We start from the raw sequence: 72,089 nt of genomic DNA, 5'->3' as shown, positions 1-72,089 counted from the left end.
TGTTTTGGGTTGAAACCCTTCATCAGATTTTGTAAAGAAGGGGGAAGAAGCCAGAATAAGAAATTGGGTGGACTTTTAGCAGTATGCATCAGCTGGTGATAGGTGAGACCAGGTTCAGAGGTTCATTTATTATTAAAGTATACAACTCTGAAGTTCTTCTCCATGAAATGAAGAAAGAAAAGAAAATGGTACCACAATCATCAACTGCCCCCAAATCCCCCCTCCCTGCACAAAAAAACCCAAAGTGGAACAAGCACATTGACCCCCAAATCCCTCTCCCCACAGACAAAAAAATGAGAAAGATTTGGTGAAAAACACAGAATATAAAAAAACTATAAGACTGGAAAAAATAGTCTATAGTCCAAGTCCATATCCAAAATGCAGAAAACCTGGGTAGCATTCGCCGGGTACAGCAGCAGCCTCTTCCCTCTCCAATAGCAGAGCGATCCCCCAGCGATCAAAAGGCAAACTGCCTCTGCCATCCGGAATCCTTTCGGACACTGCTCAAACGCCAAAGTGATCTCCAAACTGCAAATCACAGGCTCCAACAGTTCCAGAGTCACATTGCAGATGAAAAACAAATGTAAAAGACATAAAAGAAGTGAAATATATGGTTTCATGATCTATCCAGAAGATGTCAACAGAAGGAGCATTGCATGCAGGCGCCATCTTGAGCAGAAGGGTAAACACTGGGTGGCTGGGGGTCGGTAGGGGAGGGGGGATGAAGTGAGAAGCTGGGAGGTGATAGGTGGAAAATGTAAAGGGCTGGAGAAGAAAGAATCTAATAAGAGAGGTGAATGGGCCACATAGGAAAAAGGGACGTGTGGGGGGAGCACCAGAGGGAGGTGATGGGCAAGTGAGGAGAAGAGAAGGTGTGGGGGGGGGGAGAATAGCGAATGGAAAATGAGAGATAGGGGAGGGGGCAGAATTTAACAGACGTTAGAGCAATTGATGTTCATGCTCCCAGACAGAATATTCCCCTCTACTCTGAGGCCTCCTTCACCATTCATACCAGTGTTACCTGCAGAAAGACAGCCAGGCTGTGATTCCTCCTGTAGCCGAATAGACAGCTGATATTCATCTTTGGGAGCCATTCGTGAGCGATGGCTGAAGGGGATTCGAGCCCTGTGCCCACCCCCCATCCGAGTCTTCTTCAACTATTCGCTCGAGTGTTGCCTGCAAAGACAGCCAAGCTGTGATTCCTCCGCTAGTCGAATAGTCTGTTTTACCATTGGGGTGGGGGGTTGATTGCGTTTTAGTGGGGGGTGGTGGTGATATGCTGATAACAGGATCGTCTTGTCGCTAATATGAGCCCATCACATCGAGGCACGAGGAGAAACGGTGGGAAGAAAGAGTTGACAAGCGGGATGCTTTCCATTTTGGGATTCAGCGATGCCAGCGCGGGATCAGCCCCTTGTGGGAACCGAGAGCATCTGGTAATTGAGGAGGAAGAATTACCTTCCCCACTAGGGAGCCAGAAGGATGTTAGAGTGGGAGCACTTTGCGCTCCTTCGTTTTGACTATTATATACAGATTATCACAGTTTATTGATTGCTCTGCGTCTCGCAGGCCCCTGGAGGCGGGGGATTGAGATTTACGAATGAAAAGAGCTGTTGCTGTGGATGTACTATTGAATCAAGGGCGGCAGTCCGAAACCTCAAGCCCGTCCTGCTCTCGGCGCCAAGGTCCAGCGCTACGTTTGGGACGAGCCACTCTGAACTGTGCGCTGCCAACCCGGCGCGCAAAATCTCTCAGAGGACGCGCACCAGGGTCTGCCGTGGACTTCCCTGCCACTCGCGAGCTTTAAGGCCACGGCGGGAGAACTTGAACCACTCACTTCCCTCTTTACGTCGGCGGGACAGCAGGGGAAACCCGCGAGCAGTTTCGAACTCGTGGGAGTGCACATCTCGCACACCCTCTCACGGTCCCAGAACACAACCAAGAAAGCTCACCAGCTCTTGAAACTATGTACATAAACTATCTTACGTTCTTATATTAATTTTGTTTTTTATTATTTTTTTTATCTTATTGTGTTTTCTTTGGCCAATCATGGGGGTGATAAACTCTCTGTGGTGGTTTTGTCGTACTCGTGTTCTCCCGACTTTGAACACCTAACAATCAAGTGCCGACCGTTCTGCTAACAGTACCAAGGAGTTCTCGTCCGTGATCCTGACTGCAGTTTACATACCACCATTGGCCGACTGTAATTCGTGTTCCGCCGAGGGGTTTCGGCCCGAAACGTCGACTGTACTTTTTTTTTCTATAGATGCTGCCGCGCCCGCTGAGTTCCTCCAGCATTTTGTGTCTGTTGCTCGGATTTCTAGCGTCTTCAGGTTTTCTCTTGTTTGTAATTCGGCTCTTGAGATACCGCAAGGTGCAGCCAGTCACCGAACTAGAAACAGTCCGCGACCGACGCGTTTCAAATCACAGTCGGGGACTTCAATCAGACATGTTTGAAGAAATCTCTGCCCATTTACCTTCAGCATATAACCTGTAGTACCAGACTAGACTGCTGACTACTATGCTATATAAGGATTGCCTACCGATCCATGCCCGGACCACTTTTCGGAGAATGGGATCATTTGGCTGCCCTTCTCATAACCGCACACAGGCAGAGGCTGAAGACTAAAGCTCCGGAGATTAGGGCCACAACGAGGTGGTTGCGGAAGGCAGAGGAGCGGCTGCGGGATTCAGTGGACCGGGCCGTGTTCAAGGATTCATCTGTGGATCTGAATGAAAACACTGTGGCCGTCACGGACTTTATAGAAAGTGTCCCAATAAAATAATTCAGGGTTTTCTCCACCAGAAGCCCTGGATGGACCATGAGATCCGCATTCTGCGGAGGGTCAGATCATGTCTGGCGAGCAAGAGACAAGAGGTCCAGGCACGACCTCAGGAAAGCCATCTCACAGACAAAGTGGCAATTCCTGACTAAACTGGAATAACTGAGGGATGCACAACAGCGATGGCAGGGGTGGAATGCTGTCACCTCTTACAAAGTGAAATCAAGCGACATAGGTGACAACAGGGCTTGGCTTCCAGATGAGCTCAATGCCTTCTATGCTCGCTTTGACCGTCAAGCCGTGGAGAAACCATTACAAACTCCTGATCACCCTGTGATTTCAGTCTCTGAGGTTGACGTGAGAGCATCCTTCTGGAGTGTGAACCCACAGAAGGCATCTGGACCCAGATGGGATACCTGGCTGAGCAGTAAAGACCTGTGCTGATCAACAGGGTGGGGCATTCCCTGGGATCTTCAACTTCTTGCTTCTGCAGTCTGAGGCACCCACCTGCTTCAAGCACGCCTAAGAAGAATGTGGTGACCTGCCTCAATGACTATTTCATTTATGTCCAATGTGATGAAGTGTTTTGAGAGATCGCTGATGAAACATATCAACTCCTGCCTGAGAAGCAACTCGGATCCGCTCCAATTAGCCTACCGGCACGACTGGTCCAAAGCAGATGTCCTTTCCTTGGTTCTTCACTCAACCCTGCAACATCTGGACAGCAAACGTGCATACATTTCAGGATGCTCTTTATTGACTACAGTTTGGCATTCAGTACAATGGACTGTGTGTCTAAGCGTGGTTCTAATGCCATATTTAAATTGGCTGACGACACCGCTGTCATTGGCCGAATCAAAGGTGGTGATGAATCAGCATATAGCATATAGCAGGGAGATTGAAAATCTGGCTGAGTGGTACTACAACACCAACCTCTCACTCAATGTCAACCAGACCCAGGAGCTGATTATTGACTTCAGGAGGAGAAAACCAGAGGCCCATCAGCCAGACCTCATTGGGAGATCAAAAATAGACATGATTGGTGTTATCTTTTCAGAGGACCTGTTGTAGGCCCAGTACATGACTGCAATTAGAAAGAAGACCAGGAGCACCTCTATTTCCTCAGAAGTTTGTGAAGATTCGGCATGACATCCAATACTTTGGCAAAGTTCTTTAGATGTGTGGTGGAGAGCAGATTGACAGCCTGGTGTGGAATCACCAATGCCCTTGAATGGGAAATCCTACAAAAAGTAGTGGATACAGCTCATTTCATCACGGTTGAAGCCCTCCCCACCATTGAGTACATCTACATGGAGCGCCGTTGCAGGAAAGCAGCATTCTTCTCCAAGGACCCCCACCATCCAGGACATGCTCTCTTCTCACCGCTGCCATCAGGAAGAAGGAACAGGAGCCTCAGGACTCACACAACCAGGTTCAGGAAAAGTTATTACCCCTCAATCTGTCATTCAACTTCACTTAACCCATCACTGAACTGTTCCCATGATCTATGGACTCACTTTCAAGGACTCTTCATCTCATAGTCTCACTATTTATTGCTTATTTATTATTATTATTATTTTCTCGCTTTTGTATTTGCGCAGTTTGTAGTCTTTTGCACATTGATTGTCTGTCCGTCCTGTTGGGTACTGTCTTTCATTGATTCTGCTACGTTTCTTGGATTTGCTGAGTGTGCCCACAAGAAAACGAATGTCAGGGTTGTATATGGTGCAATAATTAATTTACTTTGAACTTTGAACTTTAAAAACTTCCTGCTGCCTCGGATCCGGAGTAACAATTACATCATTCTCTTTTGCGCTTGTGCGCTGAAAATGACATCAAACAATATTGAATTGATCTTCCACAACAATCTGTGCCAATGTGCCTCAATTATCATATCAAAATGTCCTAAGGCACTTCCATAGGAGTGCTAGCAAACAAGTCATCAAACCAGATCACACAAGGACGCTGGGCACGTCAACGGAGGATGTTTTAAAGAGGGTAGAGAGGCGGTGAGGTATAGGCGGGGAATCCTAGAGCTTGGATCCTCAGCAGCTGATCAGAATCAGAATCAGAATCAGGTTTAATATCACTGGCATATGTCGTGAATTTGTTGTTTTGCAGCAGCAGCAGCACAATGCAGTACATAATATAAGTTGCAGTGAGAAATAAATACTAGAACATAGAACAATACGGCACAGTACAGGCCCTTCGGCCCACAATGTTGTGCCGACCCTTAAACCCTGCCTCCCATATAACCCCCCCACCTTAAATTCCTCCATATACCTGTCTAGTAGTCTCTTAAACTTCACGAGTGTATCTGCCTCCACCACTGACTCAGGCAGTGCATTCCACGCACAACCACTCTCTGAGTAAAAAACCTTCCTCTAATATCCCCCTTGAACTTCCCACCCCTTACCTTAAAGCCATGTCCTCTTGTATTGAGCAGTGGTGCCCTGGGGAAGAGGCGCTGGCTATCCACTCTATCTATTCCTCTTAATATCTTGTACATCTCTATCATGTCTCCTCTCATCCTCCTTCTCTCCAAAGAGTAAAGCCCTAGCTCCCTTACTGCGTATATTAAATAAGTAGTGCAGAAAGAAAGGGAAAATAGTGAGGTAATATTGACAGGCTCAATGTCCATTCAGAAATCTGATGGCAGAGGGGAAGAAAACATTCCTGAAGTGTTGGTAGTAGCAATGAGAAGAGAGAATGCCCTGGCTGATGGGGGTCCTTAAAGATGGATGCTGCCTCTTTGAGGCAATGCTTTTTGAAGGTGCCCTGGCTGCTGGGGAGGCCAGTGCCCGTGATGGAACTGGCTGAGTTTACAGCCTTCTGCAGCTTTCTCCGATCCTGTGCAGTGGCCCCTCCGTACCAGATGGCGATGCAACCAGAGGGATTGCTCCCATGGCAACTCTGCAGAAACCTGCGAGTGCCTTCGGCTCTCCTCCGAGTCGAAAGCGCGACCGCTGTTGCTGGAGCCGTGCAACTCGGGATGTCAGTACCGGAGGTGTGGAGAGATCTCGACTTGATTATTCTGGGGAACATTTCGGAGACTGAAGGGGTGCATGGAGGGATAAGAAATGAGTGAAGCATTCCTGTGAGCCCAAGTGCGTGCCTTCAGGCTCCTGTACCCACTCCTTGATGGTAGCAATGAGGATAGGCCATGTGCTGGGTGATGGGGGTCTTTAATGATGGATGCTGCTATTTTGACCATTTTGAGGCATCGCCTTTTGACGATGTCCTGTATAGTCACAGTCATAGTCATACTTTATTGATCCCGGGGAAAATTGGTTTTCATTACAGTTGCACCATAAATAATAAATATTAATAGAACCATAAATAGTTAAATAGTAATATGTAAATTATGCCAGTAAGTTATGAAATAAGTCCAGGACCAGCGTACTGGCTCAGGGTGTCTGACTCTCCAAGGGAGGAGTTGTAAAGTTTGATGGCCACAGGCAGGAATGACTTCCTATGACGCTCTGTGTTGCATCTCGGTGGAATGAGTCTCTGGCTGAATGTACCCCTGTGCCCAACCAGTCCATTATGTAGTAGATGGGAGACATTGTCCAAGATGGCATGCAACTTGAGGCTAGTGCCCGTGATGAAGCTGGCTGAGGTTGCAGCCCTCTGTAGCTTCTTCCAATCCTGTGTAGTGGCCTCTCCATACTAGATGGTGATGCAACCACTTAGAAAGCTCTCCACGGTCCATCTGTAGAAATTTGCTGAAGTCTTTGGTGACATTCCAAATCTCCTCAATCTCCTAGTGAAATAGAGCAGCTGGTGCACTCCTGTCATAATTGCATCAATATGTTGGGCCAAGGGTCGATCCATAGAGATGATGACACCTAGGAACTTCAACTGCTCACCCTTTCCACTGCTGATCCCTCGATAAGGACGATGGCCGAATAGGCCACAAACTGCAGAGTTTTAGCTGGTCTCAAGTTTGTAGAGGGCACAAAGGGTGAGACCAGGTGGGTGGGCTCCAGTAATGCTGCATTCTAAAGAGCTTCCCCAACATAAATGCAAGTAGCTCCTATTGAAGTGTATTGGAACAGCCAGACCTGGAGATGACTGCAGCAGGTGAACTGAAGCCAATTCCCAAAGCCAAGCCTGGCAACATTTTTTGAAATGGTCAAAAAAAACATTGCCTTTGCCCTTTTGAGAGGATCTGCTTCTCCCTCGGCCTCATCATCACTCAACAGGTAAAGAAATTCTCCTCAGAACACTTAGCCCTTTGGGACGATCAACCCTCCTGCCTATGAGGATGAAATTCCCCCTCCAAAGCCACCAGCCATTTTGTTTTGAATCTGGATCACAGTGCCTGAGATGGTGGAGAAGCTGGAGAGTCAACATTCATAAGTACCTGGATGGTACGAGAATTGTTAAGGCATAGAAGACTCTGGACCAACTCATTGTTGATGAAATCAATGTAGATGAGTAGTTAGTATGGACATGGTGGATGAAGGACCTGCGTTTCTGCTCTGTGACTCCATTACTACAACTGTGGTTATGTAGCACTGAAACAGGACTTTCAGCTCATTTGTAGAGCAGACTTGATGGGCTGAATGGTCTACTTTGAACTTCTTGGTGCTAAACACAAAATAATCTGCAGATGCTATAAAAGATCAAAGCAACACTTTCAGTACGCTGGATGAACTCAGCAGGTCGGGCAGCATCAGTCAGAAACGATGAGTCGACGTTTCGGGCCGGAACCCTTCGTCAGGACTGAAGAATGAAAGACGGGGAAGGATTTGAAGAATGCTTGTAGCGTCAGTTGATAGACCAGTAATTTGAAAGACAAAGGGGTGGGGGAGGGGAAGCATTGACGTCATAGCCCTGAAAACAATGGGTGGTAGAAGAAGGAGGCGGAACCATGAGGGAGCTGGGGGAGGGGGTAGAGTGAAATAGGGATAGAGGAAGGGAGGGGGAGGGAATTACCGGAAGTTGGAGAATTCTATGTTCATACCAAGGGGCTGGAGATTACCTAGACGGTATATGAGGTGTTGCTCCTCCAACCTGAGTTTAGCCTCATCATGGCAGTAGAAGAGGCCATGTATGGACATATCTGAATGGGAATGGGAAGCAGGGTTAAAGTGGGGTGCTAACTAAGTTGTCTACCTGAGCTAATCCCACTTGCCTGCATTTGGCCCACGTACCTCTAAATCTGTCCTATCGTGTAGATTCCTAAATAGCTTTAAAATGTTGTAACTGTGCTTGTCTCCATAATTTCTTCTAGCAACAACCTGATAATGAAATAGAGGAAAAGTTGCCGCCAGGTCCTCTTTTAAATTTTCCCTTTCTCACTTAATCAACAATGGAACCCCCACCTTACCCCCAGAACAAGACTGTGACCATTTACCTTAACTGTTTCTCTCAAACTTTTATACAACTGTACAAGGTCACCCCTCTGTCTCCTACACTCCAAGGGACAAAGTCCTTAGCCTAACCAGCTTCTCTTTATAACTCAAAACCTCCTTCCCCAAGAACATCCTCATGAGGGATGGGAGGGATCTCATTGAAACCTCTCGAATATTGAAAGACCTAGGTAGGGTGGATGTGGACACAATGTTTACAGTAACAGGGGAGCCTAGGACTAGAGATCAAAGCCTCAGAATGCAAGGGCGGCCCTTTAGAACAGAGATGAGATGGAATTTCTTTAGCCAGATGGTGTTGACTCTCAAGCCAAGATGGTCAAGTACAGAGTATATTTAAGCGGAGGTTGATAAGTTCTTGATTAGTCAGGGCATCAAAGGTTAGAGGGAGAAGGCAGGTGAGTGGGGTTGAGAGGGGAAATAAATCACTTATGATGGAGTGGAGGAGCAGACTCGATGTGATACTCCAAGTGTGCTCCATATTCCACATTTCCTTGGGATGTAATGGGAGGCCATTTGGCCCATCATTCATGCTGGCTCCCAGAGCTATCCCATTTCTCCACTGGAACCCTGTAACCTATTCTCGACCACCTGCCCATTAACACTAGCTGGCCTTCCCACCTGCCACCTACAGAAGGGGTTAATTTAGTTAATGTCAAAGTAAATGTACTATCAAAATACGTATATGCCACCATATACAACCCTGAGATTCATTTTCTTGCAGGCATTCATGGCAGAATAAAGAAATAAAACAGAATCAATGAAGAACTACAAAGACTGACAATCAATTAATGTGCAACAGAAGATGAACTGTCGAATGCATTAATAAGTAAATAGATAGATAGATAAATTGAATACTGAGAATAATACTGAATCCTTGTAAGTGAACCTGTAGGTTGTGGTATCAGTTTGGAGTTGTGGTGAGTGAAGTTATCCACGTTGGTTCAGGAGCCTGATGGTTGAGGGGTAATAACTGTTCCTGAACCTGGTATTGTGGGACCTAAGGCTCCTGTACCTCCCTCCTGATGGCAGCAGCGAGAAGAGAGCATGACCAGGGTGGTGGAAAGAAGCTCCAGAAAGTTGTAAAATTAGTCAGCTCCATCATGGGCACTAGCCTCCACAATATCCAAGACATCTTCAAGGAGCGGTGCCTCAGAAAAGGTGGTGTCCATCATTACGGACTCCCATCAACCAGGACATGCTCTGTTCTCACTGTTACCATCAGGAAGGAGGTACAGAAGCCTGAAGGCACACACTCAGCGATTCAGGAACAGCTTCTTCCCCTCTGCCATCCGAGTCCTGGATAGACTTTGAACCCATGAGCATAACCTCACTTGTTTTTAAATATTACTTCTGTTTTCACACTATTTTTAATTTAACTATTTAATATACATATATACTTACTCTGATTGATTTCCTTATCTATTTTTTTTTCTGTATTGCCATGTATTGCATTGTACTGCTGCCGCTAAAGTAACAAATTTCATGACATATGCTGGTGATATTAAACCTGATTCTGATGGGTGCTGCTTTCTTGTGGCCGCACTGCTTGTAGATATGCTCAGTGGTGGGGTGAGCTTTACCCATGATGGAATTTACCGTGGTCATTTAACCTAGCAACCTTTGTGATGTGGGAGGAATCCGGAATGCCCAGAGGGGGAAATGCAGCCAGTCACAAGGGGAGCGTGCAAACTCCACAAAGGCAGCAGCAAGGACAAGATCGGCCTGCCACCACAGTACCTCATTGTATTGCACTGTTAATTGGTACAGCTTCAGAAGAGATTGCCAGCTTAAAAGTGGGCTTCCATGAGGTGCTGAGAGTCATCAGCAGTAGCAGTAAGGTACACCACTTCAAAGGGCGCCACGGTAGCGACGCGGTTAGCACCGTGCGCTCAGGACATCAGAGTTTGAAGTTCAATTCTGGCGACCTCTGTAAGCAAGTTTGTCCGTTCCTTCCCATGTGTTGTGTGGGTTTCCTCCTGGTGCTTTGGTTTCCTCCAACAGTCAAACAAGGAAGTTAATTGGTTGGTGTAAATTGTACTGTGACCAGGCTAGGATTAAGTTGGTGGGTTGCTGGGTGATGCGGCTTGAGGTTCTGGGAGGGCAGAATATGTGTCTCAGAATAAAATAAAATATGTAAAGTCATGAATTAGCAACTGACTGGGCGCTCTGGTCCAGCAAAGAATGAAAAAAGCGTTTGGCAGAGATAAAAATGATGAGTGGCAACTAGGTGAAGCTGTGGTATGGGATATGTGTGCGGTAAGCAGCTGACACAGAAGGCCGACAGACAGCGATAGGCGATCTCATAGCTGGCAGATCAGGTCGATGCGCTGCGGGGGCTACAACTTCGAGCCACGGACGGCGGCGGGCAATTGAACAGTTAATGAGAGGTGTCGAGTTTCAGAACAACATCGTCCTTGATGATGGTGGGGCCCAGCATGTGGGTGCCGAAGGAAAGGCTGAAATATTCGCTGCAAATTCCTCCTGAAATCCCCAATATCCCAGAAGCCAGTGTCCAGCCAATTCCATTCACTCCACATTATAAAAGACCATAAGATACAGGAGCAGCATTAGGCCATTCATCCCTTCAAGCCTGCTCCCCCATTCCATCAAGGCTGATTTATTTTCCCTCTCAACCCCACTCTTCTGCCTTCTCCCCGTAACTTTTTGACACCCTGACTAATCAAGAACTTATCAACCTCTGCTTTAATTATACCCAATGACCTGACCTGCATGGCCGTCAATGGCAATGAACTTCACAGATTCTCTACACTCTGGCTAAAGAAATTCTTTCTCATCTCGTTTCTAAAGGGATGACCCTCTATTCTGCGGCTGTGCCCTTTGGTCCTAGACACCCCCCCAACTACAAGAAATATCCTCTTCATGTCCTCTCTGATAAGGCCTTTCAATATTCAACAGGTTACAATGTGATCCCTCCTCATTCTTCTAAACTCTAGTGAGTACAGGCCCAGAGCCGTCAAGTTGTCCTCGTATGTTAATCCTTTCATCCACGCGGCTCCCCCCCCACCCAAGTCATCCTCGTGAACCTCCTTGGACCCTCTCTAATGCCAGCACGCCCTTTTTTAGATATTAGATTAGATTAGATTATGAGGACACACAGTCCTCTTTTATTGTCATTTAGTAATGCATGCATTAAGAAATGATACAATGTTCCTCCAGAATGATATCACAGAAACACAAGACAAACCAAGACTAAAAAACTGACAAAAACCACATAATTATAACATATAGTTACAACAGTGTGAAGCAATACCGTAATTTGATAAAGAACAGACCATGGGCACGGTAAAAAAAAGTCTCAAAGTCTCTCAAAAGTTCCATCATCTCACGCAGATGGTAGAAGGGAGAAACTCTCCCTGCCATGAACCTCCAGCGCCGCAAACTTGCCAATGCAGCACCCTGGAAGCACCCGACCACAGTCCGACTCTGAGCCTCCAACCAGCCCTCTGACACCGAGCACCGAACACCATCTCCGCCGAGCGCTTCAACCCCGGCCCTGGCAAAGTCGAGGATTTGGGGCCTACCCCTCTGGAGATGCTTGATCACACATTCTCGCTATCGGGCCCAAAACTGCTCACAATAGTCCAAATGCGGCCTCAGGATTACATCCTTGTCCTTGCTGGATGCGGTAAAGTTTGCCAGACCCAGCAACATCCCAGTTGTTGTGCCAAAGACCTGTGCTGTCTCAGCTGACATTTTCAACAAGTAAGACCCTTGTCACCTTGACATTCAGTGGCATTATCATCGCTGTGCTCCCTCCCATCAACGTCCTAGTGCCATTGTTAAACATCGAACAGTACAGCACAGTACAAGCTCCTCAATGCACGCTGTTGTGTTGACCTTTTAACTGACTCTGAGATCAATCTACGTGGCCCTCCATTTTTCTACCATCCATGTGCCTAGCTAAGAATCTCTTAAATGCCCCTCCTTTATCTGCCTCGACCACCCTCCCTGGTAGCACACGCCATGTACCCACCACTCTCTTTGTAAAAGACTTACCTCCTATACTTTCCTGCAATCACCTTAAAATCATGCTCTGTTTTTATTTGTCATTTTTGTACTGGGAAAAAGTTGCTGGTTGTTCACTCTGTCTATGCTTATACCCCTTTATCAAGTCACATCTCAATCTCCTTCTCTCCAAGGAGAAAAGCCCCAGCTCTCTCAACCTTTCCTCAAAAGACATGCTTTTTAATTCAGAAAACATCATGGTAAACCTTCTTTCACCCCCTCTAAAACTTCCACATTCTTCCTATAAGGAATTGACCAGAACTGAACATAATACTCCAGGTAAACACGAGGAATTCTGCAGATGCTGGAAGTTCAAGCAACACACATCAAAGTTGCTGGTGAACGCAGCAGGCCAGGCAGCATCTCTAGGAAGAGGTACAGTTGACGTTTCGGGCCGAGACCCTTCGTCAGGACCTCTTCCTAGAGATGCTGCCTGGCCTGCTGCATCACCAGCAACTTTGATAATACTCCAGGTGTGATCTAACCAGAGTTTTATGGGGCTGCAACATTACCTCTTGGCTCTTGAACTCAATCCCCCCAACTAATGAAGGCCAACACACCATATGCTTTCTTAACCACACTATCCATTTGCATGGCAACTTCGAGGGATCTATGGACGTGGACTTGAAGATCCCTCTGTTCCTCCACATTGCAAAGAATCCTGCTGTTAATTCTATACTCTGCCTTTGTTTGATCTTTCAAAGTCAACCACTTCACACTTTTCCACGTTGAACTCCATTTGCCACTAATCAGCTCAGCTCTGCATCCTATCGTAAACACAAAATAATCTGAAGATGCTGGGGTCAAAGCAACACTCACAACACACTGGAGGAACTCAGCAGGTCGGTCAGCATCTGTGGAAACGATGAGTTGACGTTTCGGCCCGGAACCCTTGCTGCCGACCTGCTGAGTTCCTCCAGCATGTTGTGTGTGTCTGCATCCTATCAATGTCCTGTTGCAACCTACGACAACCTTCTACCTTATCCAGAGCACTTCCAGCCTTCATGTCATCTGCAAACTTACTAACCCACCCTTCCATTTCCTCACCCAAGTCATTCATAAAAATCTCGAAGAGCAGGAGTCCCGGAACAGATCCGCATGGAATACCAGATAGCAGTGTGGAGTACCTTCGTGTAGCAGTTTAGAAAACCAGCTGCTATCTTCTCAAGGGCAAAAATGGATGGGCAATAAATGCTGGCATCGTTAGTGATGTCCAGATCCCAAAATTAAATGACTGATAAAATCTCATTCCTGAACTGTTCTTTTAATATCATTTGGGAGCTGTAGTGATGATTTTAATCTTGCGTCAGCCCACAAGTCTGTAGAATGGCAGATTCCTTGTATTTGATTACATTGTGGTTCACTGCGCGGGCCACATTTGTGGTCACTGGTCTCTCTGTTTCTATAGCACAGTATGGTGTTACCACTTCCTATTTCTGTAGTACTGAGCTGTTGGCATTTCTGTATCAGTGGATGTGGTTGGCCTTTCTGTTGTTCTGAGTTTTTACAGGATGGGCTGGCTAGCTCTATGCCCAGCCCTCTCCCTTTAGTACTGGCTTTGGGACCATCCATGGTGAAGTTCCAGTGGCTTACTATTACCAAGGCTGAGCTAAAGCAGGGAGATCGCAGTGCTGAATATCTTCAGTACTGGGATCTTCCTGTGCTGTGTGATATTAACCCTACAGGACCAACGGGCTTCCAGCTGTGCCTGTTGGTTAACCTCTGACAGACCATAGGGTACAGGGGCAGAATTAGACCCATCTCGTCTAAAGTCCTCCCCACCACTGGGCACAATTTCACGGAGCGCTGACACGGGAAAGCAGCATCCATCATCAAGGATCCCCACCACCTGGGGAAGAAGGTACAGGAGCCTCGAACTCAAGTTCAGGAACAGTCATTACCCCTCAACTATCAGGCTTTTGAAACAGAGGAGATAAGTTTACTCAACTCACACCATCACTGAACTGTTCCTAGAATGTATAGACTCACTTTCAGTGACTCTTCATCTCATATTCTCAATATTTATTGGTTATACTTTATACTTTATTGTCGCCAAACAATTGGTACTAGAACATACAATCATCACAGCGATATTTGATTCTGCGCTTCACACTCCCTGGATTACAAATATTAAATATTAAAGATATTAAAATAGTTAAAATTAGTAAATATTAAAAATTTAAATTATAAATGATAAATAGAAAATAGAAAAATGGAAAGTAAGGTAGTGCAAAAAAAACCGAGAGGCAGGTCCGGATATTTGGAGGGTACGGCCCAGATCCGGGTCAGGATCTGTTCAGCAGTCTTATCACAGTTGGAAAGAAGCTGTTCCCAAATCTGGCTGTACGAGTCTTCAAGCTCCTGAACCTTCTTCCAGAAGGAAGAGGGACGAAGAGTGTGTTGGCTGGGTGGGTCGTGTCCTTGATTATCCTGGCAGCACTGCTCCAACAACGTGCGGTGTAAAGTGAGTCCACGGACGAAAGATTGGTTTGTGTGATGTGCTGGGCCGTGTTCATGATCTTCTGCAGCTTCTTTCGGTCTTGGACAGGACAACTTTCATACCAGGTTGTGATGCACCCTAGAAGAATGCTTTCTACGGTGCAGCTATAAAAATTAGTGAGGGTTTTAGGGGACAGGCCAAATTTCTTTAGTTTTCTCAGGAATATTTATTAATTATTATTATTATTTATTTCAGTATTTGTACAGTTTGTTGTCTTTTGCACATTGGTTATTTGTCCGTCCTGTTGGGTGTGATCTTTCATTGATTGTACAGTATTGTGTTTCTTGTATCAACTGTGAATGCCCACAAGAAAATGAATTTCAGGGTTGTATATGGTGACGTACGTGTACTTTGATAATAAATTTACCTTGAACTTTGAGTCTGCTCCGCCATTCAATCATCTCTGATATTTTTATCAACTCCATTCTCTTGCCTTCTCCTCATAAACCTTAATCCTCTTTCCAATGAAGAAACTGTTAATCTCTGCCATAAATGCACGCAGCCATCTGTGAAAATTCCACACATTAACCTTCCTCGTAGCTGACAAAAATCCCTTCTTTGTTCCAGAGGTATGTCCCTTTATTTTGAGTGTTTGCCCTCAGATCTTAGACTCCTAATGGGAACTCCTCTTCACGTCCACTCTGTCCAGTTTGGGAAGTAATTTGGCAGGGCATTTTAATGCCACCTGTCCTTATTGGGTGGCAGGGGTGTGGAGATGCCACCAGAGGAGGTGTAAGGCACTCTTTCCCTCCGCTAGCCTTGCAGAGAACCCATTAGCAAGGTGTAGCACCTTCTTAGCCCTGCCATCCCTGATCAGGGTCACGTGAAACCAAGGGAGCAGATGGTCGTATGAGCAGTGGTTATGCGACCACTGACGCCAGGCAGACAATCTCTCAATGACCGGGGTCACTCACCTTGTAAAGACACTACCCAGAAGAATGGCAAACCACTTCTGTAGAAAAATTTGCCAGGAACAATCATGGTCAGGGAAAGACCATGATTGCACGTGTCATACAATGTGGCACATAATGATGATGTCATATGACCCAGGCACATTATGATGACGATGTCCTTAGCTAAGGGAGGGAGAATAAAAAAGACAGGTGATTCTGGGCAGCACATGTAGGAACGTGTAGGGATTATCCTTATGATTTCAGGATGAAGGTCAAATAGTCCTGTTGAGGGTCCGTGGAACTCAGAACAGACACTCGGCCCTTCAAGTTTGTTCTATCATTGACCACGGTTAGCGTAACACTATTACAGCTCAGGGCATTCTGGAGTTTGCCGGCTGGTGGCGTAGTGGCATACTGGAGTTCAGAGTTCAAATCCAGTGCCGTTCCGTAAGGAGTTTGTGCGTTCCTCCTGTGAACTGTGTGGGTTTCCCCCGGGTGCTCCGGTTTCCTCCCATACCAGTTCGTAGATTAATTAGTCATTGTAAGTTGTCCTGTGATTAAGCTAGGGTTAAATAGGTGGGTTGTTGGGCTGCAAGGGCTCGTTCCACTCTGTCTCTCTCAATAGATAAATAATACATAAACACGCCTGACCTGAAGCTCATTCTGTTGATCCAGAGAGCCCTTGATACTTCCATTTGACACAATGCATCAGCTCGGTCTCAGAAGCGTCAGTGACCCAAATCCACAGCCTGATGACTGAATCAAGTTCATATTAACTGCTCGCTGCTCAGTGTTCAGCCACAGCCATCCAATGTCTTTCACTTTCACAGTCCCTTCCCCTCCATCCTCCTCGTTGCATGTCCTCCCTCCCACTCTCTCCCCCTCTTCTGTCCTCCAGCTCTTTCCAACCCACCCACCCCTTCCTTTCTCCCTCCTCCCTTTCTTTCCACCTCTGTTCCTCTCCCTCTTTCTTCCCTTGACCTTCCCGTCTTTCCTGTGCCATCCCCTCTTCCCCTCACACCACCATAGCTTTCTCTCTGTCTCTCTGCTTCTTCTAACGTACCTTCAGTCTCTCACACTCCAAGCACACATTCTTGTCCCTTCTGTTCTGCTATTCTGGTAGTAGTAGATCTGTGAATATATTGATTGGACATCTTCCCCCAGCTCAGATTTCTTTCTTCTAAATGTAGGAAGACATTTCCTGAAGAATCCCATTTTTTTCCAGGATTACTGAGACAACTAAAAGCAGCGTCAGTTATTTTACTGTGTTTGAATAGTCAGTGTAATGTTGGACTGATGAACTTCCAAGTCTGATCCCTTTCCCTCTGCTCCGAGCAGACTGGTTTGGGAGGCTCTGCACTGATTGTTTGGGAGAAAGTGGAATATTGAATCAGCGGATCTGCTTTGGAAGTCCTTGTACTTTGCGAATCGCTCTCTCTCTCTCTTTTGTCGTCGGAGGGGGAGAGTTTGTTGCCGATTCTTGAGTCGGAGAACTGGGGGGGGGATTAAAAAAGTGATGTGGCAGACTGTAACGTCGCAATCAGCGAGTTGTTTTTTTTCTTGTTTTGTTAGTCTCTCGTCTCGCTGTGTGACACCTCTCTACCCCTTTATTAGGGACAGAGAGAGAGAGAGAGAGAGAGCCTGTGGTATGATCAAAGGATTAGTTTTTGTTGGACTGCCGACCATGGTCTCCCTTGGGGTCTTTGCTATTGCTTGCTTGGTGGGTGGAGGGTGCTGATGCTTTTTGCTGTAGTAGGTGGGGGAGGGTCAATGCTTTGCTGCGGCTTGTGCGTGGGAGGGGGAGCGGAGGGGCTTTGGGGTTCGAACGTTTTGACTGTCAGCCATTCTTTGGGGCACTCTTCTGTCTTTGTGGATGTCTGCGAAGAGCAAGAGTTTCAGGTTGTATACGTTCTCTGATATTAAATGAAACTATTGAACGATTGAATAAGAGGATTCATCATGGGGGTTAATCTATCTGTAGCCAGTTCTATTCTCTTGTGAAACCTAAAGATCCCAGCTTTGCATCAGCCTTGTTGGGTAGGCTGTGCCATTCACAGGCCCAACATTAGACACCTGAAACAAGTATTATATTCCAAGCTCTGTTGTATAAGATTGCTGGGTGGATAGAGAAAAGGACGTGCTCGACGTTTCTTGAAGAAGTACAATATCCCCACTCTCTCCTGGGGATATCTGGCCCAAGAACGCTTAAAGTGCAAAAGACCATTTGGGGTGCTATTGATAACCTCCGATCCATGCATAACCAGCAAGAAGAACCCTGGTCAGCACTGACCACTATGTCGGCCTCTACTTGCCCCATCTCTGTTACAGTCTGTGGTCCCACGTCAGTTACACCAGGCCCCAGAAAACCAGATCACCCTCAATCCTGAGGGACTGCCTCAGAAAGTTAATAAGAGTAATAAACTTTAAGATTTTGGACTGGAGGAGAGTAGACTGTGCTGTGGTTCTTAAGTTGGCCACGTGGAAGCAGATTTGTAGGTTTGGTGAGTGAGATAGAAGGGACTGTTATGAGTAAGCATATTCACCATTTAATTACAAAAGTAAAAAATACAATCAAATATCTAAGTTCCCCCAAGTTCCATGAACTACAAAGCAAAATATTCAATGAATGGATACTGAGCTAAAAGTGTGAGTCTGGAGCAAACTTCTTCACTGGTTCTTTGGCACTGGTTGCGACCTCAGTGAGAAGAGCACCCGGAGACAAAAGGAAAGAGATGAAGCCTCCCACACGAGCTTTCCTTGCACCCCTGGGGTGCTCGAAACTGGGCACCGGTGCCCTGGCACACAATGCCACCAATGGGAAAGAGCTGCTGCATCCTTCAAACGGAGCAATCGACAGGAGCGGCTTTCGACTGACACGTAAACTAACCCCCCCCCCCCACACATAACAACATGTTCACAAAGTCTTGGCATGGAATGAGCCAAACTCTCAGTGGGTCAGGTGGCATCTGAGAATGGAATGGGGGGAGCAAGCGGACTTCCCGACCTGAAATGTTAATTGTGCCTCGTCCGCGGATGCCGCCTGACCTACCGAGTGTTTCTGACATTTCCCGATTTTTGTTTTAATTATCGGAGAAGAACTCGTTCCATTTATTGCCAGCTTGAAGTGAGGAGGAACTTGACCTGAATTCCTGACACCTCCGTCGCGGTCTTCATTTATTAATTATGCCCTGTTGGTTCCTAGTTGGCACCTCATTTAGTCTGTTATTATGATCTAAGCACTTAGCTCGGAATTTTGACCTCTGCAATCGAATGATATGAAAAGTGACAAAACTCATTGTCAAATGAATATGCGACTTTATCACGCTCTGAGATGTCCAATACTAAATTAGTCAGAAAGTACAAGGCAGAGGTCATGGGCAATTTATTAGGTGCTGTTTGACACAAGCTTTTGAATATTACAATATGGGAATAATTAATGTGTAAATATTTATGCAGCACAATCAGGGACATTTGCCCTTTTCACTTGTTGCTCTTTTGGGAGGTTTAATTATCTTTCATAGTGCCAGTGTCTGAGTAAGACCAAGTGTCAATAATTCCTTTCTTGCATCTGTGCATGGTATAAATACTCCAATATCCCATTCACTGTGGCCAGTGTAGCTCTGCTCACAGAACAATAATTAAGGGCAAGTCAGCTATCACATTTTAAGTCTTCCTCCTGCCCCTGTGTCCTGAAAGAATTATACCCATTCATTGTGTAATCATTGTTATTAATATTCATGGACATTATCTTCCATTTACCAGAGCTGAATACCATATGCCACTAATTTGCTCAGGCGCTAATTTAAAAATGCATTTGAAGGTTGTTCAACGCCTTGTCTTTCTGTCGATTCATTATTATTGCCACTCTGCTTAAAATTCAGTTCTCAAGGTCATTAATAAACTTGGTGGATAGCGAGAGCTACAGGAATGATCCCTGTAGATCCACCAGTCACTATTCCCCCGTGCCAATAATTACCAGTCATAACTCCACACTCTGTTCTATTGTGAAGCCAATTTTCTATCCAAGTGGCAATATCTCTCTCACTCCCAAGAGCATTTATTTCCAAAATGCTTTTAGTGTGGAATAAAGCAAAATCTGTACTGGAGTCAAAGTATCTAATATTCACACAGTTTTTTCCTATCCTTTCATGTTCTTCTTGGGCCTTTAGCTCCCAGTGGAGCGAGGGCCATCAATGACCTCCCATCTCCATTTGCCTCTGGTCTGAGCCAACTTCTCGACGGTGCACCCATCATCTAATTTCAGCCTCGACCTCTCCATGTGTTCTCTGAACGCCCCTTTTTCCTCTTTCCTTGGGGATTCCATTTCAATGCCTGCATGGGGATGTTGTTGGTTGGCTTCCTCAAGGTGTGGCCAATCCACCTCCATTTCCGTTTGCATCCCTGTGGATTCCTGAACGGTGTTTTCCCACAGTATCTGGTCGGTTTTGCTGTGCAGGATCCTGACGACTTACCCTGCGCTGCATCGTGTGCTGTCTTGGTGACGAGCCTCTTCTCACAAAGTTGATGGAGTCATCAATGTTTCTGTAATCTGTTGTACCCGCTGTACAGGGGATTGGTTTATAGAGCTTCCCCAGAGCCCTGTTGGCCGGCCTTACCCGTTTCCACCTCTCATGACGGGGACGGAGGTTGGACTTGGGAGAGGTCATCCCTTCACGAAGTCAGCTGTAACCATGTTAGGTTTCCCCCTGTCTTAATCAGCTTAGCCCATCTCACCCTTCACTCCAAGACGCCAGTCTGCACTTCTAGGAATGGTGGTAACCTTCCCTTGCTGGGTGGGAGTATATACTCACCTTGAGGCCCTCTTTTGGCCAGGGTCAACCGTGAATGTTGCGTCCCAGCTGCCTGCATGATACGCAAGCCAGGGCAGCACAGTATGGAGAGCAAGCTGTTCCCCATGCAGCAGGCTCCCCTCTCCACGCAACTGATGAGTCCAAGGGAACAGCAGAGACCGATACGGTTTGGCACCAGCGGCGTTGCAGGCATTGCCAGTCAGTGTTGGACTCAACGTAGGATTGGTTTAGGGACTCCAGCCCCGGATTTTTCCCTTGGGGTTTACTCACGAAGCCTTCCCCATGAGAGGGTATGGCCGCAAGGCAGCGGAGGTTTGAGATCAGAGATTTCCTTCGCCGAGATGAGCTGCTAACCACAGCTGACGAGTCCCATCTGCCCAAAGTCACTGGTTTTAAAGCTCCAGTAAGCCACCATTGCCCCTTCTCCTGTCAGTAGAAACGGTTCCACCGGGCCTAGTAGCTAAGTCACACGTGAAGGCCAGGAGCTGGACTTGGATGTCGGAGGCTATTGGAGATGCACACCATTGGGAGCATTTAATAAGTAGTGGGAACTTATCCCCACTACTTGCCCCGGCAATAACTACCTTAAGGAACCTAATGGTCACCAGGTGTGTGGAAAATCCCTGAGCCCACTTCATAGGTACTCAGAAAAGCGCAAAAGTGGTTTACTAAAGAGGATGGCACATTTACCAAATTTATTTGTGTTTTATTTTGACGATGTAATTGGTAACATAGGAAAATGGAGATCGTCATTACCGTGCATGAAGTTGTTCGGTATTTAGATTGTCAAAAGGCATGTATTAAAGTTGTTTGACAAAATAGGGAAAGAGGTGATACATTCAATCCCTCCATCACAGGTCAAGCCTTCCCTACCGCTGAACATATCTATACAGAGCGCTGCCACAAGGAAGCAAACATCCATCATCAAGGAAGCCCCATCATCCGGGCCTCGTGCTCTTCTCGATGCTGCGATCGGGAAGTAGATACAGGAGCCTCAGGACCCACATCATTGGATTCAGGAACAGTTATTACCCCTCACCATCTGGCCCCTGAGCCAGTGTGGATAACTTCACTCACCCCAACGCAGAACTGAATCCACAACCACTTTATAGAATTCTATAGGTCAGGCCACATCTGGAGTATTCCCCACAGTTCTGGTCGTCCCACTGTAGGAAGGATGTTGAGGCTTTGGAGAGGGTGCAGAAGAGGTTCACCAGGATAGTGCCTGGTTTAGAAGGTGTGTGCTGTCTCAAGGGACTGGATAAACTTGGGGTGGTTTCTTTCAATAGGTACATTTAATGTCAGAGAAATGTATACAATGTACGTCCTGTAATTCTTTGGAGCACTAGAGGCTGTGGGAGATCTAATAGAGGTTTACAAAGTTATGAGAGGCATAGGTAGAGTGGACAGACAATATCTGTTTCCCAGGGTTGAAATGTCTGATACCAGAGGGCATGCAATGAAGGTGAGAGGGGGTAGGTTCAAAGGGGATGTGAGGGTTAGGTTTTTCACTCAGAGAGTGGTGGATGTCTGGACTGCGCTGCCTGGTACAGTGGTAGAGGCAAATACATTAGAGGATTTTAAGAGACGTTTGGATAGAAACATGGATGTGAGGAAGATTGAGGGATATGGACATGATGTAGTTAGGAGGGATTGGAGTTTGAGTGTTTTTGATTTGTGTTTTCACTGGTTTGGCTCAACATTGTGGGCCGAATGGCCTTTTTCCGTGCTATACTCTTCGGCGTTCTATATAATTTTTTATTATTATTTGTTTTTACTTTGCATTTGCTCAGTTTGCCTTCTTGAGCACATTGGTCGTTTGTTCGTCTTTGTAGCTTTTCATACACTCTTCTGTGTTTCTTTGTATGTACTGTGAATGCCTGCAAAAAATGGATCTCGGGGTAGGACATGGTATGTACTTCGCTAATAAATTTAATTTGAACTTTGTACATCCCGCCGCTGTCTGTAAGGAGTTTGTACGTTCCCCTGTGACCATGTGGGTTTCCTCCGGGTGCTCCGGTTTCCTCCCACAGTCCAAAGACGAACCGGTTGGTAGGTTAATCGAGCATTGTGAATTGTCCTGTGTTTAGGCTGGGGTTAAATCGGGGCAGTCAGGGGTTGCTGGGTGGCGTGGCTCGAAGAGCTGGAAAGGTCTATTCTGCTCAGAAAAAAATAGCACAAATAGAGGACTGGATTACCCTTAGCGTGGGTGTGGGGTAAGGGAAAAAGAGAATTAGAGTGGATCCAAGCATGAGAGCATGGGTAACAGGGAAAGAAGATAGGGAGTGGGGACCAGCAAAGGTTCGGAGAGCTGAGTAGCCCCTACATTATGAGAATCTGAGAATAAATGGGCCAATTTCAGATCAGCAGTTTGCAGGCCGAGGGGTTTCACAAGGATCTGTTCTGGGCTTCACAAACACACAATCTTCAGAGGTGAGTTACATGAAGCTGTCAATGCAATCAACCCGCAAGTTAGTTTTAGAGTCACAGAGCCATAGAAAAGTACAGCACGGAAACTAGATGGCCCTTCAGCCCATCTGGTCTGTGCTGAACCATTTAAACCGCCTACTCCCATTGACCTGCACCGGGACCATAGCCCTCCATACCCCTACCATCCATATACCTATCCAAACCTGGTAAAAGTTGAAATCGAGCTCACAAGCACCACCTGCGCTGGCAGCTCGTTCCACACTCTCACGACCATCTGAGTCAAGATTTCCCTTCATGTTCCCCTTAAACTTTTCATCTCTCACCCTTAACCTATGACCTCTGGTTGTAGTCCCTCCCAACTCCAGTAGAAAAGGCCTGCTTGCATTTACCCTATCTATACCCCTCATAATTTTGTATACCTCTATCAAATCTCCTCTCAATCTCCTACACTCCAACGAATAAAGTCCTAACCTATCCAATCTTCCCTTGTAACTCAGGTCTTCCAGTCCTGGCAACTCTTTTGATGACACAACATCAGTTGTGAAGACAGAAGGCTTGTGAAGGCAATGGGCCTTTGGAAATGTAACCTGGGCAAACATGAGGTTGTGCACTTTACCAGGATGAACAGAAAAACGAAATGCTATTGAAGTCCCTCCTTCTTCACTTTCTCCTAAAATCCACTCTCCTCTCCTATCAGATTCCTTCTTCATCAGCCATTTACCTTTCCCACCTATCACCTGCCAGTTTCTCACTTCACCCACCCACCTACCTTCCCCCCACCAAGTTTCACCAATCACCTGCCAGCTTGTACTCTTCACCCTCCCTCTTCCCCACCAATTTCTTAGTCTGGCTTCTTCCCCCTTCCTTTCCAATCCCGATGAAGGGTCCCAGCCCAAAATATCGACTGCTTATTCCCCTCAAAGGATGCTGCCTGGTCTGCTGAGTTCCTCCAGCATTTTGTGTGTGTTAGTATGCTATGGAAGTCAATATTTTTAATACATTCATCAAGGAATGTGGGCTTCGCAGGCTGAGCCAGCGTTTAACTGCCAATCTCTAGATGCCCTTGGGAAGGCAGTGGTGAGATGGCGTTCCGAACTTCTTGCACCACGGCCTGGTGTGGTAACACCAACGCCCAGGGACAGCAACGACTACCGAAAATACTGAATACAGCCCGGTCCGTGACAGGCAAAATGCTCCCCCCCCCCCACTGAGTACTTTCATATGGAGCACAAACGCAAGGGAGCAGCATCCACCATCAAAGACCCCCACCATCCAGGCCACGCCCTCCTCCCGCTACTGCCATCGGGCAGGAGGTACAGAAGCCAAACGACTTCGGGGCCAGGGTGCAACACACAATGCCTCCAGTCACGCATGGCACAAGGCACATTTCAGATAGCAAGCTCATCGAAGAAACAAGAGAAAATCTGCAGATGCTAGAAATCTGAGCAACGCATATAAAATCTTGGAGGAGCTCAGCAGGCTAGGTAGCATCTGTGGAAAAAAGTACAGTCGATGTTTCGGGCTGAAACCTTTCAGCAGGACTAGTCATATAAGCTCATATAAGATATCAGTAAAATACAATCACACAAAGAAAATAGTCCAAGACCCTGAGTTCATTAATGTTGCAGCAGTCTGCAGTGAAACACAGGTTATGTATAGTTTTACATACAGTTCTATTGTATTTCTTTTTTGCCGTAAATGCCTGTAAAAAATTAATCTTAAGATAGAATATGGTAATACATTTATACTTTGATAATAAATTTATTTTGAACTTTGAAGATTGATTATGTTAGATTAGCTTTCATTGTCACATGTACATTGCAGTGCAGCGTAGGTTCACAATGTTAATTCCTGGGTTGGCGGGACTGTCATATATTGAAAGATTGGAGCGACCTGGCTTGTGTACTCTGGGATTTAGAAGGCTGAGAGGGGATCTTATTGAAACGTATAAGATTATTAAGGGATTGGACACGCTGGAGGCAGGAAACATGTTCCCGCTGATGGGTGAGTCCAGAACCAGAGGCCACAGTTTAAGAATAAGGGGTAGGCCATTTAGAACGGAGTTGAGGAAAAACTTTTTCACCCAGAGAGTGGTGGATATATGGAATGCTCTGCCCCAGAAGGATGTGGAGGCCAAGTCTCTGGATGCTTTCAAGAAAGAGATGGATAGAGCTCTTAAAGATAGTGGAATCAAAGGTTATGGGGATAAGGCAGGAAATGGATACTGATTGTGGATGATCAGCCATGATCACAGTGAATGGCAGTGCTGGCTCAAAGGGCCGAATGGCCTACTCCTGCACCTATTGTCTATAAGTCAACGGCAGATCACTGCTGTAGAATTTGCCAAGAAGAGTAATGGTCAAAGACCATGATCGCCCACGCTGTATGACATGGCACATAAAGATAATGATGATGACATTGATCCATCAAAACATAGAGTGAAATGCAAATGCGTTAACGAGAAACACCATCGGAGAGATGCTGGGCAAGTGAACCATGCTTCCGGCACCAACAGAGCAAGCCCACAGCTTGCTAACCCTATCTTTCATGTCTTTGGACTATGGGACGGAAACAGAGCACCTGAAAGAAACCTACAAGTCAGGTGGAGAACGTACCGTGGTGGGAATGAATCCTGATCGCTGATTGCTGCTGCGCTAACCATTATGCACTGAGCCGTCTTTCTGAGATGTGGGGATGCTTATGATATTATCAGGGAGGGAGTGGTAGGATTTTGACTGAGTGATGGTGAAGATATAGCAATGAATTTACTAGAAGGGATGGTGTGTTGCAAATACGCTCAGTGGCTGCTTTGTTAGGTACATTCTGTACACCTGCTCGTTAATGCAAATTTACAATCAGCCAATCATGTGGCAGCAACTCAAAGTACAAAAGCATGCAGACATGGTCAAGAGGCTCAGTTGTTGTTCAGACCAATCATCAGAATGGGGGAAGAAATGTGATCTAAGTGACTTTGGCTGTGGAATGATTGTTGGTGCCAGATGGGGTGGTTTGGGTATCTCAGAAACTGCTGACCTCCTGAGATTTTCACGCACAGCAGTCTCTAGAGTTTACAGAGGATGGTGTGAGAAACAAAAAACATCCAGTGTACGGCAGTTTTGTGGGTGAAAACATCTTATTAATGAGAGAGGTCAGAGGAGAATGGCCAGACTGGTTCAAGCTGACAGGAAGGTGACAGTAACTCAAATAACCACACTTTACAACAGTGGTGTGCAGAAGAGCATCTCTGAACGCACAACACCTCGAACCTGAAAGTGGATGGGCTACAGCAGCAGAAGACCACGAACATACACTCAGTGGCCACTTTATTAAGTACAAGAGGTACCAAGTAAAGTTAATTTCCTTGAAGAGATGCTGTGTTGGAAATACATCACTGCTCCTTAACCATCGCAAGGTCCTGGGACACTCTCTCCTAACAAAACTTTGAGGATTAAAAGATTTCCAGGCCAGATAGTAATCATTGAGCATTCGTGTTCAGATGAATGTTAGTATCGTTCTAACTGAATCGCAAAGTATGAGGTCACAGTGTACAATTATAAAGCCAACGACATTGTGGCTTTTACTTTAAGAAGGCTGTAGTGGAACAGTAAGAAGATATGCTATGGAGGTGTAAGGCTTTAGTGAGATCCCACCTGGATATTGGATGTATTATTTGGACTCCTATTCTCAGGAGAAGTAAAGTTGATTTGGAGGTAGTGGCGTGACAGTTTGATGTGCGGTATGGATGATTTGAATGATCCCTGTGCTCCGGGGTTAGAGAAATGAAAGGTGAAGCATAATAGTGCGACCACTAAAGTCGAGTATGATGTTCTTCCAAGGAGTTATTCCCTGAGTAGAGAATGCCTGGCGTGATTCTGTTTAACGTGAGGAGACCACACTGTCCTTTACAGATCAGGGTTAGAGTCCAGTGCATGGAGTGCAAGACAACTGGGGACCCTTCACTGCTACAGTCTTGCACCCTCACCACCATGGTGATGTGTCAGCATCTTCTGCCACCTTCACTGTTGAAATCTTGTTTGGATCGCTGTTCGTCTGGATCGTCCTCCTTGACGTTACTCCAAAGGTGACCCTACCAGGGGCTAAGCTCCTGATGGCAATGCTCTGGGAATTTCAGGAACTCACAAGCTTCTCAGCAATTATGTGCAAAGAAGCTAGTTACTCCTTTCCCTGCCTTGTGGCGCATCAGAAACACCTTGCCGCTACTTTAGCATTTTGTCTGGTTTTTTAGCTTGACGCTCAACCCAGCACGGATGGAAAGCATGCAAGGAGCAGGCCTGGGATCACTCGCCTCGAAGTCTGTCGCTGATGCCCCAACACCACCAGCCAGCTGCTCAAGAAGCTTACTGAGGCAGAATTGATTGGCATGAGTAGTTGTCTGTGTCAGTCAGAGAGCAACCTGGGCAGGCGTGGTATCGTCATAAGGATCTGAGCTTAGAAGGACGTCCTTCCCCCAGACGACAGTGAGTTGGGAATCCTTTACCCTGGAGAATGGTGAATGCTGAGACAATGAATAAAGCAAAGGTGGAGGTCGATAGATTTCTTTGGCATCCAAGGAATATGGGGATCATGGTGGAATGTGGAGCTGAGTATGATGTTTCCCCAAGGAGTTATTCCCTCAATAGAGAATTCCTGCGCATAAGTTTGTTTAACGTGAAGAGGCTGATGCAAGGCAGTCCTTGACAGATCAGTGTCAGGGTCCAGTAGCATAGAATGCAACATTTCTGGGGACCCTTCTCTGCTGTAGCCTTCTTCCACCTTCACCACCTTTGCGATGACTGAGCTGAATTGAGTATGCCTGGACCCTTTCGATGACTTTGTGATTTGCTGTTTTATATTCTGTGTTTTTCTTGCTCTTTTTTTTGCTGCTTGTGCAATTTGTTGTTTTTTTTTGCATGTTGGGACTTTGATGTTTTTCTATGAACGGGTTCCAGGGTTTTCTTGGTTTCGTGGCTGTCTGTGGGAAGATGAATCTCAGGGTTGTATACTGCATACACACGTTGATAACAAATGAACCTCCGAGGGAATGTGATTGAATGGCAGGGCGGACCCAAGGAGCCGCGTGGATGACTCCTGCTCCTATTTAAGCCCAAACTTCATTCCCGTCCAAGGATAAGGTTTTCTGATGAACAGCAGTGGGGTGGATGGGATGGAGGGAGGAACTTGACTTTTTTCGCTGTTGTTGCCTTGTTGCCTGGCACGTTCTGCTTTGTTGCATTCCGTGTTGTTCTACTGAGTGTGGCGGGCATGCGCTTCAGGCGCCAGAATGTGCAGTGACCCTCACGGGCTGCCCCCAGCGCAACTTTGAGTCCGTTGGTTGTGAGTGCAAACGACTCATTTCACCGTATGTTTCGATGCACGTGTGATTACTAAATCTAAATTGAATCTAATTTAAATGTAAACTTTTTACACACAGGATGGTGGGTGCGTGGGAAACACTGCCGGGGAGGCAGATACATCGGGGACAATTGAATAGGCACATGGATGATAGAAAAATGGATAGGGTTAGATTGATTGTAGAAAAGGTTAAAAGGCTGGCACAACATCATGATCCAAAGGCCTGTTTGGTGCAGTAACTTTCTGTGTTCTATGTTTTATCTGATATACAGGGAATCTTTTAATCCCTACCAAACCCCAGTAAATTTAATTACCGCGTGCTTTTCACATTGCCTGTCGGCCACAGTAATTACATCTCTAAGCAACCTTACAAGGATGTAAAGTACTGTGGGATTCCCTAAGATATGAAAGGTATCATACTCCTAGCGACTGCACAGAAACAGGCCCTTCTGCCCATCTAGTCCCTGGTGACCATTATCCTACATTTATCTAATTTATTTTTACTTAAAGTCAAAGTAAAATTTATTAACAAAGTACGTATATATTATCATATAATATGTTGAGATTCATTTTCTTGTGGCATTTACTTGAAAATAAATACAATAGGATTTATGTCAAATATACATAAACTAACAAATAACCAGTGTGCAAAAGAAGACAAATTAATACCAAGAACATGAATTGTGGAGTCGTTGAAAGTGAGTTGGTAGGTTGTGGGATCAGTCCAGTGTTGAGGTGAGTGAAGTTATCCACAGCTGATGGTTGATGGGTAATAACTGTTCCTAAGTCTGGTGGTGTGGGGCCTAAGGCTTCTGTACCTCCTGCCCTGTGGTAGTAGCGAGAAGAGAGCATAGCCTGGATGGTGGCATTGTTTAACGATGGAAGGGTTGCTTCATGTGTCAGAGCTCTGTGTAAATGTATTCAGTGGTGGGAGGGCTTTGCCTGGTGGTATTCCCTCCACGTCCTTGCCTCCAGTCTCTATCATAACCCATTCATGAGGGGCAATTTACAGTCACCAATTAACCCAATGAGGGGTGGGTTTTTAGGATGTTCAAAGTAAATTTATTATCAAAGTACATATACAATTCTGAGATTCATTTTCTTGTGGCCATTCACATTAAATACAAGAAACACGACAGAATCAGTGAAAGACTGCACCCAACAGAATGGACAGACTATCAATGTACTGTGCACGATGTACAATGCACAACAAACTGTGCAAAGACAAAAACAAATAAATTAATAATAATAAATAAGCAATAAATATTGAGAACATGTGATGAAAAAATTCCTTGAAAGCGAGTCCATAGGTTGTGATGGGGAGAGTGAAGTTAAGTGAAGTTATCCCTTCTAGTTCTGGAGCCTGTTGGCTGAGGGGTGATAACTGTTCCTGAACCCGGTGGTGAGTCCTGAGGCTCTTGTACCTCCTTCCTGATGGCAGCAGCGAGAAGAGAGCACAGCTTGGATGATGGGAGTCCTTGATGTTGGATGCTGCTTTCTTGTGTCAGCACTCCATGTAGCTGTGCTCAGTGGAGGGAAGTCCCTGAGACCCAATGGACTGTGACTCCTGTACCTCCTTCCCCTGGCACCAGCGAGAAGAGAGTGTGGCCAGGATGGTGGGTGTGGAGGCCGAATCTCACAAGAAAAACCCATGAGGTCACAGGGAGAAGATGCAAATTCCCAGGGTTGGCTTGAATCTGGTCACTGGCGACACTGTCTACTTTTTTACAGACTGTTATGTAGATATGGGAAGATGAACAGGTTAAATTAGATTGAGAAATTGGATTAAGAGATTTACTGGATAAGCTGTGTTAAGCATTTAGCTACTCCAATGACGATGCAACTGAGCAAGATATTAACCGAATTCAGCCGCCTTGGATGGTTCAATCCCCTTTTAGATGTTGCATAATCTTTGGTGGGCCCATCTAGGTAATTAAGAATGTCTTTATTTTTACTAGCTGGCTGGTGGCGTAGTGGCATCAGCGCCAGACTTTGGAGCGAAGGATCCTGAGTTCGAATCCAGCCGGCTCCCTTGCACACTTTCCATCCGTGCTGGGTTGAGCGTTGAGCTAGCAACTAGGCTTCGTAAAAATAACGGCATCCTGGTGACTCCAGTCGGAGTTAAGGGCTTTCTTCTTCTTCTTATTTTTACTATGGATTCTGTTGACAAGTTGTATTTTCCTGTGGTTGGGATATGGTTGAAGACTCCAGCGTTGCCTGAAACCTTGTAGGTATGTGCCACCTCTAGGGTACTAGCCATGTCTGTGTTGCCATAGGAGTGGAATTCAGCCCATTGTGTCTGCTCTGCCACCCCATCATGGCTGATTTACTATCCCTCTCAACCCATTCTCCTGCCTTCTCCCTGTAACCTTTGACGCCCCTTAATAATCAAGAATCTATCAACCTCTGCTTTAAATATACCCAGTGACTTGGCCTCCACAGCTGTCCGTGGCAATCAATTCAACATATTCAGCACCCTCTGGTGAAAGAAGTTCCTCCTCATCTCTGTCCTAAAGGAATGTCTTTCTATTCTAAGGGTATGCCCTCTGGTCCTAGACTTCCTCCTTTATAGGAAACATGCACTTCCACTCTAACTAGGGTTTCAACATTTGGTAGGTTTCAATGAGATCACCCCTCATTCTTCTAAACTCTAGGTTTCACTCTGGAGTTAGTGGGTGGAATTCCATTGTGTATTTGTGGGTTTTTAGCTTCTATTTCAGACTCTGATTTAATTTTCTAGTGATCAATTTTGTTTGTCATTATTTTGAGGTACGTCTGAAATGGTGAGTCTAGCTCAGCAGGATTTAATCAATGCTCTATAACCTTCTGTATCATCAATCTGTTTCCCTCAACCTTCGTACTTAAACAGTTGTAGTACTAATATAATACCCAATCATATGCTTCATAATTTCCCTGAAGCCATTTCAACTTATTTCCCTCTCCTTGGCCAATTATACCAACTGTTTTAGTTTGTAGATCCATAATTACACTGGACAACAATTTTTTTTCAAGGCTTTGCTTCCTAAGAATTTCTCTTTGTTTATGATGGACTGCTTGAAGCTGAACACAAAAATAGCTTCATACTGCGGGTATCACGTAGGAGTTTGGAGAAACAAAAAATTAACTTCTATTGAATATTATGTGTTTTGCACAATGGTGCTGCCCGTTTGCAATAGTTCTGCAAAGCTAGAAATGTTTTGTTGATGATTTTCATTTGTACTCAGTGTCTGAGGCTTTTCGTTAAGTGTCCAACAATAATCAGCCAGCACTGATGGATTCCAGTTGCCCTGATACCGTTTCTCCATGACCGCAATGTCCTGGTGAAACTTTTCACCATGCTCGTCACTGACAGTGCCAGGATTTGCTGGGAAGAAGTCTAAATGGGAATGCAGAAAATGAATCCTCAGTGACATGTTGCACTTCATGGTTTTGTATGCCTCAAACATGTTGTCAACCAGCTGCACATAGTTTAGTGCTCTGTATTTGCCAAAAAAATTTCAGCAACATCTTTGAATGGCTTCTGTGCGATTTTTCTCTGGTCCTATTAGAAGTTCTTCAAATTGCCAGTCTTTGATGACCCGTTTGATTTGTGGACCAACAAAAATGCCTTCCTTAATTTTGCCATCAGTTATTCTGATTTGAATTATGAACTGAAGTAACAAATATAGGCAATTTCATAAAATTGGTGTGTGATAGGGAAATTTCATGGTGATTTTCATGATCAGCAGCTCCAAATCCATAAGATATACCTAAAAGTATTCAGGAAACAAAATCTTTGTTGTTCAGTGTAATTAGAACATTCTAAATTTGTTTAAGTTGACCCTTCTACTTCCTTCAGCTCTGTCTAACCAGAGAAGTGGCCAATTTGAACCTCCAAATTCTCAGAGGAAATTCTATTTTACTCCTGAAGGTAATCTGGTTGCTATGGTGATTTTTCACTTGCAGTGTATCTTCCAACACACAGCCTTTAAATCTTTAGGTTTAAGCTCACATTGTTATGGCTTTCTATTATCCCCGTTGCTGTACAAAACCTGATTGCCTCATTGTATTAGCATTTTGTTCTGAGTTACGAATACACTCAGCGGCCACTTTATTAGGTAAACTTGTACACCTGCTCGTTAATGCAAATATCTACTCAGCCAATTGTATGGCAGCAACTCTGTGCATAAAAGCATGCAGACATGGTCAAGAGGTTCAGTTGGTGTTCAGACCAAACATCAGAATGGGGAAGAAATGTGATCTAAGTGACGTTGACTATATGGAATGATTGTTGGTGCCAGATGGGGTGGTTTGAGTATCTCAGAAGCTGCTGATCTCCTGGGATTTTCACGCATAGTGGTCTCTAGAGTTTACAGAGAATGGTTGCGAAAAACAAAAAAAAACCCTCCAGTAAGTGGATGTTATAAGGGGGAAGAGGCCCAATAAAGCTAGCTAATTGACTTTGATAACAACAGGTGAGAGATATATGTTGGTCAGGACTTTGGAGAGTTCAGTTGTCTCTTGAGCAATGCTGTGGTCCTTCCTGGCCCAGGGGTTTGTGTGCTATGTGTGTACGGATGTGAGAGATGGGGCTGGGATAAATTTTCTCAGGTCTACTCTTAACTGCTGCGTAACTGAGGATGAATTAAAGAGGCAGTGTCGTGGGCAGTCAAATTGAAGTGTTAAAAGGGATCAGAGCTTTACTCAAATTTCGAAGTTTGAACTTCAGAGTAAGTTTATTATCAGAGTACATATATGTCACAAAGTACAACCCTAAGATTTGTTTTCTTGCAGGCATTCAGAGTAGAATAAAGAAGTACAATAAGATCAATCAAAACCAACACACACAAAGAATGACAAATTGTGCAAATACAACCAAGTATGTAAATAAATAATTAGAGAGCATGGATTGTAGGGTCCTTTAAAATGAACCTATAGGTAATGTTCAGTGATCATTTCGGTGTTGTGGTGAGAGAAGGGGTCCATGCTGGTTCAGGAGCCTGATGGTTGAAGGGTAGTAACTTAGACTTCAGTGTTCCTCACCTTCAAAAGGCGATGTCTCAAAAAGGCGGCAACCATTATTAAGGACTCCCACCACCCAGGAGATGCCTTCTTCTCATTACTACCATCAAGAGCCTGAAGGCACACACTGAACGTTTCGGAAACAGCTTTTTTCCCCCCTCTGCCGGCTAGTGGTCCAGTGGCATCAGCACCAGACTTCGAGGCAACTGGTCCTGGGTTTGAACCTGGCCGGCTCCTTGCACGCTTTCCACCCGTGCTGGGTTGAGCGTCAATCTACCGACTCAGCCTCGTACAAAACAGACGAAACGCTAAAGAAACGGCAAGATTGCAGCCCGATGCGCCACGAGGCGCGGAGAGGAATTACTAATACTTCTCCTCCTCCTCCATTAGATTCCTGAATGGACACTGAATCCATGAACACAATATTTTTGAATCAAAATTTTTAACAAATCAATGTTCTTTCCCTCTCTTTTGCACTGCTTATTTAATTTAATTTTTATATATACATACGTCATATTGTAATTTATCGCTTTTTATATTATTATGTATTGCTATGTACTGCTGCCACACAACAAGTTTCACGGAATATGCCAGTGTTATTAAACTTGATTCCAATTCTGACCTACTGGCTGCCTCAGGTGAGGACACGTGGCCAGACTGTCTGGAACATAAAGTTGTTCACCCCCTGCTTTCTGTGCCCAGGTAGTGACAGAGTAATGAAGTGACAAGCTGTTCTTTTATTTGCTCTAATCGGCCTGATCACGCGATATAATTTCATTGCCGAGCTCCCTGCTCCCTGACCAGCTGTCAGAGAGGGGACTTAGCCGGGTGGCGGAAGGGGGGGGGGTGGGGAATCTGGGATTTGTCGTCAGCCTCCTGCAAAGCACCTCACTGGCACCTAGTAAGAGCCTTCATCCAAATCCCTTTCTCTCCTCTTCTTCTGCTTCAGTCTCCTGAACCGGCGAGGATAATGTTACTCACCTCAACACTAAACTGATTCTACAACTTTGAGGCTCACTCTCAAGGACTCTATGACTCATGATCTCAGTGTTATTAATCGACTGATTGATTAATTAACTCACAATTTATTTATTTGACTATTTTATTTATTTTTTTGTATTTGCAATTTGTCTTCTTCTGCACATTGGTTGTCAGTCTATTGTATTTCTTTGTTCTGCTGTGAATGCCTGTGAGGGAATGAACCTCAGGACATATCTTGATAACGAATTTGCTTTGAACTTTGAACTTTGGTCGCCAGCCGCCCAGATGCCAAGCACCGCGTCGCAGGGATCGACCCAACAAAAAACCTGGAACGCCACTTCCACATGGAACTGTGTGACAATCCTCCTTCATGCTGGGAGCTTGAATGTCGGAATTTCACATGCTGCGTCTTAGTGTCAGCAGTCAATTGCCTCTTGTTAGATGGTATTAATTTGTGTTTCTCAGTGACCAACTTATTGCTTTTTTTTTGTACACAGCGCATATTGAGTCTGTCACCGCGCTGTATTTGCTGTTAAGTTGTGTCACTCAGGGAGCTACTGCTTAGGTTACATACCAGCTAACATATTATAAATGTGTTAAACCTCTCAACTTAGGTAGCCACACTTGCTCTAACATGGCACACTTAACTCAGGACGAGGAAGCTAATGATTCTTGCTCATAAATCCCTGTGTGTATGTTGGTCTCTCTCTGTCACTGCTTCCAGAAGTAGTTCAGTCCCTCAGACTCATTCCAATCTTTAGTGAGATTTCTGCCAATCAGTATCTAACTTCCTCTTCCTTGAACCCAACTCTGTCCACTCTTGAGGGTTTCTTTTGACCCCCTTCGACCTTGGCCTTTTGCGGGAAATTCCAGGTTTCAGAATCAGGTTTAATATCACTGGCATGCGTTGTGAAATTTGTTGTTTTGTGGCGGCAGCACACAATAATAAAAACTATAAGTTACAATAAGAAGTTTATATATAAAATGAAAATTAAATTAAATAATTAGTGCAGAAGCGAGGAAAAAGTACTGAGCAACACACACAAAATGCTGGTGGAATGCAGCATCTGAGGTTGTGTTCATGGGTTCATTGTCCATTCAGAAATCTGATGGCAGAGGGGAAGAAGCTGTTCCTGAAGTGTTGAGTGAGTGTCTTCAGGCTCCTGTACCTCCTTCCTGGTTGGTAGCAATGAGAAGACGGCACATCCTGGGTGGTGGGGGTCCTGAATGATGGACGCTGCCTTTTTGAGGTATCGCCCTTTGAAGATGTCCTGGCGGCTGGTAAGACTAGTGCCCGTGATGGAGCTGGCTGAGTTTACAACTTACTGCAGCTTTTTCAGATGCTGTGCTGTGACCCCCCCCCATGCCAGCTGATGATGCAACCAATTAGAACACTCTCCACGGCAAATCCATACATCGCCCCTTTGTGTGGGAAAATCACTTCCCAATTTCCTTCCGAAGTACCTTTACCGAACGTTATTATCCCCATTTTTCCTGCTTTGAGGAGATTTGTTTTGATGTTTCTGGCTTACTGAATCCCTGTAAATACCTTGATTACACCAACACTCAATCAATTCAGTTTCAGGGAAGGCAAAGCAGACTGAGGGAAACTCAGCTTCATAATTTCACCCTTCAAGTCTGGGCATTACTAGTTGAAGAATGAGGAGAATGAGAGGAAATTTTATAGACATGAACACAGTTATGAGGGGTATAGATAGGGTAAAAGTAAGCAGGCTTTTTCTGTTGAGGTTGAGTGAGACTGGAATGGGCCTAATGTCAAACAGTAACGAGGTGGCCGACAGGGAAGAAGTCATCTCTCTGACACAGTGGTGTCAAGAAAACAACCTCTCCCTCAATGTCACAAAAACAAAGGAGCTGGTTGTAGATTACAGGAGGAATGGAGAGAGGCTAGCCCCTATTGACATCAATGGATGTGGGTTTGAGAAGGTAAACAGCTTTAAGTTCCTCGGCATCCACATCACCGAGGACCTCACGTGGTCTGTACACACCAGCTGTACACAGAACAGCGCCTCTTTCACCTCAGACGGTTGAGGAAGTTTGGTATGGGCCCCTAGATCCTAAGAACACTCTACAGGGGCACAGTTGAGAGCATCACTGCCTGGTATGGGACTGTACCTCCCTTAAACGCAGGACTCTGCAGAGATTAGTGCGGACAGCCCAGTGCATCTGTAGTTGTGAACTTCCCATGATTCAGGGCATTTACAAAGACAGGTGTGAGAAAAGGGCCCAAAGGATCATTGGGGACCTGAGTCACCCCAACCACAATCTATTCCAGCTGCTACCATCCGGGAAACGGTACCGCAGCATAAAAGCCAGGACCAACAGGCTCTGGGACAGCTTCTTCCACCAGGCCATCAGACTGATTAACTCACACTGATTTGAGTGTATTTCTATGTTACGTTGACTGTTCTATTTATTATGAGTTACTATGATTGCACATTGCACATTTAAACGGAGATGTAACATAAAGGTTTTTACTCATATGTGTGAAGGATTTAAGAAATAAAGTCAGTTCAATTCAATTCAGGGTGAAAGGTTTAAAGTTTAACGGGAAAAGCTTCTTCACTCAGAGGGTGTGCAAGTGTGGAACGAGCTGCCAGCGGAAGTGGTGGATGGGGATCTGATTTCAGCATTTAAGTGAAATTTGGATAGGAACATGACTGGAAGGGTTATGGGGGTTATGGTCTGCGTGCAGGTCATTGGGGCTAGGCAGTTTAATAGTTCGGGACTATCTAGACAGCCTATGCTACTGTATTCTAGGAATCAATGATTCTAACTTCTGGCAGAAATCTAGTTAATTAATGTAAGCTGTATCCCTTTCAATGTTGATGCATCGTTGTGGAGATACTGTGTTTAAAATGAAAACTTACTTACAGATGGCAGGGTTCTTGCACTGTGGAGGAACAGCGGGATCGTGGGGTCCATGTTCAAAGATCCCTCAAAGTTGCTGCGTAAGTCGATAGGGTGGTTAAGAAGGTTAATGGTGGTTTGGCTTTCATTAGCCAGGGGACTGAGTTCAAGAGTTGTAAGTTAACATCGTAACTCCACAAAGCTCTATTTATTTATTTAGCAATACACTGCAGAGTAGGCCCTTCTGCCCCTTTGAGCCGTGCAGCCCCACAACCCCGATTAACCCTAACCTAATCACAGGACAATTTACAATGACCAATGAACCTACCTGGTACGCCTTTGGACTGTGGGAGGAAACCGGAGCACCCGGAGAAAACCCACACATTCCACAGGGAGATGTACAGAGACTCCTTACAGAACTGCACCGGAATTGAACTCCAAAATGCCCCGACCCGTAATAGCATCATGCTAACCAGTATGCTACAGTGGTTCCCACAGGTAGACAACACTTGGAAGATTGTGTTCAGTTCTGGTTGCCTCATCATTGGAAGGATGTGGAACCTTCGGGGAGGAGCAGAGGAGATTTACCAGGATGTTGCCTGGATTAGAAAGTTGGTCTCCTGGGGATAGGTTACTGAACGGAATCAAAAGGAGCTGCAGAGAGTTGTAAGCTTAATCAACTCCATCATGGGCACTAGCCTCTGTAGTATCCAGGACATCTTCAAGGAGCGATGTCTCAAAAAGGCGGCATCCATCATTAAAGACCCCCATTTCCCTGGACATGCCCTCTTCTCATCGCTACCATCAGGAAGGAGGTACAGAAGCCTGAAGGCACACACAACGATTCAGGAACAGCTTCTTCCCCTCTGCCATCTGATTTCTGAATGGGCATTGAATACTACCTCACTACTTTTTTAATTTAACTATTTAATATATATATATAAAGTAAAGTAATGGCATCTGTTAGTCTTGCGAGACCATGGATCTGCGCCTGGAAAGTCTTCACTCTCCAGGGCGCAGGCCTGGATAAGGATGTATGGAAGACCAGCAGTTGCCCATGCTGCAAGTCTCCCCTCTCCACGACACCGATGTTGTCCAAGGGAAGGGCATTAGGACCCATACAGCTTGGCACCAGTGTCGTCGCAGAGCACTGTGTGGTTAAGTGCCTTGCTCAAGGACACAATGCGCTGCCTTGGCTGGGGCTCGAACTCACGACCTTCAGATCACCAGTCGAATCCCTTAACCACTTGGCCACGTGCCCACACGTAATATATATATATATATTTACTGTAATTCACAGTATTTTTTATTATAAGGCATTGCATTGTACTGCTGCTGCATCACGTATGCCGGTGATATTAAACCTGATTCTGATTCGGAATGAAACATGTTGACTGTGGGATGATTTGACACCCGACTGCTGATTAGTCAATCAATATCACCATTGTTCTAAAGTAGGAGAAATGGCTGCAAATTTGCACGCTGAGCTCCCACAGACAGCAAGCTGAAGTCTGGGAAGGAGCCAGGTTACAAAGAGAAGCTCCTTCATTCTTTTTTAAACCTACTGAATAATTTTTTACACGCTTTAACCAGGCTTAAATTTCTAGCTTTTGTTTATTTATATATAAAATATATAGGTTCATGGGTTCAATGCCCATTCAGAAATCGGATGGCAGAGGGGAAGAAGCTGTTCTTGAGTCATTGAGTATGTACCTTCAGGCTCGTAGGCTCCATAAAACACATTCGGTACCTCCTTTCTGACGGTAACAATGAGAAGAGGGCATGCCCTGGGTGATGGGGGCCCTTAATAATGGACACCGCCTTTCTGAGGGACCGCTCCTTGAAGATGTCTTGGATACTACAGAGGCTTGTACCAGTGATAGAACTGACTTAATTTTACAAGTTCTGTAACTTATTTTGATGTTATGCAGTAGCATCCCCCCGCCACAACAGATGGTGATGCAGCCAGTCAGAATGCTCTCCACGGTACACTTGTAAGAAGGTTTTTGAGTGTTTTATTTGACAAACAAAATCTCCTCAAAGTCCTAATGAAATATAGCTGCTGTCTTGCCTTCTTTATAGCTGCATCAATATGTTGGGACCAGGTTAGGTCCTCAGAGATCTTGACACCCAGGAACTTGAAATTTTTTACTCTCTCCATTTCTGATCCCTCCATGAGGATTGGAGTGTGTTCCCTCGTCTTACCCTTTCTGAAGTCCACAATCAGCTCTTTTGACTTACTGACGTTGAGTACAAGTTTGTTGCTGTGACACCACTCAACTAGCTGGTATATCTCACTCTCATCTCCATTTGAGATTCTACCAACAATGGTTGTATCATCAGCAAATATATGTCATTTGAGCCACATGGCCATGGGTATAGAGGGAGTAGAGCAGTGGGCTTAGCACTCACCCTGAGGTGCACCAGTGTTGATCGGCAGTGAGGAGGAGATATTATCACCAGTCCGCACAGATTGTGGTCTTCTGATTAGGAAATCAAGGATCCAATTGCAGAGGGAGGTACAGAGGCCCAGGTTTTCTAGCTAATGAAGGTGGGATATAGTGAGAATCTGGGAGGTGATGGGTGGAAAAGCTAAAGGGCTCGCAGTGGAGTGAATGCGTTTTCTCCTGGTGCTCCGGTGTCCTCCCACAGTCCAATGGTGTAGGTTAATGGGTCACTGTAAATTGTCCCGTCATTAGTCCAGGGTCAAGTCAGGAGCTGCTGGACAGTGTGGCTGGAGGGGCTGGAAGGAATGATTCCATGTTGTACCTCAATAAGTTGGAGAGAAGAGTGGACAATGGGAGAAAGGACACCAGAGGGAGGTGGTAGGCCGCTGAGAAGGAGAGAAGAGGTTGGAGAGGGAGCCAGAGTGAGGAATGGAAATGAATATAAGGTGTGCTTCTCTCACCTAAGTATGTCCTTCAATTCTGAGGCCGTGCCCTCTGGTCCTAGACTCCCCCACTACAGGAAACATCCTCTCCGCATTCACTGTATCTGTGCCCTCTGGTCCTAGACTCCCCCACTCTCAGAAACATCCTCTCCACATGCACTCTATCTGTGTCCTCTGGTCCTAGACTCCCCCCACTATAGGAAATGTCCTCTCCACATCCACTCTAACTGTGTCCTCTGGTCCTAGGCTCCCCCACTATAGGAAACATCCTCTTCACATCCACTCTACCTGTGCCCCCTGGTCCTAAGACTCCCCCACTATAGGAGACATCCTTTCCACATCCACTCTATCTGTGCCCTCAGGTCCTAGACTCCCCCACCATAGGAAACATTCTCTCCACATCCACTCTATCTGTGTCCTCTGGTCCTAGACTCCCCCCACTATAGGAAACATCCTCTCCACATCCACTCTATCTGCATCCTCTGGTCCTAGACTCCCCACTATAGGAAACATCCTCTCCACATCCACTCTATCTGTGTCCTCTGGTCTTAGACTCCCCCCACTATAGGAAACATCCTCTCCACATCCACTCTATCTGTGCCCTCAGTTCCTAGACTCCCCCACCATAGGAAACATCCTCTCCACATCCACTCTATCTGTGCCCTCTGGTCCTAGACTCTCCCACTACAGGAAACATCCTCGCCACATCCACTCTATCTGTGTCATTCTTCTAAACTCCAATGGTACCAGCACAGAGCCATCAAACGCTCCTCATGTGTTAACCCTTTCAATCCTGGGATCATCCTCGTGAGCCTCCTTTCGACTTTCCCCAATGCCAGCATAACCTTTCATAGATAAGGGACCCAAAACTGCTCACCACACTCCGGGTGCGGTCTGACAAATGCCTTACAAAGCCTCCTGGAGGATGTATTATAATGGAGACATTGCAGAAAATGCTCACCCAGGTTGACCTATGGAGGTTGAACTGCAGCCCGGATCTGTATCCCAGTTCTGACAACGATTGCTGATCTATTGTACGTGGTTTTGCCTCAGGATAGTGGCCATCCCATGAAGACCACTTGAGGATCAGAATGAATTGTTAATCTGTCTTTTTCCTAAGTAGTAGTGGTAGTGCGGTCACTCGAGTTGAGTGTAATGTTCTCCTAAGTTGTTGTCTATTGGTGGGTCTTCAGGTGGCTGTAGAGGCTGATCCAGGATCCACATGTCCAGGATGCTAGGGTTAAATCCCTTAATGGAGAACGCCTGCGCGTGACTTTGTTGAACTTGGGGAGGCCGATGCTCGGGCAGCCACCGTGCAGTCCTGCCAGATCAGGTTCAGGGTCCAGTGGCACGGAGTGCAAGACATCTAGGAACCCTTCACTGCTGCAGACTTCCTCTGCCTTCCCCGCGTCTGTGATGTGTCATCATCTCCCGCCAGCTCCGCCCGGATTGCTCTTTGCCTGGAACTTCCCCTTGACCTCACTGAACTCGGGCGCCACGGTAACGTGGTGGTTGGCGCGACACTATTACAGCTGAGGACATCGTCGTTGGAGTTCAATTCTGACACCATCTGTAAGTAGTCTGTGCAAGAAACCATACAAGTAGAACAAAGTAAATCTATTTCAGTGCATAGGCACATGGATGAAAGAAAAATGGAGAGCTAATAGTGAAGGAAGGTTTAAACTGACCTTAGAGTAGGTTAACATTGTGGGCTGAAGGGCCTTTTCTGTGCTGTACTGATCTGTGCTTTATGTTCTAAAGTGATCAAAGTGGTCATAGTGGTCATCAAACTTTAATGATTAGGGTTTTGCTAGTTGGTTCAAGAACCGAATGTTTGAAGGGAAGTAGCTGTTCTAGAACCTGGTGTGGTTCAGTTGTATGTGGAGTCTGTGAGTGTGGGCAATGCTCCTGCTAGACACTTCATATTTCCTTATGACAGAGGAGGAGGATATTCAGCCCATCAAATCCATGCAAGCTCTCAAAGCAAACCCTTTTTCCTCAGATACTTTCCCATAACTAATCTCTCTCACCCGCTCATTGACAATGCCTCTGGTTCTCCTATCTCCTAACCTGAACTGGAAGAGGGGGCACTGTATGCTGACCTATTAACCCACCAACACAACTTTGGGATGTGGGAGGAATGTATGGGGGGCGGTTATCAGTGATAAGTTCTTTACACAGAGAGTGGTGAGTGCGTGGAACCAGGGCTGGTGGTAGAGGTAGATACATTAGGGACATCTAAGAATCTCTTAGGCACATGGATGATAGAAAAATGGAGGACTATGTCGGAGGGAAGGGATAAATTGATCTTAGAGTAAGTTAAAAGGTTGGCACAACATTGTGGGCCGAAAGGCCTGTTCCGTGCTGTAGTGTTCTATATTCTACGAAAACTTCTTGTTGAAGATTGCTGAGAGACATTGATAGGATGCAGAAGTGGGCTGAAAAGTGGCAGATGGAGTTCAACCCGGAGAAGTGTGAGGTTGTACACTTTGGAAGGACAAACTCCAAGGCAGAGTACAAAGTAAATGGTGAGATACTTGGTAGTGTAGAGGAGCAGAGGGATCTGGGGGTACATGTCCACAGATCCCTGAAAGTTGCCTCACAGGTGGATAGGGTAGTTAAGAAAGCTTATGGGGTGTTAGCTTTCATACGTCGAGGGATAGAGTTTAAGAGTCGTGAGGTAATGATGCAGCTCTATAAAACTCTGGTTAGGCCACACTTGGAGTACTGGTCCAGTTCTGGTCGCCTCACTATAGGAAGAATGTGGAAGCATTGGAAAGGGTACAGAGGAGATTTACCAGGATGCTGCCTGGTTTAGAGAGTATGCATTATGATCAGAGATTAAGGGAGCTAGGGCTTTACTCTTTGGAGAGGGGACATGATAGAGGTATACAAGATATTAAGAGGAATAGATAGAGTGGACAGCCAGCGCCTCTTCCCCAGGGCACCACTGCTTAGTACAAGAGGACATGGCTTTAAGGTAAGGGGTGGGAAGTTCAAGGGGGAGATTAGAGGAAGGTTTTTTACTCAGAGAGTGTTTGGTGCGTGGAATGCACTGCCTGAGTCAGTGGTGGAGGCAGATACACTAGTGAAATTTAAGAGACTACTAGACAGGTATACGGAGGAATTTAAGGTGGGGAGGGGTTATATGGGAGGCAGGGTTTAAGGATCGGCACAACATTGTGGGCCGAAGGGCCTGTACTGTACTATGTTGTATGTTCTAAGATGGAGCAGCCGGCAGAAACCCACATGGTGACAGGGAGCAGGTGCAAACTCCACACAGACAGACCCGGAGATCAGGAACAAACTTGGGTCGCAGGAGCTGTGTGTCAGCTCCAGTACCTGCTGCAACTTTGCACCATCCCATTGATTATGTTCAAATGGGAAATCCTCGAGAGGATAAGGGCCTGACTCTGAAATAGAGCGTGTAAAACTCTTAAAGTAAAGGTGGCACAAAAGCTGTGGGAGATGATGAAGTGGGCAGGGAGAGCCCAGGAGAGGGTGAATTATCTGTGGGCTGTTTGTCCTTCTCTCGTCCTCACTAACGTTCTGTGTAGAGCCCTCAATTTGCTGCAGTTATTATACTGTAATATTATCCTCTCTCCTTTTCTTTCATCATTCAAATGCCTCTGAGTCATTCAAAGATGAATCTTTTTTGTTTCTCAATAAGGTGTTTACATAATTAGATTGCATTGAATAATACAAGGAGTTGTGTGCATGAATTCAAGCCTGCAGGTCTCAAGCATTGGCTAACGATTGCAAGACAAAAAAAAACCCAGATCGAGCGGGTTTTTATACTTGCAAGTGCCAGTTCCGTCACAGAGACAATCCTCGCCACCATCGAGGGCATCTTCGAAGGGCTGTGCCTCGGGAAGGCGGCATACGTCATCACCTGGGACATGCCCCCTTCTCATTGCTACCATCAGGGAGGGGCTATAGGAACCTGAAGAAGCACACTCAATATCTTAAGAACGGCTTCTTCCCCTCTGCCATCAGATTTCTGAATGGACAATGAACCCATGAGGCATCACCTTTCGAAGATGCCCTCGATGGTGGCGAGGATTGTCTCTGTGACAGAACTGGCACTTGCAACTATAAAAACCTGTTTGATCTGTTTTTTTTTGTTTTGCAACCGTTAGCCAATGCTTGAGACCTGCAGGCTTGAATTCATGCACACAACTCCTTGGGTTATTCAATGCAATCTAATTATGTAAACACCTTATTGAGAAAAATAAAGATTCATTTTTGAATGACTCATGAACACTACCTTGCTATTCCTCTCTCACACTATCTATCTATCCATCTCTCTCTATTTATCTGTATATGTATCTATTTATCTATCCCTCTATTTCAGAGTCAGAATCAGAATCAGGTTTATTATCACTGGCATGTGACGTGAAATTTGTTAACTTAGCAGCAGCAGTTGAATGCAATACATAATCTAGAAGAGAAAAAATTAAAATAATAATAAATAAACAAGTAAATCAACTGCTGTATACGTATGTTGAATAGATTCAAAAAAGTGCAAAAAACAGAAATACTGTATATTAAGGTACAGTAGTTGCAAGGATTCAATGTCCATTTAGGAATCGGATGGCAGAGGGGAAGAAGCTGTTCCTGAATCGCTGAGTGTGTGCCTTCAGGCTCCTGTACCTCCTACCTGATGGTAACAGTGAGAAAAGGGCATGTCCTGGGTGCTGGAGGTCTTTAATAATGGACGCTGCCTTTCTGAGACACCACTCCCTGAAGATGTCCTGGGTACTTTGTAGGCTAGTACCCAAGATGGAACTTGGGTACCAAGTAGCAGCAGTATTCTATCTAATATCTATCTATCACTCTATTATTTAACTCTCTATCTCTCTGTCTCTCTATCTACCTACCTACCTATCTATCTGATCTATCTATCCATCCATCTATTTATCTATCTATATAATTATCTTTCTATCTATCTATCCATCCACCTATTTATCTATCTATATAATTATCTTTCTATCTATCTGTCTATCTATTGATCTATCTATCCATCCATCTATTTATCTATCTATGTAATTATCTTTCTATCTGTCCATCTATCTATCTATTGATCTATCTATCCATCCATCTCTCTATCTATCTACCTACCTACCTATCTTTCTCTCTATCTACCCGTCTAACTACCCTTCTTTCTATTTACCTACTTGTCTATCTACCCCCCCCCCCTCTCTCTCTATCTGTCTTGGACTCACTTTACACCGCACGCTGTCGGAGCAGTGCTGCCAGGATAATCAAGGACATGACCCACCCAGCCAACACACTTTTTTGTCCCTCTTCCCTCCGGGAAAAGGCTCAGGAGCTTGAAGACTCGTACGGCCAGATCTGGGAACAGCTTCTTTCCAACTGTGTTAAGACTGCTGAACGGATCCTGACCCGGATCTGGTCCGTACCCTCCAAATATCTGGACCTGCATCTCAGTTTTTTTGCACTACCTTACTTTCCATTTTTCCATTTTCTATTTATGATTTATAATTTAAATTTTTAATATTTACTATCGATTTGTAATCCAGAGAGTGGGAAGTGCAGAATCAAATATCACTGTGATGATTGTACGTTCTAGTATCAATTGTTTGGCAACAATAAAGTATAAAGTGTAAAGTATCTACCTGTCTATCTATCTCTCTCTATCTCCCTATCCTTTCATTATTGAAAAGCCTCTGATTCATTCGATAATTAATCTTTTTTGTTTCTCAATAAGGTGATTACATAACTAGGCGGCATAGAACAATGCAAGGAGTTGTGTGCACGTATTCAATCCTGAAGGTCTTAGGCACTGGCTAATCAGGGCAAAACAAAAAACAGGTCACGCGGTTGCTGGTGGGATCTTGCTATGCAGAAAGCCGCTGTCAATCTGCTGCTCGCAGCACCAGCGTGGCACTTGACAGTAACCTGCCCCGTGGTGGGTGCTTTGTCATGCTTTCAAAAGCGGCTATATAAATCAAGCTGTCGGCTCCCGAAGCCATTCGGATCGTCTGGCGGACTGCTGGTGGGGCGGCCGATGGGTAGTTGGCAGGGCACAGGTTGCCAGGACCAGCTGCAGGGTAAGGCAGGAGTGCGGAGGAAGGAGCACCACGGTGCACAGCGGGTCAGCACAGCTGATATCATTAAGTGAATTCATGCATTCCGATTGTATTTAAGAGGAATCTGTCCCAGACTGGCTCAACGTCAAGTTTAAGTACTTGATAGCAAAGACTTGTGCAACGTCAGGCAATGCAGATCTTGCCCTGCAGGGGATGGAGGGCATTTCTTGGAGATGTGATCCAGTGTAGAGAGGACCAGCATCAACTCCCGTGGTTTATATGTGTACTGGACACTCCCCTTTGGTGTACAGTGTGATCCCTCCACTGTGTGTGAGACCCTCCCCTGCAGTGTGTACACTGTAGCCCTCTCTGTGGTGTACGCTGTGACCCTTCCTGGTCAGGGCCAAACTCCTCCTGCTCACAGTTGGTAGTGACTCTATCAGAGTCAGAACCATCAGAACCAAATCAATCCTGGATCAGGTCGAGAATCAGGAGGAGAATGAGGATGAGGATCAGGATGAGGATAAAGGTGAGGATCAGAATGAGGATGAGGATGAAGATCAGGACGAGGATGAGGATGAGGATCAGGACAAGGATGAGGATGAGGATAAAGGTGAGGATCAGAATGAGGATCAGGTTGATTATCACTGACATACTGTAGCATGTTGTGAAACGTGTTGTTTTGTGGTAGCAGAACAGTGCAATGCAAATAAAAATATGCTATAAATTCCAGAAAGAAATGTAAAATAAATAAATTGTGCAAATAGAGAGCAAAATAGCGAGATAGTGTTCATGGACTCATGGCTATTCAAAAATCTGATGGGCAGATGGAAAAAAGCTGTTTCTAAAACTTTGAATGTGTGTCTTCAGGCTTCTGTACCTCCTCCCTGAAGGTATCAGTGAGAAGGGGGCATGTCCTGGGTGGTGGGGGTCCTTGATAAGGGATGCCGCCTTCCTGAGGCACGGCTTTTTGAAGATTCCCTCATCACTGCCCAGGAAGCAGCCTCGGGACAGGTCCCCCATGGGTTAGCTGAGAAGCAACTTCACCGTGACCTGGGGCGGGCTGTAATAGTTAACCCTGTTCTCCACCTTCACCAAAACTGAATTTCAGATGCTGGAGTTCCCCGCCACCTCACATTTTCCTGGTTTAGCCTAACGGTTATAGAACACAGAACATTACCACACAGTACAGGCCCTTCTAACCTTCTTTGATATCAATCCAACTCTTTCCTCCTACACAGTCCTCCATTTTTGACCAACCATTTATTTATTTAGAGATACAGTGTTGAACAGGCCTCCCCGGCCCACCGAGACCCACCGCTCAGCATCCCACCTACTTAACCTAGTCTAATCACAGGATAATTTACAATGACCAATTAACCTACTAACTCCAGTGCCTTTGGAATGCGGGAGAAACCCACATGGTTATGGGAAGAACGTGCAAACTTCTTGCAGATAGCAACGAAATTGAACTCTGAACTCCGATGGCCCGAGCTGTAATAGTGGTGTGCTAACTGCTTCACTACAATGGCGCCCCTAATGTATCCGCCTCTACTATCACCCCTGGTGGGGTTCTCCACGCACCTACTCTCAATGTAAAAAGACTTAACTCTGACAACCCTCCCCCATACTTTCCTCAAATCTCATTGAAATTATGCCCCTTGTATTAGCCATTTCCAACCCGGGAAAAAATCTCGGGCTGTCCATTCTATCTATGCCCCTTATCACCCTGTGCACCTTTATCTAGTCACCTCTCATCCTCTTTCTCTCCAAAGAGAGAAGCCCTAGCTTACTATCCGACTTCCACTGCCCCTGGTCTGCTGGTTGCTAAGGGAGTTGCGGCCTATTGCCAGAGAGTAAGTGTGGAGGGATGCCAAGTGGCTGTGAATGGTTTGGTGCTCGGTGCTAGTAACGCCAGTGAGAGAATGCGTTCGAACTGTCCGAGAACAAGTACAACGGCAGGTGCTGGAACCACAAGTGAGAGCAGAAACGCTGGAAGAACTCAGCCAGTCGAGCAGCATCTGCGGAAAGGCAGCCCAGTCAACGTTTCGGGTCTGCAAGCCTTCTCAGAAAGTGCAGCCTCTTGTTGGTGATGGGCCGCTGCTTGGCACTTTAGTGGCGCAAAGGTGACTTGGTACTTATCAGCCTGTGCCGGAGCATTGTCTAAGTCTTGGCTCAGGCCAACATGAGCTGCTGCGCTTGCTGAGGGGCTGCGGACGGAGCTGAGTGTTCGCAAGCAGCCCTGTTTCTGACCTTATGATGCAGGACAGGTCTTTGATGAAGCAGCGGAAGGCGATTAGGTCAAGAGCACCCATGTGAGGATACACCACACTCACTCATGTAAAGATAAAAATAAAAATGAGCTTTTTATTTTGTCACACGCACATCAAAGCGTAGTTTGCGTCAAAGACCGACATAGTCTGAGGGTGTATTAGTGTCACCATGCTTCCAACGCCAACTTGGCATGCCCACCTGACCCATACACATTTGGAATGTGGGCGGAGACCCGAACACCCGGAGTGAACGCAGGCGGTCACATTCAAAACTACAAACTCCTTGCAGGCAGCGTTGGAATTGGCGCCACAGTTAGCGCAATCGCTTTACAGCACCAGCAATCACCATCTGGGGTTCAATTCCCATTGCCGTCTGTAAGGATTCCCACAACCAATGATCTCACTTTAAGGACTCTATGCATTCTCCTCGTGACCGTGTTGGTTTTTTTTCCATGTGCTCTGGTTTCCTCCCACAGTCCAAAGACATACGGCTGGGGTTAGGGTCAGTAAGTTGTTGGCACGCTAAGATGGCATCGGAAGTGTGGCGAGGCTTGTGGCTGCCCCCAACACAATCCTCGCTGATTTGAATTGACACAAGTGACAGATTTCAAAGTTCAAAGTATGTATATCAATCTATCTATATCTATATATCTATGGTATATCTATCTATTTACTGTTCTATATCTATATTTATCTATCTATCAAAGTACATGCATATCACCACATACAACCCTGAGATTCATTTTTCTGCAGGCATACTCATCAAATCTATGGAATAGTAACTGTAACAGCATCAATGAAAGATCAACCAGAGTGCAGAAGACAACAAATTGTGCAAATGCAAATATCAATAAAGAGCAATAAATAATGAGAACACGAGATAACAAGATAGAGTCCTTAAAGTGAGATCATTGGTTGTGGGAACAGTTCAATGATGGGGCAGGTGAGTGTCGTTATCCCCTTTTGTTTAAGGGCCTGATGGTTGAGAGGTAGTGACTGTTCTTGACTTGGTGGTGTGAGTCCTGAGGCTCTTGTACCTTCAACCTGATAGCATCAGCGAGAATGGACCGGGTGCTAAGGATCTCTGATGATGGATGCTGATCTCCTACAACAGCATTTGAAATATCTTTATTGCCATTGCATAGTACAAGTTGTCATGCACCAATACAGCGAAAATGAGTTTGCAACTCTCGTACTCAATGAGAGAGATCCTGTTCCTTCTCACGCTTCGTGGTGCGTCGGGCGGCACCTGACTGTCTTTTTACGAGGTCGAGTTGCTAGCTCGACGCTGAACCCAGCACGGTTGGAAAGCGTGCAAGGAGCTGGCCTACTCGCCTCGGAGTCTGGTGCTGATGCCTCTACCCCACCGGCTGGCTATCCTTGTGAATGTGCTCACTAAGAGTCAGCAGCTTCACTTGAAATCTATCTATTTATGTAACTTATAGCAATTTTTTATGTACTGCTACCACAAAACATCAAATTTCATGACATAAGTCAGTGATAATAAATGATCTGGATTCTGATTTTGATTAAATATTTAGCCTCAATCAATTATCACTAGGAACAGATTACCTGATAAGGGTGGGAGCTGGTGACTTGCAAACACTTTGCCAATCTTTTCATCTTATAATATTGATCTGGAACCGTATATTTGTTGGGACCTCGTGGCTGGGGATGTTGCTAGACAAAAGGAATTGTTGTCTTCTCTGGTCACTTGGATCCTAATTACCATAGTTACCACGTTTTGTTGGCTGTGAGTGCGAGTTTGGATGGAATATTAGTTGCTTTTCTGCATTATGTCTCATTAAGATTCAAATTAAGATCATATCACAATTTACAGCACAATTATTCTATGATGAGAATAGATTGGTAATCAGTAGCTTCACTCGGAATATTCCTCCAGACATGAACTCAGTTTAGTGTTGGCATTAACAATATAAACCTATGGATGCATTGCTTATTATGTAGCATAGAGTTGGTATAAAGGACAACCTGTGTTTTATATTCAAATGAAAATCAGTCACAATAAACCGAGCTGTAGTCAGTCTTGGCGATAGCAGCCTGGAAGCGAAGAAGAAACATTGATTAAAATGCTGATTGAGTTCTTGTAGCATGATTAAAAATGGAATTGCTTGGAGAGAAATATAATGGGCAGCTTAAGCGGGCATTGTTCCATTTTGAAGCTCTGGTATTGGGAGTTTCTGGTCCGGGCAGTGCTGTTGTGATCGCGTTCTCGTAGAGCTCTACAGCCCGACAGAAACAGGCCCTTTAGCCCTCTCTGCCCACGCTGAAGGATGTCTTCACGGGGCAGTGGCACAAGAAGGCAGCATCCCTCACCAAAGACCTGCACCATCTGGGACAGGGCCTCTTCTCATTACTACCATCGGGGAGGAGGTACAAACTCACAAACACTACCTCGCTATGACTCCCCCCTCCCCAACTATTTATTTACTTTTATTGCAACTACAGTGATTTTTAAAAAATGTTTGCACAGCACTGCTGCCACAAAACAACAAATTTCAGGACATTTGCCAGTGATATCAAACCTGATTCTGATATCCATCCAATGTAAACTTGCTTTGGTCCCTATCCCTCTGGGTCCTTCCTATCCATGTACCTGTCCAAGTGAATTCTGAACATTTTTGTGCCAGCCCTAGCCACTTTCTCTACCAGTCCGTTCCATATATGTATCACCTTCTACTTAAGGAAGTTGCCCCTGAGAGGCCCCTTTTAAATCTTTCCCTTTTCACCTTAAAACGATACCCTTTAGTTTTTGAATCCCTTTCCCTAGGGGAGAAAAAAACTGTGTCTATCCACCTCATCTACACTTAGTTGCTACTTTATTAGACATCTCCTGTACCTAATAAAGTGGTCACCTGGTGTTTATTCGTGGTCTTCTGCTGCTGTAGCCCATCCACTTCAAGGTTCGATGTGTTTTGGGTTCAGAGATGCTCTTCTGCACACCACTGTTGTAATATCTGGTTATCTGAGTTACTGTTGCCTTCCTGTCAGCTTGAACCAGTCTGGTCATTCTCCTCTGACCTCGCTCATTAACAAGGCATTTTTTTACCCACAGAACAACCGCTCACTGGATTTTTTTTTGTTTTTCACATTATTCTCTGTAAACTGTAGAGAGTGTTTTGTGTGAAAATCCCAGATCAGCAGTTTCTGAAATACTCAAATCACCCCGTCTGGCACCAACAATCATTCCACAGTCGAAGTCACCTAGATCACATATTTTTCCCATTCTGATGTTTGGTCTGAACAACAACTGAACCTCTTGACCACGTCTGCATGCTGTTATGCATTGAGTTGCTGTCACATGATTGGCTGATTAGATATTTCCATTAATAAGCCGGCGTCCCTAATAACATAGCCACTGAGTGTATGCCCCATGATTTTATACATTTCTATAAGGTCACCCCTTAGCCTCCTACACCCCTAGAAATAAAGTTCTATCCTGTCCAACCTGCTCCTATAATTCAGGCCATTGAATCCTGGTAATGTTCCTCTTAATCTTCTTTGCTAAATTTTTTGTTCAATGGAATCTTTCCTATAACAGGTTGACCAAAACTGTGCACAATACTCCAGGTGTGGCCTCACCAACGTCTTGTTTAACTCATCTCCTGTACTCAGTGCACTGACTGATGAAGGCCAGTGTGTCGTACCACTTTCACCACCCTGTCTACCTGTGACACCACTTTATCGGACCCATGCATTGTACTCCTAAGGCCATCTGTTCTTTCCACAATGAACACCGATCCCCCACCCGCTGTTCCTGCTATTGGCAGGGATGCCTGCCTGGAGTTGGCGGGGGTGGGGAGCGGGGCTACAGGGCATCCTCAACATGAGCTCTGGTGGGATGTTTAACCCTGAGTCAGATCTGGCCCTGTCCTCGGGAGATGGGAATTGATGGGCTGACCATTGTGGCTTGACTAACTTGCTTGCCTGTTTTTATTGACTTAAAAGTACAGTGCAGAACAGCCTCTTCTGGCCCTTCGAGCCGTATTGCCCAGCAACCCCAGATTCAACCCCAGTCTAATCACAGGAGAATTTACGAAGTTACTAACCGGTATGTCTTTGAGCTGTGGGAGGAAACTGGGACAGCCGGCGGAAACCCACGCTTTCCACGGGGGAGAACGTACGGACTCCTTACAGATGATGTCGGAATTGACCTCCGGACTCCCACGCCCCTGGGCTGTGCCAACGGCCTCGCTATTCCCCAGCCCTCGATTCTGATGTGTCTCACACCTGGGGAGCCAGGACCATTTGCGACAAAGCTGTGCTTTCTCCGGTGAGGGTGACTGGTTCATTGCTCCCTGGCTGTCCTGGCTGACTGAGTACAAAGCTGAGCCACTGGGAGCTTTCCAGCTCATGTGTTGTTAATTGGATACTGATCCTAGTCGCTGGAGGAGCGGGTGGGAAATGAAGCCTCTCGAGGACTTAAGTGCTATTGTGATACACACTAAGTAGATTATTTTTACTCAACTTAACTTTCTGACATGCGTCCTATTGCACCGCACAGTGTTTACGAAGTACAATCAGATTGATTGTTGTGTTTCTCCTCCTTCTCCCCTGTTTGTTTTCTTTACATTCCTCTCATATAAATCCCAATTGAAACCTATCGAATATTGAAAGGCCTAGATAGAGTGGATGGGGAGACAATGTTTCCCATAGGGGGAGAGTCTAGGACCGGAGGGCGCAGCCTCAGAATACAAGGATTGAAACCTGCTGAATAGTGAAAAGCCTAGATAAAGTGGATGTGGAGAGGACATTTCCTATCGAGGGAAAGTCTAGGACCGGAGGGCACAGATTCAGAATACAAGGACATCCCTTTAGAGCAGAGATGAGATGAGGAGGAATATCTTTAGCTAGACGGTGGTGAATCTGTGGAATTCATTGCCACAGACAGTTATGAAGGCCAAGTTATATTTTAAACTACTACTACTACAACTACTACATCGACTCAAGCCTAAGGGGGCTGGCGTCGGGCACGATGATGGACTCTCCACTTCTCCCTCTCCCTCATCAGTGTGTCCAGTTCATCTACATTAGCCGCGCTGCTGTCTTCTAGGAGCATGTCGACCGTGGTCTTGGGAGGGGTGCCTGGGGTTCATCCTCCCGTGCTTGGGCTCCCATATGACGACTAGGCTGGCAGGTAGCTCGGGGTGGCGTAGACAGTGGCCCGCTAGTTGCAGTCTTCTCGCCTCGATTTTAGTGGTGAGCATCGGTAGGTTGTTATAAAGCCCGACAGAAGTTGGGAAGTTCTCGATTAGGAAGGGAGAAGACAGGAGAATGGGGTGGAGAGGGGATGGAAGGAAGAGCAGACTTGATGGGCTGAGTGGCCTCGTGCTGCTCCTATCTCTTATGGTCTAATAGTCATATACTTGTTCACCTTCCCCTTAAATGGGTTGATCTTATAGACCTCTTTTTTGACTTGATAGAGATGCATTGATAGAATGGACAACGAGCACCCTCTCCCCAGGGGGAAAATGGGTAATACGAAAGGGCATAGTTTTAAGGTGATTGGAGGAGAGCATGCGGAAGCTTTCTTTACACCGAGTGGCAGGTGCATGGAACACCCTGCTGGGGTGATGGTAGAGGCAGGTACATCAGGGACATTTAAAAGACTCTTAGATAGGCATGTGGATGAAAGAAGCACGGAGAGCTATGTGGGAGGGAAGGGTCAGAGTAATCGTGGAGTAGGTTAAAAGGTCAGCACAACATTGTGGGCCGAAGGGCCTGTGCTCTACCTTTTCTATGTGGAGAGCCACATTCTCACCCCATGTAGATAAATAAGTTCCTTCTTGGGTCCACTGAAGGGTTTATTCCTGACTTGGTCACACTTATTCCTCTGTTCTGGTCTCCATGTAATTGGAACAATGTCCTTCTGCTCACCCCGATAAACCCATTGTCTGCAAGGCATTCATCCCTTCTGTTTTCTAGATCACTCCATCTTAGGCATTGAATTATTCCTGCTCTGTCCTTGCAATAACTTCTCTGCATGTTCTTTACAATGTGGACCAGGAACACTGTGGTAAAAGTCTGAGCAATGTTCTGCAGGAGTTTAGCATAACTCCTCTACGTTTCAAATCTGTTCATATGGTCGTGCACTGTGGTACATCATCACTTCTGTGGATTTATTAACCTGCATCGTGATCTTCAAAGGTCTGAGCACCTTCACCCCAAATCCCAACAATTCCCTCCATTGAGATCTTTATTTTCTCTGTGATATAAAAGCTTTTGCCTCTCACCAGAATCAGGCACCTCACTACAATCTATGTTGGACGCCAATTTAAACATGAAAATTACAAAAGCGAAGCCCAGAGCAGATAGTGGACTGGGTTGTGGAGAAAGACTTCAGACAAAGCCAGGAATCAAAAGGTTGAGCATGATGGGACAAACGTTATGAGTTGCATATATTTCAATGTAAGAAATATTGTAGGAAAGGCAGATGAACTCAGGGCATGGATCAGAATCAGAATCAGGTTTAATATCACCAGCATATGTCGTGAAATTTGTTAACTGTGTGGCAGCAGTACAATGCAATACATGATAAATATAGAAAAAGAACTGCATTATAGTAATTATATGTACTATATGAATATTAAATAGTTCATTTAAAATAACTAGTGCTCGTGTGTGTAGTATCCATTTAGAAATCTGATGGCAGAGGGGATGAAGCTGTTCCTGAGTTGCTGTGTGTGTGCCTTCAGGCTTCTGTACCTCCCTTCTGATGGTAACAATGAGGAGAGAGCATGTTGCAAGTTAGAAACTGTTTGGCAACAGTCTTCTGTCCCAATTAAGCGGAATAGTATCCCAAATAAACAAAGTGAATACCGGCTATTTTCTCGATTAGTTTTTGTTCTTTCAGAATTGTCCCAAATAAGTGTCTGTCTGATTAACTGATGGCCTAATTAACTGGATTCCACTGTACTTGGCTAGAAAACTTACAGTGTATCTTCCATTCAGTTCCCTATCTCATTCACCTAAAATGCTCCCCATGAAGAGGTCGAGGCTGCCTCTGTAGATGGACAATGGAATACAGCCTCTTTTGAAACTTCATGCATGGACATTCTTAACTCTACTATGTCTGTTTAGATGAATGGGGATTAAGTTACTTGGGATCTTTCTGAGATTTGTAAATCACAGTTTCAACATCTAAAGCCTGGATTAGCTCGATCCATCACCCCTTCTTTCCAAAATCGCCACCAATAGTTATTCTGTCATGCTACATAATTAGAGGGTTATGGGCTGAGTGCAGGTCAGTGGGGCTAGGTGAGAGTAAGCGTTCAGCACGGACTAGAAGAGCCGAGGTGGTCTGTTTCCGTGCTGTAATTGTTATATGGTTATATGGTCCTGGGTGGTGGGGGTCCTTAATGATGGATGCCACCTTTTTGAGGCACCACTGCTTGAAAATGTCTTAGATACTATGGAGGCTAGAGCCCATCATGGAGCTGACTAATTTTACAATTTTCTGCAAGTTACTTCGATCCTGTGCAGTAGCCACCTCCCCCCCAGCCCCCCGCCAATACCAGACGGTGATGCAGCCAGTTAGAATGCTCTCTTCAGTACATCTGTAGAATTCACATGGAATTATGATATTGTAGCCATTACTGAGACTTGGTTGTAGGAGGAGCAGGACTGGCAGCTCAATATTCCGAAGATCCGTTGCTTTAGACAAGGCAGAGCGGGAGGGATTAAAGGAGGAGAGGTAGAGTTTCTAGTCAGGGAAAATGTCACATCATTGCTCAGTTGGGACAGACCAGAGAACTTGTCTAGCGAGGCTTTATGGGTGGAAATGAGGAATAAGAAATGTATGACCATGTATAGACCACCCAACAGTCCTTGGGATTTGGAGGAACAAATTTTGTAGAAAGATCGCAGGTTGTTTTAAGAAACATAAGATTGTTGTGATTTTGACTTTTCACATATTGACTAGAACCCCTATACTGTAAAAGGACTGGAGGTGATAGAGTTTGTCAAACATGTTCAGGAAAGCTTCCTTAATCAGTACGTAGAAGTCCCAATGAGAGAGTGTGTGATACTTGATCTGCTATTAGCGAATGAGACAGGGCAGGTGACAGAAGTTTGTGCAGGGGAACACTTTGCATTTAGTGATCATAATGCCATTAGTTTCAAGGTAATTACAGAAAAGGATAGGTCTGGTCCTTGGGTGGAGATTCTAAATTGGAGAGAGGCCAATTTTGACGGCATCAGAAGGGATCTGGCAAAAGTGGATTGGGACAGACTGTTTCCTGGCAAAGGTGTACTTTGTAAGTGGGAGGCCTTCAAAAGTGTAAAACTGTATATACCTGTCAGAATAAAAGGCAAGGATAACAGGTTAAGGGAACCTTCGTTTTCGAGAGATATTGAGGCGCTGGCTAAGAAAAAAAAAGGGGGTGCTTAGCAGGTATAGGTGGGTAGGAACAAATGAGGTACTTGAGTAGTATAAGGGAACACAAGAAATAAATCAGGACGGCTGAAAGAAAACATAAGGTTGCTCTTGCAGACAAGATGAAGGAGAATTCTAAGGGTTTCTACGGATATGTTCAGAACAAAAGGATTGCAAGGGGCAAAATTGGCCTCTTGGAAGATCAGAATAGTAATCTATGTGTGGAGCTGAAAGGGATGGGTGAGATCTTCAATTTTTTTTTTGCATCTGTATTTACTCAGGAGACATACTAAGTCTATAGAAGTGAGAGAAAGCTGCAATGAGGTCACGGACCCAGGAGAAGAAGGTGTTGCTGTCTTGAAGCAAATCAGGGTGGACAAATCCCCTGGGATGGAAGGATTTGTTGGTCTTATGGGCCAGCACAGTCGTGTAGCAGCTGGCATAATGCCGTAACTGTGCCAGCGACCCGTGTTCAGTTCCTGCCGCTGTCCGTAAGGCATAAACACAAGAGGTTCTGCAGATGCTGGAAATCCAGAGTAACACACACACAAGGTGCTGGAGGAACTCAGCAGGTCAGGCAGCATCCATGGAGAATCTGAATCAGGTTTAATATCACCGGCATGTGCCATGAAATTTGTTGTCTTTGCGGTGGCAGCACATAATAATAGAGAAAAAGATTGTGAATTACAGTAAGTAGATATATATATATATACAAAGTATATAAAATAGTTAAATTAAATAAGTGGTGCAAAAATAGAAATGAAAAAGTGGTGAGGTAGTGTTCATGGGTTCAATGTGCATTCAGAAATCAGATGGCAGAGGGGAGGAAGCTGTTCCTGGGTCATTAAGTGTGTTCCTTCAAGGCTTCTGTACCTCCTTCCTGATGGTAGCAATGAGAACAGGACTGGTAAAGGGTCTCGCTCCGAAACGCCGGCTCTTTATTGCTTTCTATAGAGGCTGCCTGACCTGTGGAGACCCTCCTCCAGGTTTATGTGTGTGTCTGTAAGGAGGTTGTGCGTTCCCCCCGTGACCACCTGGGTTTCCTCTGGGTCTTCCACTTTTTCACACGGAGGGTTGTGGTTCTGTGGAATGCTCTGCCTCAGAAGGCAGTGGAGGCCAATTCTCTGGATTCTTTCGAAAAAGAGTTAGGTAGAGCTCTTAAAGATGGCGGAGTGAAGGGATATGGGGAGAAGGCAGGAAAAGGGTGCTGATTGTGGATGATCAGCCATGATCACAGTGAATGGTGGTGCTGGCTAGAAGGGCCGAATGGCCTACTCCTGCACCTATTGTCTATTGTCCTCCAGTTTCCTCTGACATTCTAAAGACGTATGGGTTCGTAGGCTAATTGGTCACATAGGTGTAAATGAGTGGTGAGGGCTCGTTGGACCGTGAGGACCGGTCACTGTGTGGTACCTCTATATAAATGTTTTCCCTGGAACTCAAGTGCAAGGTCAGTTTCTCAGCAGAGCCACAAGTTTCAGCTGTGTACATGCGTCAGGACTGCACTCTGGCTTTGGCAGGGTGAGGGTGGGGGTGAAGAGAGGAGGGGGTGGGCAGTTGGGGAGCAGGGTTGGGAACAGGAGTGGGGTATACCTTCATTGACACTTGGGAGGAGAAGTGCAGGAGCACTAGACCAGCAGCTTGCAAGGCCGGGTTGGAGTTGAAGAGTCTGGGAGGGGTGGTGGGTGGCTGGACTGGTGGACAGTTGCTGGGGAGTTAACATCAACAGGGAGTTAGTGGGGAGGTGACTGTATATCTGAGTGGTAGGTATTGGTGGGGAATAATTTTGAAGTGGGGTCTGCAGATGAAGCCAGTCTGAAGGCAGCTGGGAGTGACCAGTATGGGGCTCGGAGGCCATTCTATGGTGTTAGAGGTGGGGAGTAATATACTTTATACTCTATTGTCACCAAACAATTGATACTAGAACGTACAATCATCACAGCGATATTTGATTCTGCGCTTCCCGCTCCCTGGATTACAAATCGATAGTAAAATATTAAAAATTTAAATTATAAATCATAAATAGAAAATTGGAAAATGGAAAGTAAGGTAGTGCAGAAAAACCAATGTGCGGGTCCGGATATTTGGAGGGTACGGATATCATCTTAAGAATCAGTTCAAAGTTCAAAGTGCGAAAAAAATTTATCATCAAAGTATATATATATATATAGCACCATGTACTACCCTAAGATTCATTTTCTGGCGGGTAATCACAGTAGATCAAAGAAATACAACAAAATCAATTAAAACTACACCCCCAAAAAATGACAAAAAGCCAATGTGCAAAAGAAGACAAACTATGCAGATACAAAAAAACAAATAATAATAATAAATAATACTGAGAACACGAGTTTAAAGAGTCCTTGAAAAAAGTGAGTCTAAAGCATGCGTTCCCAACCGTCTTACTGCCATGGACCAGTACCATTAAGTAAAGTGTCTGTGTACCCCGTGGCGGGCGCTGGGCTCACGACCTAAAGGTCGTGGGTTCGAGTCTCGGCCAAGGTAGCGTGTTGTGACTTTGAGCAAGGCACTTAACCACACACTGCTCCAGTCCACCCAGCTGAAAATGGCAAATGCTGGGGGTTAACCTCGCGATAGACTGGCGTCCTTTCCGGGGCGGGGGTGGTGGGGGTGAGTCTCGTACTCTCAGTCGCTTCACCGGCATAGGCACCGGCCTGATGGGCCACAAAGGCTCGGGATAGACTTTGACTTTGACTGTGGATCCCAGGTTGGGTCTGTAGACTTTATTCAGTAATCATTTCAAAGTTGAGGTGAGTGAAGTTATCCGCGCTAGTTCAGGAGCCTTGCACCTTGTGATGGTTGAGGTGTAATAACTATTCCTGAACCTGGTGGTGTGGGACCTAAGGCTCCTGTACCTCCTTCCCGATGGCAGGAGCGAGAGGAGAGCAAGGCCTGGATGGTTATGTGTGGGGTGGGGGTTCCTTGATGATGGATACTGCTTTCTTATGGCAGTGGTGGAAGGTGCTTTGCCCATGATGGACTGGACTGTATCACCAAACCTCCTGATTGGCGAATATCCTCCAGATTCTGTGTGTGTTCCTCTGGACTTCCAGCATCTGCAGAGCGTCCTATGCCCCCTGATTGATGACCCAGCGGTAGTGGAAATAGTCATTCACTCCAGGAAAAATAATTTCAATGGCAGCTGCTGAAGAAAGCAGAACTCTGCAACTGAATTGCAAGCCTGCACTGCTTTTGTGGATGTTATTTAATCCTCTGGCTCGCTCAACCCCCTTGAGGGATGCCCAGGTGCTAGTGGGCACTCATTCCACTTGCCCAGTGCAATGAGACGCAAGGCTGACGGCTGGTTCTCCATCGCAGCAGCTCGTCCCTCCCACCGAGTGCCAATTATTCCTGGATCAATAGCAACGGCAGCTGTACGCACACGTAACCCAGAGAGCCAGATTTGGAATGTTCATGTGCACCTATGTGTGAACATGTGAGATAGTCAGGGTGCAATGCAACTGAGAAACTGGAGTTGGAATTGACCTTAAAAGGCAGGGAATTCTTCATTTTGCTTCCTCTGTAATAGAACCTAGAACCTAGAACATCACAGCACAGTACAGGCCCTTCAGCCCACAATGTTGTGCTGACCATCTAAACTACTCTAAGATCATTCTAACCCTTCCCTCCCACATAGTCGTCCATTTCTCTTTCATCCATGAGCCTTTCTAAGAGCCTCTTAAATGTACCAAGTGTATCTGTGTCTACCACCACCCCTAGCAGTGTGTTCCATGCACCCACCACTCTCTGTGTAAAAAGATCTACCTCTTGGTATCCCCCTATAGTTTCCTCCAATCATCTTAAAATTATTCCCTCTTGTATCATCCATTTCTGCCCTAGGAGAAAAGTTGCTGGTTGTTCTACTCTGTCGATGCCAAAAACCATCTGTTAAGTCACCTTTCATCTTCCTTTGCTCCAAAGAGGAGAAAACCCAGCTTGCTCAACCTTTCCTCGTAAGACACGTTCTCTAATCCAGGAGCATCCTGGTAAATCCCCTCTGCACCCTCTCTAAAAGTTCCACATCCTTCCTCAAACAAGACAACCAGAACTGAGCTGATATTCCAAGTGTGGACTGACCAGAGTTTGGCTGATCTCAAAATCATAATCAGGTTTAATATCACTGGCATGTGCTGTGAAATGTGTTAACTTTGAGGCAGCAGTACAATGCAATACCTGATGATATAGAGGAAAGTAAACTGTGAATTACAGTAGGTATATTAAATGGTTAAATAAGTAGTGCAAAAGTAGATATTATAAAATAGTGAGGTAGTGTTCGTAGGTTCAATGTCCATTCAGAAATCAGATGGCAGTGGGGAAGAATTAATTAATCAATTGACTTAATTCCCGGGATGGCGGGACTGTCATATGTTGAAAGATTGGAGCGACTGGGGTTGTATGCACTGGAATTTAGAAGGATGAGAGGGGATCTGATTGAAACATATAAGATTATTAAGGGATTGGACACGCTAGAGGCAGGAAACATGTTCCCGATGTTGGGGGAGTCCAGAACAAGAGGCCACAGTTTAAGAATAAGGGGTAGACAATTTAGAACGGAGTTGAGGAAAAACTTTTTCACACAGACGGTTGTGGTTCTGTGGAATGCTCTGCCTCAGAAGGCAGTGGAGGCCAATTCTCTGGATCCTTTCAAAAAAGAGTTAGATAGAGCTCTTAAAGATAGCGGAGTGAAGGGATATGGGGAGAAGGCAGGAACAGGTTACTGATTGTGGATGATCAGCCATGATCACAGTGAATGGCGGTGCTGGCTAGAAGGGCTGAATGGCCTACTCCTGCACCTATTGTCTATTGTCTATAAGGAGCTGTCCCTGAATCAGCTAGGCTTCTGTACCTCCTTCCTGATAGTAGCAATGAGAAGAGGGCATGTCCTGGGTGATGGGGGTCCTTAATGCCACCTTTTTGAGGCATCGCTCCTTAGAGATGCCCTGGGTACTATGGAGGCTAGTGCCCATGATGGAGCTGACGGACTTTACATCTCTCTGCAGCTTTCTTCGATCCTGAGCAATGTAACCTGGCGGCTTTTGAGCTCAGCCCTCCAGCTAATGAAGTCAACGCACCATACGCCTTCTTAACCGCCCTATCAGCAACTTTGAGGGATCTGTGGACGTGGACCCCAAGATCCCTCTGTTTGCTGTTCGCAGTTGCAAAAGGACGTTTCTGGAGAATCTCTATTCAAAGTGATCCAAGCGTGTTTCTTCCTCTGTTAGCGCTACTGGTCTGAAAGAGCACAATAGCTTTGTGAGAACTGCAAGCTTCCCCACTCTGCTGGTGCTGTTGACAGCACAGACACACACACTGCATTGCATCGCTGCCCTTTGCCAGAGATGAAGCGATTCCACCTGTGTCCAGTCAGTGTGTGGTCAGTGCGGATCAATGTCCAATACCCTGGCAACAGGCCTGATCCCTTTGTGGGGCTGGGGCTGGCGTGAGCCTCTTGTGCCAGCCGCAGTGACAAGCCGTGGGGTGTCGGTGGGTGAGAGGGTTTTGTCTCCTGATGACATCACCGGCTGTGCAAGCTCAAACCGGGACGCAGAATCCAAAAGAGCGGATCGCTGCTGCGCCTGGACTGCGGCCCCATTGAACCCTGCGCCACGAGGGGGTTGCCTTTGCTTCCCACCCCCATGCTTGCTGGGCAGCCGGGGGACCAGAGATTTGTGCCCCGCTGCCCCCACGTATGCGTGAGCAAAGCCGACCACTGCTCCCGCACCCGAGCGGACGAGTGCCTGGTGTCAAAGATGGTGCCATGCCCCTCGATGGCGATGGCAGAATCTCCTTTCTGGCATCTATCCCTGCACGTGGAGGCTTTGTAGGAAACGGTACGGTAGGGCTATGGTAGGAAACTTTGTCACATGGTGTGAGCAGAATTATCTGCAGCTTAATGTGAAAAAGACTAAGGAGCTGGTGGTAGACCTGAGGAGAGCTAAGGTACCGGTGACCCCTGTTTCCATCCAGGGGGTCAGTGTGGACATGGTGGAGGATTACAAATACCTGGGGATACGAATTGACAATAAACTGGACTGGTCAAAGAACACTGAGGCTGTCTACTAGAAGGGTCAGAGCCATCTCTATTTCCTGAGGACACTGAGGTCCTTTAACATCTGCTGGACGATGCTGAGGATGTTCTACGAGTCAGTGGTGGCCAGTGCTATCATGTTTGCTGTTGTGTGCTGGGGCAGCGGGCTGAGGGTAGCAGACTCCAACAGAATCAACAAACTCATTCGTAAGGCCAGTGATGTTGTGGGGATGGAACTGGACTCTCTGACGATGGTGTCTGAAAAGAGGATGCTGTCCAAGTTGCATGCCATCTCGGACAATGTCTCCCATCCACTACATAATGGACTGGTTGGGCACAGGAGTACATCCAGCCAGAGACTCATTCCACCGAGATGCAACACAGAGCGTCATAGGAAGTCATTCCTGCCTGTGGCCATCAAATTTACAACTCCTCCCTTGGAGGGTCAGACACCCTGAGCCAATAGGCTGGTCCTGGACTTATTTCCTGGCATAATTTACATATTACTATTTAACTATTTATGGTTTTATTACTATTTAATTATTTATGGTGCAACTGTAACGAAAACCAATTTCCCCCTGGATCAATAAAGTATGACTATGACTATGACTACTATGGTTTTCCTCAGTCTGTAGACGGGCCTACAAGCCCCCGGCTGGATCAGGGGCATGTGTGTGCCCGCACCCTCTGCCGAACCACGCATATTATTTATTTAGTGATTCAGCACAGGTAACAGCACCTTGCAATCGCAAGGGAAGCATCACTCAAAAGGAGGAGGAGAAGATGGTGGTGCGACGCAGCGCGCGCGGCCGCTCCAAAATGATATCATATTTGTAAGTAGGTACTATGCACAATCCTGATTTGATGGAGGCAGACGTGAGAAGCACTGAGGAACATCTGGAGAAACTTCTGAAATGCCTGCTTCGCTGCCGCTGCTACTGTGTGATCAAGAATCTCCGGAGGGGAAGACCCCAAATCCTCGGCTTTGCCTATTGCCTGTTGCCGGGGCCGGGGTTGAAGCGCTCGGCAGGGATGGTGCTCGGTGCTCGGTGTCGGAGGGCTGGTCGGATGCTCGAAGTTTTCGGACGGACTCAAGAGTCGGCTGTGGTCGGGTGCTTCCAGGATGCTGCATCGGCAAGTTTGCGGTGCTGGAGGTTCATGGCAGGGAGAGTTTTTCTTCCTTCTACCGTTTGCGTGAGATGATGGGACTTTTGAGAGACTTTGAGACCTTTTTTTTAACCGTGCCCAAGGTCTGTTCTTTATCAAATTACAGTATTGCTTTGCACTGTTGTAACTATATGTTATAATTATGTGGTTTTTGTCAGTTTTTTAGTCTTGGTTTGTCTTGTGTTTCTGTGATATCATTCTGGAGGAACATTGTATCATTTCTTAATGCATGCATTACTAAATGACAATAAAAGAGGACTGCGTGTCCTCATAATCTAATCTAATCTAATCACTCACTGTCAGACCGCACGCCGCCTTCATGCACTGACTCCGGTGCCTTCCTGTAGCAGGCAGTCACACAGTCCGCACCAATTCCATCTCCTCCAGCTCCTCCACCAACAAGTAGCTCGCTCTCAGGGTAGACCTGCAGTGCCTGAAGCCTCCCCTCCTGTATAGCTGCAACAGGCAAGCCCGTGGCACGAGACCTACTCCTCCTTCAGACCCAGGATAGATCTTCAGAGATGGGTCAATGGTCCACTGAGTTCTGTCACTTCGTCAAGCATCAGGTCTCAAAAGCATATTGACCTGTGGAATATTGAAAGGCCTTGACAGAGTGGATGTGGGGAGAATATTTTCTATAGTGGGGGAATCTAGGGCCGGAGGGCACAGCCTCAGAATAGCGGGACGAGATGAGGAGGAATTTCTTTAGCCAGAGGGTGGTAGAGCTGTGGAATTCATCACCACGGACAGCCGAGGAGGCCAAGTCATTGGTGTATTTAAAGCAGAGTGTGATAGGTTCTTGATTAGTCAGGGCGTCAAGGTTACGGGAGAATGGGATTGAGAGGGAAAATGAATCAGCCTTGATAGAATGGAGGAGCAGACTAGCTGAGCTGAATGGCCTAGTTCTCTGTTCCTTTGTCTTGTGCTCTTCATGAATGGGACTTGGCAGCTGAAACATAATGTGGGAAAATGTTTTGCCATCCACCTTGGCAGAAGGAAAAAGCGATACAACATCCTGTTTTTAAAAATTGTGTGAGATTGAAAGTAGTTTAGAATGGTTGGGTGTAATGGACACAGATATACAGAAGTAAACATCTTACTGTGACTACGTAGAGCCTGGCGATATTCCGTCTGAATTACTGCGCATAATTCTGTACTCGGTATCCAAAGCACATTGTATTTACAATAGCAACACACACAAGATGCTGGAAGAACTCAGCAGGTCAGGCAGCATCTATGGAGAGGAATAAAGAGTTAATATTTCTGGCTGACATCCCCAATGAAGCCATTACCTGGCCACCCGTTTGTCTTGTGGCAGTTTTGGTCTGTGTTCTGAGCACCTTTATAGTGATTCATTTGCCTTGGCTGAATAACAATGCTCACCGCCTCAGACCTAAAAACAGTAAGCAAATTCAAGGCTGGCACAAATGAAAGGAACCTGTCAAGTACTGAGTCCAAGGTACTTGTATCCCTTAAGACCAGGCATTTTTAAATAGACTCCAGCCCGCACGAGGGATGGATCATTTCCTTCACACTTCACATCTCCTCTCTCAAAAAGTGCCATGGTTGATTTGGGAGTTTGGAATGGAAGTGTGTTCTTCTAGGAGCTGGTGTCACTGTAGTATTAAGTCCTAAAGCAAGCCTCCTCAGAAGTGTCTTGTGCTGTGTTGACACCGGTGTCACAAATCACAGTCACTGGACCTGTGCCTCGAGGCACAGTAGCCTGTTGCCAATTTTTTTCCCCAATAATTTGTCTGCTGTGAAGTCTTGGAAATAAGGGTTCTTTTAACACACATCAAAGTTGCTGGTGAACACAGCAGGCCAGGCAGCATCTCTAGGAAGAGGTGCAGTCGACGTTTCAGGCCGAGGCCCTTCGTCAGGACTAACTGAAGGAAGAGTGAGTAAGGGATTTGAAAGTTGGAGGAGGAGGGGGAGATCCAAAATGATAGGAAAAGACAGGAGGGGGAGGGATGGAGCCAAGAGCTGGACAGGTGATTGGCAAAAGGGGATACGAGAGGATCATGGGACAGGAGGTCCGGGAAGAAAGACAAGGGGGGGGGGAACCCAGAGGATGGGCAAGGGGTATATTCAGAGGGCCAGAGGGAGAAAAAGGAGAGTGAGAGAAAGAATGTGTGCATAAAAATAAGTAACAGATGGGGTACGAGGGGGAGGTGGGGCCTTAGCGGAAATTAGAGAAGTCGATGTTCATGCCATCAGGTTGGAGGCTACCCAGACGGAATATAAGGTGTTGTTCCTCCAACCTGAGTGTGGCTTCATCTTTACAGTAGAGGAGGCCGTGGATAGACATGTCAGAATGGGAATGGGATGTGGAATTAAAATGTGTGGCCACTGGGAGGTCCTGCTTTCTCTGGCGGATAGAGCGTAGATGTTCAGCAAAGCGGTCTCCCAGTCTGCGTCGGGTCTCGCCAACATATAAAAGGCCACATCGGGAGCACTGGATGCAGTATATCACCCCAGTCGACTCACAGGTGAAGTGTTGCCTCACCTGGAAGGAGTGTTTGGGGCCCTGAATGGTGGTAAGGGAGGAAGTGTAAGGGCATGTGTAGCACTTGTTCCGCTTACACGGATAAGTGCCAGGAGGGAGATCAGTGGGGAGGGATGGGGGGGAACGAATGGACAAGGGAGTTGTGTAGGGAGCGATCCCTGCGGAATGCAGGGGGTGGGGGAGGGAAAGATGTGCTTAGTGGTGGGATCCCGTTGGAGGTGGCGGAAGTTACGGAGAATAATATGTTGGACCCGGAGGCTGGTGGGGTGGTAGGTGAGGACCAGGAGAACCCTATTCCTAGTGGGGTGGCGGGAGGATGGAGTGAGAGCAGATGTACGTGAAATGGGAGAGATGCGTTTAAGAGCAGAGTTGATAGTGGAGGAAGGGAAGATTTGAAAGTTGGAGGGGGAGGGATGGAGCCAAGAGCTGGACAGGTGATTTATGCACACATTCTTTCTCTCACTCTCCTTTTTCTCCCTCTGTCCCTCTGAATATACCTCTTGCCCATCCTCTGGGACCCCCCCCCCCCCGTCTTTCTTCCCGGACCTCCTGTCCCATGATCCTCTCGTATCCCCTTTTGCCAATCACCTGTCCAGCTCTTGGCTCCATCCCTCCCCCTCCTGTCTTCTCCTATCATTTTGGATCTCCCCCTCCCCTTCCAACTTTCAAATCCCTTACTCACTCTTCCTTCAGTTAGTCCTGACGAAGGGTCTCGGCCTGAAACGTCGACTGCACCTCTTCCTAGAGATGCTGCCTGGCCTGCTGCATTCACCAGCAACTTTTATGTGTGTTGCTTGAATTTCCAGCATCTGCAGAATTCCTGTTGTAAGGGTTCTTTTAAACTCCAATTCTGAGAATGTTCAAGTAAAAACTGAAATGAGGTTAATAAAAGAAATGTTTCCTTTGATATGTCAACAACCAGTGGTTCTTTGACTCATTCTGGGAAAACCAACCAGACCATGATCTGTGCTGTCTTGAGAAGCTCCATGTGAAAACCTTACATTGTTTCAGAGAGAGAGAGAGAGAGAGCTGGACCTCTGAATCAGCCACGCTTTCAGATACAGGAACTTATTTGTAATGTGGGCGTTGGTGGCAAATCCATGCTTACGTTGAAACTTTATAAAACTGTTTTAAGGCCACATCTCAAGTATTGCTTGCAGTTCTGGTTGCCTCATTTTAGGAGGGATGTTGAGGCTTTGGAGAGGGTGCAGAGGAGGTTCACCAGGATGCTGCCTGGTTTAGAGGGCATGTACTGTCAAGGGAGGCTCGATAAACTTGGGTTGTTTTCTCTGGAACGTCGGAGGCTGAGGGGAGAGAGGTTTACAAGATTATGAGAGGCATAGACAGAGTGGACAGAGAGTATCTGTTTCCCAGGGGTGAAATGTCTAATACCAGAGGACATACATTAAAGGTGAGAGGGGGTAGGTTCAAGGGGGATGCGAGGGGTAAGTATTTTACTCAGAGAGTAGTGGATGCCTGGAATGTGCTGCCTGGTATGGTGGTAGAGGTAAATACATTAGAGGCTTTTAAGAGACGTTTGGATAGAAGCATGGATGTGAGGAAGATGGAGGGATATGGACGTGGTGTAGGTGGGAGGGATTAGTGTTTGAGTGTTTTTGATTTGCTTTTTAGCTGGGTCAGTACAACATTGTGGGCCAAATGGCCTGTTCCTGTGCTGTACTCTTCTCCGTTCTGTAAACATTAGAGGTTTTGCAGATGCTGGAAATCCAGAGCACTGCACACAAAATGCCGGAGGACTCAGCAGGTCAGGCAGCATCTATGGAGAGGAATAAACGGTGGACGTAGTTGAATACAGGCCAACAACCTCGAGTCAGTTTAATTCCGAGTGTGGTTGCTGATGTCAGCAGCTTCAGATTTATCACGTGTGCGCTCAGTGGCTGCTTTATTAAGGACCTCCTGCCCCTAATAAAGTGGCCACTGGGTGCATGTTCATGGCCTTCTGCTGCTGCAGCCTTTCCACTTCAAGGTTTGACATGTTGTGCGTTCGGGGATGGTCTAATACACACCACTGTTGTAACGCGTGGTCATTTGAGTTACTGTCACGTATCTGCCATCCTGAACCAGTCTGGCCATTCTCCTCGAACCTCTCACACCACACAAAACAAAAATAGAAAATGAGCAGCAGTTCTGTGGGTGAAAACGCCTTGTTGATGAGAGAGATCAGAGGAGAATGGTCAGACTGGTTCAAGCTGACAGGAAGGTGACAGTAGCTCAAATAACCATATGTTACAACAGTGGTGTGTAGAAGAGCATCTCTGAACGCACAACACGTCGAGCCTTGAAGTGGATGGGCCACAGCAGCAGAAGACCATGAACATACACTCAGTGGCCATTTCATTAGGTACAGGAGGTACAGAATAAAGCGGCTACTGATCGTATAATCCGTTAGTTATTTTAACATGACGTGATGGTAAGTACTGTTGAAAGGAGAGAACTTGAATGTAACTGGGGTTATGAACACTTGCTGGACGGGTAATTAATCAACTTTATAGCTCTTACTGATTCTTCCTGCACAGTCTGGAGAAATTGAAGTAGAGTGTCTCAGCAAGGCACCAACGTCCAGTCCAAGTACCAAGGGACTCTATTGTTAGGATTCTGGGTTACACACAGGTACACAAAACGTGAGTCACGTTGCATGGGAGGGGCTCAGTTTCTGGGAGAGAATGGTGTCACTGCAGGTAAGGAGGTTTCTGCACCAGCTAATTAGTAGAGATAAAGGCTCGAGCGATGTGACGAAGGCAAAGGACGGGCGTTTGCCTCCGCAGCATCGCTTAAGCACGGCGCGGAGCGAGACGGGTGGGCGCAGTGAGCTCCCATGAACGATGATGCGATAATGTCCACCCTCCCTGCTCTTCTTCCACATAGTGCCATGGGATCCTCTACACGCGGCTGAGGGGAGGGACAGAGCCTTGGACTGACATCTCGTCCCCGAGAACGGTACTTCTGACGGTGCAACCCAGCTCCAGTACTCCCCGTACTGCAGAGAAACGTCTATGCTTCGACCAATTCCACGACCCTGCTTCGCAACTCGCTGTAAGTTTTGCTCTTTGATTGCAGGAAATAGGAAAGTAACGCTGTGACTGCTTTGGGGGAATCACTCTGAGGTGATGGTGGCGAGTTTAGTCCTGAAAGTGGCTCTCGGGAAAGCAGTACTTTGCAAAATGAGACAGCATGGACAATGACCTTCAGTTATCCTGCTAGATGTTGGTCTGAAACATAGGACATAGAACAGTACAGGCCATTCGGCCCGCAGTGTTGTGCTGACCTTTTAGTTTACTCCTAGATCAGCCTAACCCATCCCTATCAACCACAGAACATTACAGCACAATACAGGCCCTTCACCCACAATGTTGTGCCGACCTTTTTACCTGCTCCAAGATCAACCTAACCCTTCCCTTTGGAACATAGAACAGTACAGGCCATTCGGTCCGTGGTGTTGTGCTAACCTTTTAACTTACTCCAAGTTCAATCTAATCCTTCCCTACCAAACACAGAACACTACAGCCCAGTACACGATGATGTGCCGATCTTATAACCTACTCAAGGATCAATCTAGTCCCTCCCTATAGAAAATAGAACAGCACAGCACAGTACAGGCCCTTTGGCCCACAATTTGTGCTGACCCCTTAACCGACTCAGAGATCAATCTAACCCTTCCTTCCCACACAGCCCTAATCTCCCTAAAGCCCCCTAACGTATCCTCCTCCACTCCCACCCCTGGCAGGTGCATTTCACGGATGGCACGATAGCATAGCTATGGCTTTGCAGCGCCAGCGATTCGAAGCTCGGAGGTCAATTCCCACCACTGTCCTGTAAGGAGTTTATACATTCTCCCCGTGTGTGGGGTTCCTCCCACACTCTAAAAGACGTATGGATTAGGGTTAGTGAGTTGTGGCCATGCTACGCTGGGGCTGGAACATGACGATGCTTACCCGCTGGCCCCAGCACTATGCTCGCTGATTTGACGCAAACGCCACACTTCACTGGGGGTTTCGATATACGTACATGTGATAAATGGAACTAATCTTTAGTCTTTAGTCACTCATGCAGGGGCCTGTTCAAATGTGGGGAAAGCGTTCTCTCCAACCCCCTTTCGGGCAGGAGCTCCAGGCTCCCACCTCCATCCAATTCTTCTACCTTGTCCCGATCCAAAATGTCAACTGCCTACTTCCTTTCACAAATCGAGACCGTATCTTGACCCAAAACATCGACTGTCCACTTTCTTCCACAGATCGAGACAGTGTCTTGACCTGAAATGTCGAATGCCCATCTCTTTCGACAAATCGAGACCATGTCTCAACTCGAGACGTCGACAGCCCATCTTCTTCCACAAATCGAGACCATGTCTCAACTCGAGACGTCAACAGCCTGTCTCCTTGCACAGATGCTGCCTGGCGCACTGAGTTCCTCCAGCAATTTGTTATTGGCTATTTCCACTTTGCTAATGGAAACAGTTCCCTCCTGGTTACCCCGCCATAATTTTGCACACCGCGGTTACCTCTCCCATCACCTCCTCCTATGATGTTTATACTTAGGATTGGGATCTATTTACAGATCCCTCACTCACTGTTTACTATTTCACACTCGATAAGCCAAACGGCCTAATTCTGCTCCTAGGTTTCACAGTCTTACGGCCAACTCAGTTCCAAAAGAGACAGCCCCGTGTCTTGACAGACCACCTCATCAGGTTCAAGGTTGCTTAACGTCATTTCCCACACACAAGTGCAAAGGAGAATGAAATAATTGTTACTCCAGATCTGATGCAGCATAAAAATCGTCACTAGCCTTGCTCACAATTCCTTTGCACCCTCTCCTCTGCATCTTCAGAAGCGTTACAATGCTCTAGTCATGGTCTTCTGGTCCTTATCCCCCATGCACCTTAGCCAATAAAGACATGCCTTCTTCCCCATCTTGCCCACCTGTCCTGCTTACCTGCAGGAAATTTGTGAAAAACACCTTTTGTCAACAACCTTCTAAAATTCATCAACGTTGCTTCAAAGTTTCTTCTATTTATTTAGTGATACACTGAAACGGAGACACCTCTTTCTCCCTTATTAGAGAGAGAGAGAGAGAGAGAGAGAGAGAGCCTGTGGTATGTCGAATACTGGGTGAGCACATAGTCTTTGGAGTACTGCAAGTCTGTGTCTTTGCTGTTGCTTTGCTCGTGCTTGAGTGCTTGGTGGCGGGTGCCAAAACTTTTTTTTGCTGGTGGGGGGAAGGGGGATCATTGCTTGCTGCGGCTTACGCGCCGGAGGGAGGGGAATGGGGGGGGGAGACTTTGGGGTTCTAACATTTAACTGTCATTTATTTTTGGGGCACTCCTCTGTTTTCGTGGATGGTTGCGAAGAAAAAGCATTTCAGGATCCAATAAAAGCATTTTGTTGAATATATTTCTCTGACATTAAATGTACTTTTGAAACTTTTGGAACTTTGAAACAATGTGGAATAGGCCCTTTTGGGCCTTCGAGACGTGCCACCAACAACCCCCAGCAGCCTTGATTTAACCCTAACTAATCTCAGGACAGTTTACAAGGACCAATTAACCTACTGACTGGTATATCTTTGGGCTGTGGAAGGAAGCCGTATAAACCGATGAAAACCCATGCATTGCACAAGGAGGATGCACAGATGATGTCAGGATTGAACTCCAAACTTCGATGCCCCAAGCTGTAACAGCATCACGCTAACTGCTGCCGTGGTGCCCAATGT

The sequence above is a fragment of the Mobula birostris genome, chromosome 11, assembly GCF_030028105.1.
Source record: "Mobula birostris isolate sMobBir1 chromosome 11, sMobBir1.hap1, whole genome shotgun sequence".
Taxonomy (NCBI): domain Eukaryota; kingdom Metazoa; phylum Chordata; class Chondrichthyes; order Myliobatiformes; family Myliobatidae; genus Mobula; species Mobula birostris.
This window is presented reverse-complemented; position numbering follows the sequence as displayed.